The sequence below is a fragment of the Triturus cristatus genome, chromosome 1_2 (assembly GCF_964204655.1).
Source record: "Triturus cristatus chromosome 1_2, aTriCri1.1, whole genome shotgun sequence".
Classification (NCBI taxonomy): domain Eukaryota; kingdom Metazoa; phylum Chordata; class Amphibia; order Caudata; family Salamandridae; genus Triturus; species Triturus cristatus.
In genome coordinates, this window is record NC_140580.1 from 617,447,988 (window position 1) to 617,520,076 (window position 72,089).

Consider the following 72,089-nt stretch of genomic DNA (forward strand, 5'->3'; position numbering starts at 1 on the left):
CTTAAGAAGCCTTCTTTAGACCCTGGTCTCCTTAAAAATTTTAGACCTATCTCTCTGCTTCCTGCTCCTGCAAAGATATTAGAGGCACACCTCAACTTTCATCTCTCCACCTTCCTTGAGACCAGTGAGTATCTCGATAATACACAGCACGGATTCAGAAAGCATCATAGCACTGAATCCGCACTCACGGTTGTAGTCGATAACATCCGACGTAAGGTGGATAGTGGCCAAACTACAATACTGGTCCTATTAGACCTCACAGCCGCGTTCGATACCCTATCTCCCGCCATTTTAACCTCTCGGCTTAGTGAGGCAGGGGTTACCGGACCGGCCTTGAATCTTCTCAATTCTTTTCTCTTAGATAGAGAACAACGAGTAAAGCTCGGAAGTTTCCTCTCCCCTGCCAAGTCATTACAATGTGGGGTGCCACAGGGGTCGGCTCTTAGTCCGACCCTGTTTAACATCTATGTGGCCCCCCTTGCTAGACTATTAAGATCGCAGGGGATGGAGGTGGTGTCCTACGCAGATGACACTCAGATAATGGTGTCACTGGCCCATTCCTCTGTCCAGACATCCGCCATTGGCTTTAGGTCATGCATGCAGTATGTTGCAGATTGGATGGTTATCAACTCCCTAAAGTTAAATGGCGACAAGACAGAGGTCTTGGTCTTTGGGAAAGATCGAGATGCTAACTTTACATGGAGATCCTCTCTTTTACACTAAAGTTACATCAGATCATACCAACAGAATCTGCCAAACCATTGATCGGGTAGCCAGTGCTGCTCTCCTGAAAGGAGAAATAAACGATAAAGAATTTGCATTTCTCACCAACTCTAAGAAAACTATGCCGTGTATCTATGGAGTACCAAAAGTCCATAAGAATATCACACAACCTCCTTTACGTCCCATTGTATCCACAATTGGATCGGTCACTGAACCATTATCCAAATACGTGGATCACTGGCTTCGTCCTTTCATATCCAAAACTACATCATATGTGAAAGATACTGGTGACATGATCTCGAATGTTGAATACCTTCCCTTCAACCCTGACCAAGAGACCCTAGTGACTCTAGATGTAGAATCACTATACAGTAACATCCCTCAAAAGGAAGCCATTGCAGCTGTCTCTTGGTTTATTGATAAACACGAAATACCTTGCCCCAAAGTTTTTGTCCTGGAATGTCTCAGTATTGTACTAACGGAAAATACGTTTGAATTCAACAACATCTGGTTCAAACAAATTTGCGGCGTAAGTATGGGAGCTACTGTGGCTCCTTCAGTATCAAATATTTACATGTCCAAATTCGAATCCAATTTCATTTATAATGAAATTGCTCCCTTCTTTGAATCAGTGTGTCGTTGGGTACGATACATTGATGACATCTTCTTCATATGGGGAGATACTGAAGAACAACTCAAGGAATTCCTCCTATGGATTAATGTCACTGACACCAACCTTAAATTCACAGCACATACCAACAAACAGAAAATCGAATTTTTGGACATTTTGATTACACACAACTCTGGGCATCTGGAAGTGGACCTTTTCACTAAGCCCACAGCCAGAAATACTTTGCTACATTTCAATAGCTACCATCCTAGGGCACAGAAACAAAGCATCCCTTTCAATCAATTCTTGCGACTGCGTCGTAATTGTACTAACATCTACGATTTTGACTCGCAAGCTATGATTATGAAAAACAAATTCCTCGCTAGAGGTTATCCACATCGGTTGATTCGAGAATCCCTCAAACGAGCGAGATTTTACGATAGGGACGCTCTCTTGCGAGCTAAAGACCCTAAAACTAATGACCAACTGGTATGTATTACAAAACATTCCACCATGAACGAACAGGTACGCCGCATCATCAATGCCAACTGGCATATTCTCAATTCTGATCAAGATCTCTCAACACACTTAAAGAAACCTTTGTATGCGCATCGACGCAACAAAAATTTGAAAGACTTTATTGTCAGATCACGCTTCAACACCCATGTCCCGTTTATTCAGAAAACCATTGATGGCAATCTTCCCATCAAAGGTACTTTCAAATGCCTACGCTCCAGTTGTAAAGCATGCGATGGAGCCATAGAAGGCAACACTGTCACCCTTAATGGATATACCACTCATTCCACATCCATGACCAATTGCAGAACAAATAACGTCATCTATTTGATCATTTGCCCATGCAACTCTGGCTATGTTGGAGAAACCTCCAGACCCATTGCCACTCGTCTCAATGAGCATCGTTCCGCTATTCGCACTAACAAACTAGCGGCCCCTATGGTCAAACACTACAAAGAGCACCAACACTCAGCCGAAGAAATCAAATGGCATATACTTGAAAAAATCCATCTGGAAAGTGAAACACAGAGCGAAGAAATCCGTAAAAAACAAGAAGTTTTTTTGATCTTCACCCTTAACACGTTCCATAAAGGATTGAACAGTGATTTACCCTGGGAAAATGTAATTCTTTTCAACAGATCCTAATGTCCCATAGCCTTTAGGACTTCCCTGCACTGTATATTCCAATTCGGTATTTATTGTTCATACTCTTTATATGTTTCAATTCTATGTGTGCCCCATTTTCACTTTTCCATTCTGTACATTGTCTTTATTGTCCTATACATTTAAGGTTATGTATTGGTTTCCAGTACATACACTTCACGTTTATTTTATTTTCATTATTTTATTTCTTATATATATTTTTTTCTGTTTAGACTGTTAATCTTTAGCGTTTTTCTAATTGTCCCCTCCCTATCATGTCCACTGTTTCAGCATCCTTCTTCGCCTTAATACGTGAGTCCAGTCACTCTCTCGCTGTCCTCTTTCGATCTTGCTTACGTCTGACGTCCTCGCTCGCTCTATCATGTGATCACACGTAATCCGTTTAAATCGGGCGTCCCAGTCGATCAGTTCACCCTTGCCTGTGGTCCATTGACGTGGATACTTTTGATGCGTGACTCAATCAAGTAAGTCGTCCTACGGTCCCTTTTCAAAGCAATACTCTTTTTTACGAATTCTCAGGCATCTTAAAGTAACAATTAGTCTCTTTTCTTTTCTTCTTTTACTTTTTTCTTCCTCCAGTGGTCACCTGTTAAATATATGCAATCATCCCTGATTCGTTTGGAAGCTGCCAGCTCCACTTAACTATTACCATTGAGAAATAGAACCTCCGCTAATCTTTTGAATGTTTACCTGATTTTATATATCTACTGGATCTGCGCGGCAGGTATATTTTGGCATCCTTTTCAGGGTGATGTGTCACGTTTTCTTTTTCGTTATCGTTTTCAATTATATATTCATCTTTTGTGTTTGGTTTATCTTCCCAATTATCCATAGTACCCTTCGTGTATTGCATAGCCTGTAATGGACGGCTCTGATATCTCTTCCTTCGTGGATTTTGACCATTTTGGCTCAATCTTCGCCATAAGCGATGCCTTTTATCATTAGGTATGTTTTGTAGTTTGTGTATCATTACATATCGCATTCCTCTGCACCTCATGTTTCATTTAATGTTTGAGTACTTTATGTGTGTTTGTGTTCTTGTCTGCTCTTATCTCAAACAGGAAGTATTCTTCATGCTTGTCAATTTCGGTTGGACCTCACGTATTTACTTATCGTCTCGCTCAATTGTCGAAACAGTAAGATCCTTTCCTTTCTTTTCTCTCTTTTTCTTTCTTTTCTTTTACTTTTTGACCATTCTTGACATCTTCTGTCGTATTATTCTTTATATGTCACTTCGATGTCTCTTCATCTACCCCGCACTTTTCAGATTACTGATCCAACTATATTCACCACAGTACTGTCCCCATCTATTACTACTTCTTTCTCTTATTCACATATCGTCAGTTGGACTCATTTCTTTCTCTCATTTGGTATTTTCACTATGGATTGGTTTATGACAGCACTTTTTTGTTGTTGGTATTATACTAATGTGAAGGAGCACTACGTTTTTAAGAAAAAAAGCATTTAGAAGATAAATAAAAAGAAAAAACTATTTGAATAATAATTGTTTAAAAAAAACTTGGTTTGTGCTTTACATTGTATATTTTGTATATTTATAGGATTCAAAGATACTGTGGCTCTCCTGATGAAGACGCTTTACTAGCGTCGAAACGCGCGTTGAGAACATCTCGGTCTACGCCACTTCTATTTATATTTTTCTGTATTTATACCCTGTTATTTGATTGACTATAGATGTGATTTGTTTCATGCTGTATAATGCACTGTCTATTCTATTTAACTTCTGTCTGAATCACATTTTCAAATTAAATAGTCTTTCATTATCAAGTCATCTTTATCATTGTACCATTTAGATATAATAAATTTCATATATATTTTTTTATAATATATTGTATGTTGTGTCTCCTTCAATAACATTTATGTCTTTTTATTGAATATTATAATGTTTTGTACTTAGACTGCCTAGGAGTTTAATTTCACAATATTACAATGTGGGGTGCCACAGGGGTCGGCTCTTAGTCCGACCCTGTTTAACATCTATGTGGCCCCCCTTGCTAGACTATTAAGATCGCAGGGGATGGAGGTGGTGTCCTACGCAGATGACACTCAGATAATGGTGTCACTGGCCCATTCCTCTGTCCAGACATCCGCCATTGGCTTTAGGTCATGCATGCAGTATGTTGCAGATTGGATGGTTATCAACTCCCTAAAGTTAAATGGCGACAAGACAGAGGTCTTGGTCTTTGGGAAAGATCGAGACGTCTGGTCGAGTGAGTGGTGGCCTACTACTCTTGGCATCTGCCCCACTCCCTCTGTATCTGCCAGAAATCTCGGCGTGGTTTTTGACACCTCACTCTCCATGACGCTTCAAACAAATAGGACCGTGGCCACATGTTGTGGTGTTATTAGAATCCTAAAAAGGATTCGTAGCTATCTTTCTTTGCAGGCGCGGAAGCAGATTGCAGTGGCTCTTGTAGGTTCCAGGCTTGACTACTGTAACTCCTTATATGCCGATTCCAACAAAGGCTTGATCCATAGACTGCAAATTGTGCAGAATGCTGCTGCACGTTTTGTTTTGGCCCTCCCTCTAGCATCTTCAGCTACAACCGCTAGGAGAGATCTTCACTGGCTTCCAGTCCAACATAGAGTCTCCTTTAAGATTCTTTGTCTCACTTACAGGGCCCTTGTTGCTGACACTGAAAATGCACTTGGATCCTTGCTTACTCGCTATTGCCCGTCCAGAACTCTTCGGTCTGCCGGTCTGTCTCAATTGGTAGTTCCACGCACGAGATTAGCCAGATGGGGAGCAAGAGCTTTTTCCGTGGTTGCCCCTAAGCTTTGGAATTCTCTTCCAATTGAGATTAAAACTCTTCCCTCTTTGGATTTGTTTAAAAAGGCCCTTAAAACCTGGTACTTTACCAAAGCATATTAATAAAAGATCGCTGTTGCGAGTGACGAGCTGGATTATTCGAATTATTTGATTTAGGCGCCTTGACGCCCATTGGGCAAAGTTTTGCGCACAATAAGACTTAAATCATTCATTCATTCATTCAATCTCAACTTGTTTGTCAGAAACTTTCACAACATTGTTTTTGTTCCACCAGCCTCTATTTCCTAAAAATACAGATGATTTGGTAACTTTGACAACCTTGACTGGTAAGGTAAACTTAGATTGACCTTTATAGACTTTAAAAGGTTTTTTTATGATAACCCAATCATCAACATTGAGAGGTGGAACATGATGAGGGGAATTACCATCATAAAAGTTCCTTTGTAAAGACTGCTTATGGAAGACTCTAGATTAAACCTCTTGATAACCTGTCATGTTGTTCCTCCTATCAAGTAAGGCTGAGCCTACTTTCAAATCATTGAACCAATGCGGCATGAGTTTGGATCTAGCTTCCCTGCCTCTAAGCGCTTTAACCCCTTCAGTGCCCATGACGAGCTGGACTCGTCATGGGCCGCGGTGGCGCTGTACCCATGACGAGTCCAGCTCGTCATAGACCCCGCCCGCTAATGCAACGGCCGGCACTGGGCGGGGAAAGGGGCGGGCACTGAAGGGGTTAAATGGTGTGATTGCGGTTGTGAAATGAGGCGTTGTCAAATAGGCCCATACTTTCGTTTGTAGGAAAATTGCTACATCAACATTTGTTGCAATGGCACTCTGTACTTCTTCTTTAATGAAACAATTGGCCCTCTCAACTAGACCATTTGAGGAAGGGCTGTATAAAGCAACACAACAGTGTTTTATTTCGCCACTTTCTAGAAAACTAGTGAAACACTGAGAAGTGAAATGTTGACCATTGTCAGTGACAACGTAGTTTGGAGTGCCCTCAATTTTGAAAATGTTCTGAAGAAATGAGACGACATTAATGGAATTTGCTGCTTGTACAAATGAATAATACAACCATTTAGAATGGTAATCTATGGCAACTACGCAGTATCTTTTCACTACAGGTAGTAAGTTAAAAGGTCCTGAAAAGTCTAAAGCAATCTTCCCTCAAGGGAAATCTGGGAAAGGAACAGTAATCCAAGGTTTTGAGTGAACCTTCCAATGTTTGTCTGAGACAACACAAGTGGGACAATTATCTATGAACAATGCCACTTGTTTGTCCATGCCTGGCCACCAGTAAATGCTTTTAAGAGCCTTACATATTGCAGAAATGCCTAAATGACCATTGTGTGCAATATTTATTAACTTTTCCCTTAGAGATATTGGAGGAGGAACAAACAAACCATTTCTCACACATACTTTCAAATGACATTTGTTCACTAATTTGAGCAAAAGACTTAATATCATTACTCAAACCTTTAATAGCTGGCCATTTACTTATGTTAAAAATTTCCACTTTTTTAAGAGTTTCATCATGTTCCATTGCTGAAGCCCACTCCTCTTGTGATATGCTGCCATTGCATTTAGAGACAGCATCTATGAGACCAACTACACAATCTTTGTGGAACTCATCTTCACCTTCGCTACAATCAGGCAAAGGTATGCAAGAAAGGCAGTCAGTACGGATATTTTTACCACCTTGAATATACTTGATGTTGAGATTATATTCTTGTAGTTAAGATAGAAATCTAACTAACCTTGCTGAAGATTTTCCCAGACCATTGCCACACAATAAAAAGATTAAAGGTTTATGATCTGTGAAGATCTCACAACGAGTACCCCAAATGTATGTTTTGAATTTTTGTACTGACCAGACGATGGCAAGTGCCTCTCTTTCAATTGTGCTGTAGTTGCACTCCATTGAGGTTAGTGTACGAGAGGCAAATGCTATGGTTTGTTCTTTGCCATCAATCCATTGTCCAAATAAAGCACCCAGTCCCTTCTGACTAGCATCTACTGATAGAAAAGATTTAGCATTTGAAACAAAGGGATGTAATGCTGGGGCATTAATAACTAATAATTTCACTTTTTCAAAAACCTCATGTAGTGTGTCATTCCACTCAAACTTTATGCCTTTCTTAAGGAGATGTCTTAATGGTTGGATGACCTGAGCATAACCTGGTACGAATCTAGCATAGTATTCGCATAAGCAAAGAAATGAGCGCAAAGTTTCTTTGTCTGCAGGAGATGGTGCATCGCGTATTGCTTCTACATTGCAAAATTTTGGTTTAAAGCCTTCACTTGAAATACTGTGACCTAAGTATTCAACATTATTAACCAACAACTTACGTTTGTTGCCTTGACTGTCATACCTCTGTATTGTAAAATGGATAATACTTTTTTTAGAATTGTTATAGTGTGGATTAGTACGTCATCCTGGCATGCTTGTACTTGTGGGATTTCACCAAATAGGTTGTCCATTAGCTTTTGGAATACGCTTGCGGCTGATGCCAGGCCAAATGGCAATCTTAAATATTTGTAAGCTCCAAAAGGAGTCCCGAATGCAGTGAGAGCTTGACAATCTTTGGAAAGTTTAATTTGGTGATAAGCGGAGTGTAAATCGATGGTGGAAAAAAACTTGGACTTCCCTATTTTTGCTAGCATCTCTTGTATGAGAGGCAGAGGATGACAATCTACAAGTATATTCTGGTTTAGAGATCTTAAGTCTACAAATAACCTAAGGTCCCCATTCCTTTTTTTCCGTAAAACAACCGGAGAAATCCATTCTGAGGAGTTGATTGGGGATATTATGCCTTCATTTTGTAAATTGTTGAGTAAAGCTTTCAAATCCTCTCTGACAGTAAGTGGTACAGGTCTGACGTTATGTATTATTGGTATGGCATTCTCTTTCAACATTATGGTGTGTTCGTATCCTTTTACCATCCCCACTGTGTTCTTGAATACATTTGGGAAAGAGCTTATAATGCTTTCTACCTTCATGTCGGGTTGAATACTTGCCACAATATTGGAAGGAAGATCACCAAGTACCACAGGGGGATCTTGTCCAGGGCGCAATATGATGCCCCGGAGGGCAAGATCTTTCCAACCTATGATGTCTCTTCCTCTAGCAGTCACGTAGATTTTTGTCTTAACAGCTCTGCCTAGGCATTCTACTTTATCCCAAAAGTAACCTAGGAGTTCTATATCTTGCTCTCCGAAAGCTTTGGGGTTGATATCAGGAGCTATCAATGGCATTTCATTCTGCCAAAACTTGTAGAATGTGCTATCTGCAAGAATAGTAACAGGAGCTCCTGAATCAGCCATCGCTAGAATTGTCTTCCCATCAATAGACATGTCAACCAAAGGACCCTTAATTGGTTTCCCAAAGGACTCTGGCACTTCAATAGTGACCACGACATTTGCAAATTGTGAAGTGCAGTCTTGTACTTCTTGACCTTCCAATGATATATTAGATACTTTAACTTTGCTCAAATTAATTTTCATGTTACTTCTACAGGCTCCTTGAAAATGGCCAACCTTTTGACATTTAGTGCATTTTTTTCCCAAAGCAGGACAAGCAGGATTGTTCCCTATGTGGCTTCTGGAACCACACCGAAAACAAACCAATTGACCCCTTGGAGATTGATTTTTGTAATTCCTATTTTTGTAATATGTTTGCCTGTTATTAATAGCACATACACCACTGTCATTAGAAACCAAACTCACATTAGAAGAACATGCAGGTTGTATAGTTGTCTGTGTAGGAGAGATTATAGTTTGGTTTGATTGATTAGACAACACTTTGGACGTAACAATCGACCTCTCAATGCTTTTTGCTATGTCAATTGTTTCAGCCAAAGTTGGATTGCGCAAGGTAAGTAACCGTTCTTGAATCTTCTTGGAGAAACAGTGAAATACAAATTGATCTCTAATGTAAGTATCAATATCAGGTCCAAATGCACATTTTTCAGCTAACACTCTTAAAGTTGCTATGTAATCTTCTACCGATTCTTCACAAGGCTGCTTACACATTGCAAAATTAAATCTTTCCAGTAGAACACTTGAGGTATCAGAAAACTGTTTGGCCATACGTAATTTCCCTTCAATGTAAACATTCCAAACTGTGTCTTCTGAAGTAGGAGCAGGATGTCTTGGTAGGTTATAAAACACTCTTCGACCTGCTGTGCCTAAATGATTAACCAATAAAGCCAATTTCCTTTCTGGCAAGCAATTTTCTGCATCGATTGCTGTAAGGTAATTTTCAAAGTCCCTAAGCCATTCTGCCCATTTAAGTTCAGGTTTACCTGCTTTTAATAAGAATGGTACTGGCTGGATGATGCCCTGACTGGAAGCCATTTAAGATGAAGAAGTAAAACCTTGTTTCTCCTGCTCAAAATGATGAAGTTGGCTTAATCTTCTTTGAACGTTTTACAATAAAATTGCTTTACATAAATGAATATAATTTAAATTCAGAATTAGCGAAATAAAATAAAAAATTATGTCTATCAAAACATCGCTATAACTCACTGCAAATCTTGAACAGGAAGATAAGGTGTGTGAATCACCGTGTGTCACACTGGCAGGAACGTTGTACCTTTTAAAAATAACTGAGAACACGTAACTGATTAAAATCTTGATCGCGGCGTCTCGTTGAAGTGCGAAGTTATATTCAAGAAGTCGCTTCGAAAACTCGATGCGCAGCGTAGAAAAATAAACTCTTCCTCCCTTATTTAAGATGGCCGCCGACGTGTGTGTGAGGTCAATACATCACGACGTCTCCCAGGATGCAATGCAGCAAGGAGGGGAGAGAGGAGAGAACATGGAGCGCATGAAGCTGGAACCCTGGAACGTTGGAGTCAGGACTACCGCCTTGTGTTCTCTTCAGAATGAAGCCACAAGATAAGCAGTGCCGCCCGGCGAGCTTTTAAATAATGCTAGGCAGCAACAGTCTTTCGCCTTGGCTGGCAGAACTGAGAGCAATATTAGATTAATCTGTGATGAATCCCGACTTGCCTCGCTTGGTCTCCTCACGTCCGATGATCATAGATAGATCGCAATCTTTGCGCGTCGAGGCAGAATAGATGCAGGGAAAACAAATCCGGTCGACAAACAAATCTGCTCGGCTGGAGTAACAACGTAGATACAGCAGACCAATTCTTAAAATTTCTTAAAAGAAAAAGAAAGTTGCGAACGTACCAGTCTCCGTGAAATAGTCTGGTAAAGTTTTGTCGAGACAAAATCACCATGGAAACCAATGATCGCAGAGGTTGAAGTCGGACCCCACTCCTGGTACCGAATTGTAGTGATATAGTTGTCCACAAGAACTCCAGTAGGCGCTGATTTATTTCAAGGAAGGTTTAATGGTTAAATATCCAATAAATTGTATGGTGAGAATTAGAGTTGGAATAAGAGCGACTGAACAAGGTAGAAGCCAACAGATAACTGCTTCAAACAGAATCTAACATGTATGACATAACATAGTTCTAACCTAGAATCATGGCATTTAAAGTAACAGTAGTGAATTACAAATAATGAAGAATACTACAGTGATCAAAGGGAAATGAGAGCCTCGCACATCTCCAGAATGAGTAGCTCCTCCACGCTGAGATCCCGGAGTAGCACTCATGCCTTCCCTTACGGCAATGCAGGATTTTCCATCAGTGATCTGGTGGCCCAAAGCAGCGGTCGTGCCAGTCTGCAATTCCTGTTTCATTGTCCTTTTCATCTCTATTCATCCGGAGCTGGCCCGTGGGTCAGCGATCTCCAAGCAGCCGGGGCGTGACCAACCGCATTTTATGAGGGCAAACATAGGCAGCCTTGTCTAAATTGCTCCGATTACAAGAATATTGACCCAGACTCAGATGCAGTTTCCCAAGGCCCATTCTACACAGGTGCAATGCGTTTTCAGGGTTCATGGGGCCCTACCATGCCAGAATGATAGAGCATGTCCTGAGCGGCAGCCAAAGCAAAGCTCAAAGCATGTGATCGGCCATATTGCCAGGCTACGCTCCACAATAAGTATGAATCTTAGGTCAAAAAATGCATTTTTATGTTTGCAAATTAGAACACAATCACCAGAATAGCATCTATTGACGAAGGAGCTAGAAGTCATGCAGTGGAGTAGCACCAGTTATATCAAAGGAGCTTCCAGGTATGCAAATGAGAAGCGTCAGTGTCTCCACCACAAGCTGACATACCTGTGAGTTTTTGGGTGTACAGCAGGGTGTCCTTGTGCTTCTGGTGGAAGATTTTTTATCAAGAGAGCAGTGTAGAGCAGACAGTAGTGGAACTACTTGGTCAGTTTTTAAATCTCAGAGGCTCTCTGAGGCTTTTTGTGCTATGTAAGCTCAGGCCTGCCATGGATGTGGAAGTAGAAGTGTGTTTGTTTCAGGCACCAGCGGAACAACTCTTACCTGTGGGTGATGGTGGCAGCAGCTTCCAATGAGCAGGGTTGGAGGTAAGTGGACTCAAATGTTCAATTTTCCACTTCTCCCTGCCCTGCAATTTTTATTGATTATAGACTCCTTGAAGCCAGCAGAGGGCTGATACAATAAAATTGCCAGGTTTGTGAGTTTGGATGGACAGGGATTACATCACCCGCATTCCTTGGGTCTTGGGAAAAGGGACCTCCCTTCATTACCTGACACCATATAAATGCATTGGGACCCTTGCAGTGTGGGCAGTGCAGGCCATGTGCTTGAGTGTAATGTATGCCACCGGCCAGAACTTTAATCAGGTGTGCCAGCTTTGGGAAGGAATAGCTTTACCCTGATGCCTCCCTCATTGAGAACTTTTTTGGATCTGTTATTATGGGGAAACATAGGTTGGGCCCCACCAAATATAATGCACCAAATAATCCCAATCAAGTTCCCAGTAGCACAACCGTGGAGAGTTTCTTTGTGCAAGTTGTGGAGGTAGTCAATAAGTAAATACAGCTAGTTGAGAGGCGTCTTTCCCTTTTAGCCAATTCTTTAGACTTGCCTCTTTCATCTGTTTCCTGGCCCAATCCCCTAATGACAGTTCAGGCTCCTGGTCCAGGGTGTGACAGGGGTGCTGGTATTTCCTCCTGCTTCTCCTCCCCATCATGCCCAGACCCTGTGTAACCTGTTTGACAAATCTGATCCCTTCTGGCCTGTTAAAAGACTCCCTAGAAGATTTGAAAAATGAAACTGTTGTGCAGATAACTGACTCACTAAAATGCATACTAGATACTTGTTTATGCCCTCTATCTGCTTGCCTCAAATTTATGGAACCTAAATTGCATTCTCAGAGTGTGGATTGGATAGTGGCTAATCCCCTGACTATGCATAAAATGGCATCTTTGCCTCATCAACACAGAGGAATGGGTTCTGGGGATTGAGATGGGTAGCAGGAATTTGGAAAGGGACAATACTAACTACTAATGCAATTTGGGTGTGACAGGCACAGCCCAGGTGGAGCATGCGCCTCATCTGCTTCATCTGATGCTAATCTCAAGTCGCGCACACCTAAAAATACTTCTGTATGCCACCTGCCTCTGGCCGCCTGTCTATATGCTCTTGTGTTAGCTGTTGTGTTTTGCCTAGTTTAGCTGAACAGGCATTAGAAACCACATCTCAGCTCATCTATAAAGTTACTCATTGGCTGCACAGACGATTGTGGCTGTTTAACAGCGTCATGTTCCCTCGTAGGGTGAGGTGGGTGGGTCCCATGGCCAAGGGTCCCAAGGCTAAAGAGTTGAAAAGGTTATTGGATCATCATGGACTTTTGGAAGCTGAATCTTGCTGGTGATTTGGTATATTTATCAACCTTGGCTTGGCAGGTGCAGAAACCATAAGGGTTTTACCCTCAGGTTTTTTCTATGGGAACCTGAGGAGGGCTCTGGGGGGCTTAGCACATAACTTGAGTCCCTGCTTGAACATTTCAGTGCCAAAACCTTACTGGCACCTAGAACTATAGGGTTTGGCAGAGAATGACTGACTGGGGTATATATCAGAGACAGAGGAGAGTCCCAGGGTTGGGGCTTCCCAGGATTCTACTGTTAAATGCCCCATATTGGATAACAATAGCCCTAAAGTGAGCCTTGTTTGTCTGATGGTGTTTTTACACTACAAGGGCAGAGGCAGGCGTAGGGCCACCGTTCATGCTAGCTGAAGTGCCCATTTTGAGTTGGAACATCGCCACTGTATTCTGCAAGCAGAGCAATTAATCTGTTAAGCAAAATGACGTGTTTTGTGATAGGTTTTCCTGTGTTCTATCTCCTGCAAATCATTTGCATGCAGGGTGCATGCAGGCGGGTTTATGCTCATGGTTTAAGTAAACTACAGGTTGTTCTATGAGCCCAATTTCTACCAATAGTGACAAGATTCAGGCATTTCATCTATACTTGATAGAAATTGTTTTTTGATTGTCATTAGTTTTTACATTGACAATTTTGTGTCTAGTTTTAATCCAAAATGTTTCCTGTTCTTTGACTTTATAGGCCAGCTTGCCAGTAGATGTGCTACTGGGGATTAAGGGTTTCATTTGGGACTTGCTGGGGTTTTTAATGAAAAATATAGAGAAATAACTTTAGATGGTGACTTGAGGGTTTTCGAGTCTGGGGACTGGGGAGGGGTGGGATACAGGAAAGGGATCGAAGGGGCAGCTTGCTGTACCCCTACCTTTTAAGTTTTGATCTCTGTAATGCCATCAAGTTTGCTGATTTGACACTGTTGAATACCTACTTAGGTCTCGAAAGGCTCCCCGTCCATATTTGCTATGTCTTTGTTTCATGGCACCTTCTGACCGCCTAGTATTTATAGTGACCATAATATGCTCATCATCAACATGGCCATTCCAAGGTGGAAGTCATCAAGCACTGCGGTATACTATAAAGTCTAGTGGAAATTCATTGGCTTGGAGAGCTGTAGACCTGGTGGCTATTCAGTGCAAGCTTTGGTTGATAACATGACTTTGATAGAAAGGTATCTTACCCCTGATTTAAGTTTCTGGAGCTCAACTGAGGATTTTGTAAACCTAGAATGTGTTAATAGGGCTTTCTTGGTAAAGTCTGATAGTCAACAGGCTGCTTGACACTATCCTTGGTTTAATAATGGGTGCAGGAAAGCCTGTACACTCCTATACTGTGCTCTTCAAGCACTTCCGAGGGACAGAGGAGCTATTGTCATTTGTAGGAGGGAGTATAAGCAAGCCCTTCTTAAAAGAACATTTGAGCTTCAGTATGATACATAAGACACATTTGTTTTTTCCTGCAAGGCAAAATATACCAAGTTGTTTTGGAGCACTGTTAACAGAATGGGGTAATTTAATTGTAGCCACAAATATAAGCCCCTCCCAATGGGTAGCCCACTTTAGTCAGATCGGTTCCTCAGATGTTTCCAGTGAGGAGGGGATTGACCAGCTTCTGTCAAATCTCCCACTCAACATTGAATTTTCCTTTGATAAGCTCATTGAGACAATCAAAACTCACCCTATGAATAAATAATCTGGGCTGGATAGGCTCCCATTGGACCTATATAAACTCAACTCAGATCTATGGGCTCCTCTCATTACCAATTATATCAATTTGGCTTGTACAACCAGTCTTCCACAGTCTTGAAGATCTGCCATCATTGTTCACATTGAAGATCGTTGGAAGGATTGTCCTGGACAAATGATCATGGGTTTCCTAATCTGGGCTTCTTTCCAAGATACAATTTGGGTTTGGATCAGGGGTGATGGAACAGTGCCCCAGTTTTTACCTCCTGAATAGCAAATATACCATATTCAAACATAGCCCCATTTTTCTAGCCTTCGTGGATCTCTCATGCGCTTTCAACCATGTGGTCAGGTCATTCAGGTTTGCGTTCTAGCCCCAATCCTATTCCTATCATATGTAAATGGCCTAGACAAGGTATTGGTTCCAAAGCATTGTGATGAGCCCATCATTTTGAATAGGCATATCCCCATGTTAACATATGCAGTTGATGTAGTCCTATAGGCTAGAACACCCAATGGGCTTAGAACCTATTTTGAATGCTTAAATCAATTATAAGGCCATATTAAATTTGGAGGTCAACCCCACCAAAGCCACGTTATGGTATGTGGAGCAATGAACTCTAAAATGAAAACCTGGCCATCAAGGGCAAATCAATTGTGAGAATGAATGAGTTCTCCTACCTTGAACTTACCTTTGATTCAGGTATTAATTGGTTCCCATGTATAGCAAAGGCCAAGACACGATTTTCAAACTCCATGGGATTTGTGTCCAACTTGACTTTGAAAATAGGTAAGAAGACTCCCACGCCTCTTCTAGACGTGCTTAGGGCGAAGTCTTTACCTGTACTTGGTTATTGGGCAGGTCATTACAAAGTAGTCAATGGCCTGCAGTCCGAGGAGAATAGAGCCTTTAGACTGTGCCAAGGTCCCCTCCCCCAGTTCACCCACTTTTTCTATCCATCAGTAGCTTGATTAAAAATTATGTGAATGATCAGGTTATTATGGCCCCATTACTACTGGTATGTTCAATTTGGTTTGTTTAATAGGGAGGGGATTGAGGACTATTTGCCCTGTGAGATGGGTCACCGTATCCCATGGGTGGAGAATACTAAGCGAATATGTTTAAATCTGGGTAGACCAACCATGTTGTCTAAGGCTTGCGATCAATCTAAAACAAATAATGTTTGGATCATAAAGTGTTATTTGGACTAGAGGCAGAATTGGGAATATGTTTTAATCCAAACCACTTTAGGTCTACCGACGAAACTTGGGACAAATAGAAGGGATAGGCCTCTTTTCACTAGATTCATTATGGGGCTTATTAGATGTGTTCTTGTTTTTCCTTTGTGCAGTATGACAGCTCGTCCATTCTCATTTGTACATGTGATGAAAAATCCCTCCAGAGTCTCCTTCATTTTACATTTTTTGTAAGATTTACTGTCATTTTTACTATGATTTTCGTAATCCCTGCCTTGAGGGGTCCAGGTGCTGGCCAACACTATTGTATTTGCAGTTGTTGATCACACCTGAGATATTCCAAGGCGTATGTTCTTCTCTTAAAAATGTCCTTTGTTTGAGGAAACCCATGCTTTTCTTATGAGGGTCTTCTTTATATGTAAAATTTCATATTTTATTGTGACACTTTTAAACTAACATACTGAATCAGAATTTAAAACTACCGGTAACCATGATTTGTATGTGCATGCTGTGGCCAAATACTTGTGTAATATGATAACTGGGGACTCATTTTTCCCATGAGATGAGCAGCTAGAATTCTTGTAAACTAAATAAGCTTAGACCATTTGGACACTAGGCAATCATGAGGATGTTGTTCTGCAGTCACAGGAATGATCTTAGTTATAGTGATGATTTGTTTATTGACTGCATCACCCAATTGTTAGCTGTATTTGGCCCAGTTTTAATGAAGCCAACTTTTAATTACAGGTCTCTCATTTGAATTGCGATTTTTTTGCACTTTAATGAATGTTTGATGGATTTTTATTGTGTTTTTAATGATGAATTTTAATGGCCGTGAGTGGCCGGAATAAAGAGAAATATTTTACTGAATCATTTGCCTTTTAATGCAGGCATGGTTAGGCTTTATTATTGAGGGCTATATGTATGACCTGGTTTGCATCACTCTTGCACAACGTAATGCAAGAGCGACACAAAACTTAAATCAGATTTTTGAAGCCACGCAAAGCATGGCGGGACTGGCAAATGAAACCAGCCCTGCCAATTCTGCTCGACTCGGCCCTTAAGACCCATCTCTTCCCCAAAGTCTAATCTGTGTTGGAAGGTGTCTTGAGGGCTTAATCCTTGTCAGGAGCGCCGGGACGCCCCTTTGTTGGGGCAGCTGTTGTGCTATATAAATTGTTATAACATAACATAACATAACTTGCCCCGAGGGGCTGATAGGTGCTAGTGTCAAGCACCGCTGCGGCTTTTGTTATAGGGTGCCGATATTGCAGTGCTGCTACATAACCGGCCCCCAGTAACAAAACTGTCCCTCACGGGTACAAAACCGGCCCCCACCCTCTGGCCCACAGGGGAAAATCCCGGTGCCCACTATGGCCAGTCTGACTCTGACGCACAGCCACTTTGCGTGGCTTTGAATGGGTTAAGAATTTGGAGTAATGCGACGTAGTTCAATTTGCTGCATTTCATTACTCTGCGAAAAGGTGGCAGTCCATGGGGGTTGAGTGGGTATCCCCACGCAACTCCCATGGTTTTAAACGCATTCCCAGATTTATCAAACCTGGTAAACCCCGGAATGTGCCAAAAAGATACACCTCCATAGGAGAGACATTACAAGGAGAAATATCATAATTTGTCCTCGTTGCTTCCTCTTTCTATGTGTGCTGTATGCTGTAGCACACATAGAAGGTGCCCCTTCCTTCACAAAAATAATACTGAAGGCAACGCAGGCACCCTTGAACGATGGTACAAGGGTGCCTGCGTTGGTGCTACGCAGCACATTGTGCGCTAGCACACGGCAAAGGACAGAAATACTTTGTATGCCTAAAATACTGCACATTCCTGACCTTTCCCTGTGATGCAGGGCAGCATAGCAAGGTAACTTGCTGCATTGCCCTGTGCAACTAAAGTCATAATTATGCCCCCAAATGCCCAAAGAAATGTTTTAATACCTAAGCATACAGCTGAGTTTTGTTTCATTTAGCAAAAGACATTAATGCACAGAGAAAACAGTAATCACTTAGATGTTCTCCTTTCCCTTTGTTTTTAGAAAGAACACCATCAGTATGGCACAAATACAATAGTAGATGAAGAGATTCAGACAGGCATTTATTATCTTTCGAGAACACTAATTCAGCTTCCAAGCATCAACAATAACTGTAGAGGGAATGTCAGCCGTGGTCCATGCAGGTTAGAGCGGTGGGGCAGTGGGGCCAGGTGGGGGGGATTTCGAAATACGACCACAAGGGAAAATTAATTATTTATTTAATTTTCCTTTCTGGTCATATGTCAAATCCCCCCCACCCCGAGCTCCACCGCTCTTACCTGCACGGACCGCAGCTGGTGAATGTACATTCACATATTCCTAGCTAGGTAATTGGGCATTGCATGGAATCCGCACATTCCTACTTTCTGTCACATCAGAAAAAGTCGTTTGTTCTTGACACAGTGGATGCTCTGAAAACATCTTGTGCTGCTTTTTTTGGTCCCATACAAAATGTCCTTCAAAAACCAACAACCAGTGGAACAAAGAAAGACAGTATTCTCTCTTTCACAGAATGAATCCAGGCGCTGACTCCCAAATAACGAAATGGTTGAGAGACTGTGCAGATGATTTCACATAGCTATCCCTTAACTATCGCTTTCATAGTACCTGTAAAAAAGGAAGTTCGGAGTTTATACACACGTGTCAGGTTTATTCACTCTTAGCAAAGGATGTCAAATTTGCCAGCTCATTGGCCCTATTTGGTTGTTTCCAGAGATCAGCATTAGACTCAGGATGCCAGCTGTCTCCTTATCTTCTTCTGTACAAAAAAGAAATCGTTAAACCATTTTTCTTTCCCGTACTTGTTGTCAGGGAAATGTCTTATGTTGATCTGTGTCTAAACCTCAGTTGAAGATCCAGCATGAAAAGTATCCCCTATCTAGCATCTCCCTTTTCGTTTTTCACATTTAGTTGAAGATCTTTGAGGAGATCAGAAGTCTCTTTTTAATGCAGAAATGTAGACATGCGCCCATGCTGTTGTTCAATAACAGACTTTTTAGCTCTGTCATATCGACAACCTTGGGAGCATTGCCATAGTGAATACATTTTAAACAAAAACAATAAATAAAACACATACATACATTGAAAGCCTTGTGTCAGCCCTTCTCATTTTTGTGGTCTGTTCAACTGACATTTTGTTTGAACTCCCCATAGCATTAACCATTGTTAGTCTACTTCAGCCACTGGTCCTCTTGGACTGTGAGTTATGGCCCTTTGCCTGGTCATGCGCACATCAAGATAAAAGAGTGGATATCGGTGCCTGGAGTTGTGCTGGCTACTATTCTTCGTTCCATTCTATCTCCTTTTAGGTTGAGCGTGAGTCAGCGCGAAGGCGCTGCTCTGTGAAGATCTGTGGTAGTTCAGTACGGGAAAGAAGCTCCACCCACTCCCCCGCCCTTATTGTTCATTGACTTGTGTCTTTGTCCTTTGTAAGTGCTGCAGTCTGATTCTTCAATAGGCTTCTTAGTCCCACCTTAGTCGGCCATGTCCTCATTTGTAACCTCCCTTGGCTACTGGCCCCTTTACTTGCTTGTCCACCGTATTTGTACTTTTTTTTTTAGGTCGAGTCAGACCCAGGGCGCAAGTGCTGCTCTGTTTAGTTTCCTGTTCCCACCCCCCTCCTGTTGTTCGCATTCCTTTTGTTCCCGCCCTCCCTCCTGCTGTCTGTTGTCTCGCACCTCGTGGCAGCCTTGGACGTGCACTTGCTGACTGCCAGTCACAGCCCTCTTTGCTCTGCAACAGTCTGCAGTGCCTCCTGCAGCACCCCTATGGCATGCTCCCGCGTCTCCAGGTGCACTCACAACGACCTTCCAGTGCTGCAGTACACGCCCCGCCGGCTCACCTGACCCTGACGAGTCGCCATGTCCTGCCCCAGTGGTCTCCTGTCCACTTCTGCCCCGTCACCTGTCCTGCTCAGTTATCCCAACCCCCGGAGCTCACATCCGTGCAGATCTCAGAGCAGGCAGCTGCATGGCTCTGCTGGAGCGCTTCCCTCTGCTGCCTCTGGTGGCTCTGGTGGGAGGGAGGAGGGCGGCCTATGCCGGGCTGGTGTCCTCTTCTTGTGTTTGTCACTGGTGCAACAAATTACATGCTTCAGCTCAAAAGCTCCCCACGTCGCACAAGAAAAGGGAAAATACTTCAACTGCACATTTTATTCTTTTATATTGCACCTCCATTTAATAAAAACTTTACACTATTCAGCACGACACCAATTTCACGAGCGCCGTGCTTTCAACTTTAAAGGTCCATCTCTGTAATGTGCCCTCCCTCCTTATAAATGCTTGTCTAGATTTGCAATCTTTATTTGGGGAATTTTTACTGCATGCTATAATCCTATACAAAGTTATCGTATTTATGATTACGAGGTACCCGTGATCTATATTTGGACCTATCTTCCTTTTATAAATTAGGAGCCCTTCGCACCCTTTCCAGTGTACAGTGAGAGCGCATATGTTAATTATCAGGTTTGTGGTGTATTTTGTGTTCTCGAATGCTTGTCTGTCTTTTGTTTTGAGGAGTCACTGGGTTGTGTAACTGTTTCTACTTTGATAGCTGGATGCGGAAATTAAATTCCTTGGGATATTACATCATGTTCTGTCTGATCTAAAATGGATTATGGAGGTGGGGGGGCCTCAAGTGTCCAAGCCGCCCCCACATCACCAGGTGTCTCTAGTCCTCATGACAGCTTGTTACCTACACGTTGTCCTCCTTAACTTGGCTGTATATGATAAACGCCATTTTGAATACTGTGGCGGCCATCTTAGATCATGAGCGGCATCGTGGCCGACGTGCCCTTTAGTCCTTTGTCCATTCCACTGACCACTCACATCTGCCCAGCAACAGGATATTTTTAGTACTGGTCAAGCCACACATGCGCAGTTCTCACTGACCCGTATACCTTCAGGAATGTGCCGCTAACTGACCAGCGGGTTTGAAACCCTCCAATGAGCTGGCAGTATTCCAAAACATGACCATGTATGTCTCTAAAACTGCGTCCTAAACTTGTGCCGCCTATCTTTTATTGCCCCAAAATTGTATATAAACGGGGTCACACCGGTGTTCGGTGTGATACCTCTTGCAATACCGAAGGGTGCTGTTTGAGTGTACCACCACCCCATGGGGTCTTAATAAACTTGTTCTTTGCCTTTTACAGCTTCCGTGCCAACAGTTCTTTTGTGTATGGGGGTAATCTCTGGAGCGTGTAGGCCTTGGGAACCCCGAAATACTTCAATTGGCGACCACGAAGGGACTCATCGGCGACTCGGATGCCCGAAGGAGAGGTCGTGACGAAGGCTTGGAAACTCGCCATGGACGCGCACTGCCACGAGTGACCCGAGTCTTGGCTGCCAAGGTGTTTTTTCCTTTCCTTCCGATCTGACCTTCCAGGTGGCGCCGGTCTCCGACTGAGTTTTCGAGTGTCCGCTTCACTGAGAAAGTGCCGTTTGGCTGATTTGGCTTACAAGACCTTGGCAGTTGGAATCTGGACTTTTGAGAATTGGTAAGCTTTGTGTTCGGTAAGGTAGTCTTCGGACGCTTACTGATGTCCTGAGATTTGTGTTCGGTAAGGTAGTCTTCGGACGCTTACTGAAGTCTTGAGATTTGTGATCGGTGAGGCAGTCTTCGGACGCTCGCCGAATTTTGTGAACTTTGATCTGAGTTAGCTAACATTTTGAATTTGTGATCTTTGAACTTATATGTGTAGTGCACTTCACATAGGCAGGTATGTAGAGATGTTTCTCTAACCTTGTTTTTTCATTTGAGCGGCACAATCGTGTGAAGAACTGTAAGTGCCATTTGGTCTGGTGTCACGCTTTTGTGATACTTTTCGAACATGCCTGTTTTCAGCAAGCTCCGGGGAATGTGTTGCTTAGGAGATGATGCATCAATTAGGTTAGCGGAATCACAGCCGGCTCCCCCAGAGGGAACACCAAATAGGGACATGTATATCAAGCACGGCCTTCCACCTATTATGTATAGTAAATTATGGCATAAGTACACTAAGGCCGATTCCGAATTGCAATGGCCCCTACACGGGTCATACGATTTGAGTAAAATCCAATTTGTCGAGCAATGTATGTTTCAACGTAGGTCTAGACAAAATATGTTTGATTGTGTACGAATGTGGGAGAAAGCGGCGCGTGAACGAATGAAGCGTGAGGTTGCCTTGGCGGATAAAGAGCAGCGTAAGGCTGCTCGGGATAAGGCTTTACAGCTTGAGGAGAAGGAGGTGCAGGAGAAGAAAGAGAGGGAGGAACGGGAACGTAAATTGCAAACGATTGGGCAGTTTCCTATTCGCCGACCGCTTTATCCTGTCCTTAATAATGAAATTGATGATTTTTCTTTGTTAGATCGGTCACCGCCTCCGTACGTTTCACCGACGGCTCCGGCTGCGGACTCCGAGGATGAGGGGCAGATTCAAGTGAGCCAGAAAGGGGTATCGGCTCTCAGGTTTACTGCGGAGAGGTCCGCTCATTTGCGCGGTTGGGCTCGTAAAGTGAATAAGCATTGTGTTACTCAGGAACAGGTGGTAGCGGAGAAACAGGGGTGGTCGGATCTTGAATTAATGTATTTCTTGTCCATTTTAGCGGATGAAGTTGTAAATGCATATCGTGAAGTTTCTGAAACGTTAGAACCTAAAGCTTTGTCGGTATATCGTGAGAATTTAGCTAAAGGTGATTTTGATCTTACAGATGTGGATGACCTGTTCAAACATTTGATCGCGCTGCGGGATGAGACGACGTGTTTGCGCCAGGAACTGAAACGGAGGAAAAAGGAATCCGAGCCGGGAAACGACGGGGCGGTTAAGGAGTGTTCTCTTCGTGGTTCAGATAAGAGCTCTGCGTTGCATGTTATGCCTATGCGTGAAGCCGCGCCTTTGTATGTTCCACCAAAAGGGGAAGGTACGGATGATGATAAATTGTCAAAGGATGCGAAGGGATATTTTGTGTATAATTGGGTATATACACCATGGAATAGAGCAGATGTCATGGCACTTAAAAACTCTTTACCTGATCTCCGAAAGAACCCAGCGGCATTCTATGAGGGGGTAGAGGGGGCTATATCGTCTTGTGTGATGACTCTTGTAGATATAGATTTGTTTTTCGGGTTAATTTTACCACCTGATATGTGGAGGCAAATTCGTAAAACTAATGATGAAACGATTTTGGGGGGAACCTGGAAAGAGATAAATGCTGCAGATTTAGATAGAGAACCAGCATGTAAGCCTTGTCAGCTAATTCTAGATCTTCCGGCAGCTATTTTGCATAAATTGAAAACGCTTGTTCCTGCCAAAAAGATAGATTGGACCATGTTAACGTCGTGCAAGCAGAAACCAGATGAAACAGTCTCAGATTTCTTTACTCGCTTTGAGGAGGCATTTCATGATTACAGTGGTCAATCTTTAACTGACGATACGGGTCGGCATTTGTTTGTAGATAAGTATGTGGCTAATCTCCTACCAGAGATTGCAAAGCGATTGAAGTCGAGTGAGAGCTCCTGGGCCACGGCGACCCCTGCGTCCTTATTAACTATGGCTCAGTACTATGAGCGGCAGGAAGTGGAGGCTAAAGAAAATGTAGAGAAAAAGACGAAGGAATTGAAAACGAAGGTGATGTTGGCACAGGTTCGGGGAACACAGAGTAGAGGGAATGATAGAGGTAGACGAGGTGGAGGAAATGCGTCGTATGGTCGTACGGACATTGCGGAGGATCAGTGTGCTTATTGTAAGGAGTTTGGGCATTGGGCCGATGATTGTCCGGTACTTCGTGAACAGCGTAGTCAGCGTGGTCGAGGCAGTGGAAGGTCAAGAGGAGGTTATACTGGAGCGAGAGGTGGCGGAGGTGATCGTAGACAGGTTGAGGAGAGGGGCCGTGGTCAGGACGAACGAAATACGTTTGATAGACGGAATCAATATCAGATTTTGGAAGGAGAGAATGTGGAACATCAGGATTATGTGCATGCATAGGATCGCGTAGGATGGGGTAAGGAATCAGTTGAAGTGCCAGTAGATCAGCAAGGTCCATATGTAACAGCGGGTATTTTGGGTTCTACTGATCAGTTTCTAGTCGACACAGGAGCTACTCGTAGCGCTCTGTCGAAAAACTTGGTTCCGAGGGCTCCCCTGTCTGGCGAAATGGTTACGTGTGTAGGGTTTGATGGCACACCCTCCCCCAGCCCATTGTCCAAGCCCCTTGCACTATGCATTGACAAGTACTTTAGTTTTGGCCAATTTTTGTTATCGCCCCATACCCCAGATAATATCTTGGGTATTGATTTACTCAAATATTTTCGAGCAACAATACGCTGCGCTCCAGAAGGAGTGCGGGTTATTCTGAATGACAACTACCCTGATCCTGATGACTGCCCTACACGTGACAGATTTTGTGTCATTTTAGATATTCCCGCTTTGGCCTCTCTGCCGCACACGTTGTGGGCGACATCAGATACGGATGTGGGAGAGATGCGTATCCCACCAATACATATCACTGTTAAGGAGGGGGCCCCTCTACCACGAGTGCCACAGTATAAGATCTCGAAGGAAGGTGAAATTGCACTAACACATATTGTTCAGGATTTGATTTCCGCGGGGGTAGTGGAGGAGGTCCCTTATAATGTCTGTAACAGCCCTATTCTACCAATTCTTAAGAGAGATTCAGATGGCAAGATCTATCGATTTATTATTGATTTGCGTGAAATAAATAAAATTGTCATTCCCCAATACCCAGTGGTGTCTGATATCACGACGTTGCTTACTTTGGTTCCACCGACAGCCACCACTTTTAGCGTTATCGATCTAAAGAATGCGTTCTTTTCTATCCCTGTTCACCCAGATAGCAGATATCTGTTTGGTTTTACGCTCAATAATAAATCGTATAGATTTTGTCGTGTTCCCCAAGGTTATACTGAGAGCCCTAGCATCTACAGCCAGGCTTTGAAACGACAACTAGATTCCTTCGAATTGCAGTCTGGCGTTGCGCTCATCCAGTATGTGGATGACCTTTTGCTTGCTGCTGACTCCTATACACAATGTGAACAGAGCACGCTTGCGTTGCTGTCCTTTTTGGCACAAAACAATCACAAGGTCTCCAAGAAAAAGCTTCAATACTGTAGACCCCAGGTGACCTACCTCGGTCATCTGTTGTCTAAGGAGGGGAGGGCATTAACATCTGATCGAATTCAGGCGATTTTAGATACACCAGTCCCCCGCACGCAGAGAGATGTGCGTGCCTTTATAGGGTTGACATCTTTTTGTAGACAATGGATCATGGGTTTCTCACATATCATAAAACCTCTGCTAGCATTATTGTCCAAAACTACACCAATGCCTCTTGAATGGACAGACGAATGTCAGAAAGCCTTTGAACAGTTGAGACAGGCCCTTTGTTCTGCACCCGTGTTAGGAACACCAGACTACACGAAACTTTTCACATTGTACGTGCACGAGAATGATGGGTGCGCGTTGTCAGTGTTAGTGCAGTTACACGGGGATAAGCAGAGACCATGTGCATACTTCTCTGCCATTTTGGATCCTGTAGCACGAGGGCTGCCTGGGTGTTTTCGAGCAGTAGCGGCAACAGCAGTAGCCATACGACAGAGTGAGGGCATAGTGTTATCACACAAATTGCTGGTGTTGGTTCCTCACGCAGTAGACGCCCTGTTAAATCAAACAAAGACCCAATACCTCACGAGTGCACGACTTACAGGATATGAGCTGACACTTTTAGCGCCGCACATAACATTGAAGAGATGCGCTACTTTGAACCCTGCGACTTTATTGCCCTATCCGGGCGAAGAGGGTCAGGAAGAAAAACATCATGATTGTGTTTTCCTGACTGAGGAACAGACAAAGGGTCGGGTTGACTTACAGGATGTGCCACTTCCAGATGTGGATGGGGAACTGTGGGTTGATGGATCGTGTTTGAGGCTGCCAGATGGCACGACTTCCGCAGCATATGCGATCACGACTCTTAAGACGGTGGTAGAAACAGCTAGAATACCACAAAAATCGGCTCAGGCAGCAGAGCTGATAGCTTTAACAAGAGCCTGCGAATTGAGTGCTGGCCTATGTGTGAACATATACACAGACAGCCGGTACGCCTTTGGAGTGGCCCATGACTTCGGGCTTCTTTGGAGGGAACGCGGGTTTCTGACGTCACATGGGGAGCACATTATGCACGGAGAGTTAGTGCGTGATCTCCTAAATGCGCTGCTTGGCCCTAAAAAAGTAGCGATAGTGAAGTGCAGTGCCCATAAGAAAATTACGGATAAGGTGGGCCAAGGAAATGCCTTTGCAGACAGCATAGCAAGGCAAACGGCTATGTCCCAAACTAGCTCCCCCATGTACGTGGTACAATCGCAGGCTGAACGATGGAGTGATGCTAGAGTAGAGATACGGGATATACAAAATTCAGCTACAGAATCTGAGCTTGCGGCTTGGGCAGTAGATGGGGTGCTAGATGATGAGGGATGTTGGAGAAGCAAAGACATGGAGAAGTGGAAATTGCCTGCGGCTTACTTACAGGCGATGGTCCAGATGACGCATGGACTGGCGCATGTCGGAGCTCTTGCAATAACTCAGCTTTTAACACGAGTTTGGGAACATCCCGAGATTGCGAACACTGCAAAGAGAGTAGTGCAGACCTGCCTGGTATGTTTGCAACACAATCCTGGAAAGGGGGCCTATACTCCGAAAGGAGGGTTCGTTCCACCTTCTGCACCGTTTGAAGTCCTTCAAATGGATTATATCCAACTCGAGCGCTGCAATAACCTGAAGTACGTTTTAGTGGTGGTGTGTGCCTTTAGCAAATGGGTTGAGGCCTACCCCACGAAAGACAATACGGCTTTGACAACAGCTAAGGTGTTGCTTAAGGAATTCTTTCCTCGCTTTGGAGTTTGCAAATTTTTGTGGAGCGATAATGGGCCCCATTTTGTCGGAAAGATTGTGGAGTATGTACTGAAGGGGTTGGGGATTCAGCAAAAGTTCCACGCTGTATTCCACCCTCAGTCAGCAGGTTTGGTCGAGCGGTATAATGCAACGTTGAAGCTTAAGCTGGCCAAAATTGTGGCGTCTACATCATTGAAATGGCCAGATGCGTTGCCGCTAGCACTACTGTCTCTTAGATCAGTGCCCCATTCACGAACTGGCCTTACACCTTATGAGGTGGTGTTTGGCCGCCCCATGAATATTTGGGGAGTGCCCAAGCCGCGATTAATACATGATGTGCCTTGTGTTATGATGAATGATTATTTGGCACGATTAACAAATGATTTGCTCTCCATTCACCAACAGGTTCGAGAAGCGCTCCCTGATAACTCTACTGGAGAGGGACACGATCTTCGTCCTGGGGATCGTGTGATGATCCGTTCGTTTGAAAGAGCAAGCAGTCTGGAGCCCAGGTGGAAGGGCCCCGAGCAGGTCCTTCTGGCAACCCGCACCGCAGTACGAGTGACCAACAGGAAGCGGTGGGTGCATTCGACTCACTGTCGCCGAGTCTCTCCGGATCTGGTGACTCCTGCTGTGCTTACTGATTATAAAGAGATCTTGGAGAAAGAAAAGAGCCCAGCTGTGACGTCGGCCGAAGTAGAGGGAGCCTTCCCGGACCAAGCTGCTGCTGGGAGAGAGCGCTACAATCTACGACCGCGATAAAGAAGATTTTTCCCTTTTTGAACTGGTTGGTAACCGCTCCAGGTTTGTGAAACGGAAACCGGGAATTCCAAGGGGGGGGGATCAGTTCTGCCAGAGTAGCGACACCCGTCTTGGCCCGGAGAAGAAAACAACGGCTACCTCGGAGTTCAGCACCGCATTTTTCTCTTTTTTTTCAGGTATACACGTACGTGTATCAGAGACTATTTGTGAGAAACTGTGAACGATTTGTTTTCTTTGAGACTTTGTACAAAACTTTTTTGAACTATGGCATCGATGGCATCGCGAGATAAGAAAATACTGGGTACCTTTCTTTTTGTTTTTACGATTGTGGTGATAGCTGTTATTGCCTGGGTAGTCGAACTTGTGGTGCCTGTACGTGAACATTTGCTGCCGACTACCCCGGCACCGCCCGAACATTTTCACTTTACCTTGCCTTTTCATGAAGAACGCCACCGTCAAACGTATTTAAATAACAGCTTCATTCAGATTCTTCACCACACACATAATATGACCAATACCTCTAATTGCTGGGTGTGTGGAATGTTGCCTGGGCACCAGAAGAGAGGGGGCACCCCACTTATTCCACTCCCGTTTTCGCATAATGGGTCTTGCAATGCCTGGTACACCCTCCTCTTTACCTTGAGATGGCCAACCAAAGGGGGGGTGCTTTTCCGCCTAAATAAAGAATGTCCCCATGACAAGGATGGGTTTCCACGGGCTGAGGGTACACGTTTTGAATGGGAAGAGTATAAGCCCGACAATGTGTCTGCTCCACGAATATACAGCAATCAGAGAAATGTGAATGTATCAAGTGCTCATGTTATAAATGTCATTGCTACAAAAGCTGATTTATGTATCCGAAATAAGGGCACGATTGCAGTGGGGAGAAGTGAATGTAATGTTACTCTCACGTTCGATAGCCCGAATGGCATTTCATTTGTTGCATCCAGAAACACCTACTTCATCTGTGGAACGAAGGGGTACCATCAGCTTCCAGTGGGGTGGTTGGGCACATGTTATGTATCGTTTGTGCTACCTCCTGTATTCATTGCCCCACCGATGTATCACAATGACTATACTCTGTACCATGACTTTGTTTTGAACAGGGTTAAGCGAACTGTTGCACTAGAGGACATTGATCAAACGGACACTGCGTTGCAACAATATGTGGATTTCAATCTGGGACTATTCTCCTTTGTGGGGGCCGCACTGAACAGTCGGAAGATCAGACGCCTGACACGTGTTGTTGAGGCTGTTGCAAATGACACTGCTATTGCCCTGGGGAATATTACCGAAGAACTGCAGATTTCCAGAATTGTCACCCTCCAAAACCGGATGGTGCTGGATGTTGTTTTGGCTGACCGTGGGGGGGCATGTAGGATCATTGGAAGCAGCTGTTGCGTTTACGTGCCTGATAATTCTCCATCTGTGTATGATGCGATTTCAAAGCTGCATAAAATAGCTGCCGAAATACAACCGGACAATGGAACTTGGACACTTTCTGGATGGTTCTGGTCCATGATTGCAACTTGGGGCTGGAAACTGTTGACAATTTTCTGTATACTTGTGGGAGCAATGTTTTTTATCTGCTTGTGTATCCAATGTGGTCCTGCATTATGTTCAATGTGCCTATCGGCCTGTTTGCCATCGAGACGAGCTCTTGTTCACGATAAAATGATGCTGCATAAGGAGGTGACACAAATTATGTTAATTGACATCGAGGACGAACATCCAGACTATGTTCATTATGAGGTAGATTCAGCTAAACGCTAAAAGGGTCGTCTGTCGTAATTGGCCCGTCCGTGTTGGCGATTAGCTGAACCTACACGTTGTCCTCCTTAACTTGGCTGTATATGATAAACGCCATTTTGAATACTGTGGCGGCCATCTTAGATCATGAGCGGCATCGTGGCCGACGTGCCCTTTAGTCCTTTGTCCATTCCACTGACCACTCACATCTGCCCAGCAACAGGATATTTTTAGTACTGGTCAAGCCACACATGCGCAGTTCTCACTGACCCGTATACCTTCAGGAATGTGCCGCTAACTGACCAGCGGGTTTGAAACCCTCCAATGAGCTGGCAGTATTCCAAAACATGACCATGTATGTCTCTAAAACTGCGTCCTAAACTTGTGCCGCCTATCTTTTATTGCCCCAAAATTGTATATAAACGGGGTCACACCGGTGTTCGGTGTGATACCTCTTGCAATACCGAAGGGTGCTGTTTGAGTGTACCACCACCCCATGGGGTCTTAATAAACTTGTTCTTTGCCTTTTACAGCTTCCGTGCCAACAGTTCTTTTGTGTATGGGGGTAATCTCTGGAGCGTGTAGGCCTTGGGAACCCCGAAATACTTCACAGGTGGACGGCGACGGAGTAGTTTGTGACCTGAGCCAGGCAGTCTTTATAGTGGGTCCAGCACAGTTAGAGACAACACCCCAAGCCAAGCATCTGAAGGATCAAGATGATGACAGAGCAACGTGGTGGCGGGCCCCGGGGGTGTAGCTTGAAGTACCGGTGACTCCCGTCGACACTATGCGGAGCAAGGTGCACGTCAGGCTGTGTTTACAGAGGAACAGAAAGCAGAACCCCAACTCGCCCTGGACCTTTCTCTTGGAGATCCCAATCTCTCCGCATTTTAACTCATTTACAAAAAACACATATGAGGTACATTGTTTGAGTAGCACCTAAAACACTTAAACACACTCAAAGCACTAAGTGGCATCAGCACTCCTTTCCTACCTCGTGGAGAAGTGTGGCTCACTGGTTAGAGTAGGCAGACCTTGAAGCAGAGGTCAGCCTGGGACCAGGGTTCAATTCCCAGCTCGGCTGGGTCTTGAGTCCATAAATTGTCCATGGACTCGATAATTCTCGCTCCAGTGCATACTTGATTCATGGGTTCACACTCTGCGACTCTGGGCAATAGCTTGCTTAATCTCCACAATGGCCCCTCGCGGCGAGATGCCTGGCTTTCACCTTGTGGATGCCCTGCTGGGTTATCTCACAGGGGAATACCAGGACGGGTTCCCTAAGCAAGCGCTTAGAGACCGGTTGGTGATTTGCGCTATATAAATATATTTACATTTACCTCATTGGACAGAAGGGAGAGTGCTCTAGCAGGACACAGAGCCATTTGCATTAATACATTTGGCGACACCTCACCATTTCTTTTTAAGATCAATTTTTCGTTAACTTTCTAATAAAATGAGGAGCATTTTCTAATGTGTCACACAATATGACTCGCCTCCAGCATTGAAACAACAGCTTTCAGTGACTTTAAACTCTGCATGGCTAGGAGGTGATAATTAGGGGTGGGCTGAATTTGCGTAGTCGCGCTACCAAAGCTCCACGAACAGTAAAAAATCTCCACGAGCACGCGGAATTGCTTATTCTGCCCATTCGCGATTCTTTTTTCCTGTTCGCGTGCGCTGTTTACGTGCTCGGGGGAAATATCTTGCGAACACGCATTTTGAAAGCGCGAACAAGCAAACAATTCCACGAAGTCGCAGATCGCCCAATGCTTGGCAATTCCGCATTCTCCGCGGAACGTAAAATTACCCAAATTCCGCAAATTCCTTGAGTGGAATGGAATTTACCGCCCAGGCCTAGTGATAATTACTGCTATGCCATACAATGATGACATATAGCGCACTTTTAATGCCACTTTTAAAGTCCTGCTATTTTCTCTGCTCCACTTTGCAGTTTATGTGTTTGGTCTTTGAAAGAGGGAGAGGAAGTTGGGTCAGCAGCTGAGCGGACTAATGTCACTTATGTAAGATTCTGTGTTTACCCTCATAGTCACAGGTCTGAATCCTGGCGGGTCTGCTCACCCTTTCATCCTTGTGAGGTTGATAAAATGAGTATCACTGAGTTGGGTAACGTTATTTGTCTTGTGCCCACAACATATATATTTGTGGTGGTCGCGAAAGTGCAGTTTGTTTTTAGGTTGAGCTTACTGGCCCCTATGTAAGGCACAGTGTAGCTAAATGTATGCAGTCACTTTCTGTTAGAAGACGTGCTGAATGTCTTTTTCTGAAGCATGACATTCACTGTAGCTGAAACACAGGTACTCCATGACATGGCGAGTGTAGGGACACAGAGAAACAGGAGTACTGGATGTCTGGACTTCCTGTTTGACTTGCACCCGCCCCTCATCTCTTCTCTACTCTATTTATACGCCCTTTCATTCTGCCAGGTTGTATAGGTCCTGAAATACGACTAATGCTGCTGTATGTAATGTAAACACTGTTCGTGGACGTGCGCAGGGGGGTCCTTGTTGAGTCTCCAGGGTCTAGGATCTGTTTAGCACTGTTGCTGTGTTTGTTTCTGTCGTGGGGACTTGCTGTGTGCCATGTGGATCCTGCTCAGGTGCGATGGTTTTCATCTGGTGTCTACTGGCTGTTATTCTGTCTATGTGCCAAAACACAAACAACACAGGGAGCCCAGAGGTCACATCTACCCTGGGCCCTCACCCGAGGTGCAGAACATGCTACTATGGCCTTAGTTCGAGTTACTGGACAGGCAGTGAGATGTAACAGTGAAGAGATGACTTCCTCTCAGCTGGAATGCGCGTGGCAGCCTGGTGCCAGCGGGCCAAGACTGGCAGCGCACGTGCGTGCCCGCTGCACAGCATGGCCCAGCGTGGACTGGACCACAGACCTCAGTGCTGGAGGAATCAGTAGCGGCCTCAGAACTGGCACCCCCTCACAGCTATGCCCCTTGGTCCTACTCTGCTAGTTCATCCCAATTCTGATAATGCACCTAAGCACTAAAGCGCACTCCCTCCCTGAAACACAACACATCTCTCCCAATACTCACCACAAAACACCCTTCTCAACTAACACGGACACCTTCAGCCAGGTTGGTAGGCTGCATTAGTTTATCTCAACCCTGCATCAGGCTTCAGTACTCAAATTTCGGGGACGGGCGCCATAGGCAAAACAGTGACAAATAGGGTCGAAAGGGAACAGAAAATAGGCCCGGGCGGGCACCAAAATAAAAGAGGCTCCTATCAGTGTATTAGACACCTGCAAAAGTGGCCCTGTTTGGAAATTAGGGCAGTTTTGACATTGCAGAATATACACTGTATTGGTGTTTCGCAAGGTATGGAAGACTGCAAGAAATTGAGCTGGCTACGGGCTAAGGGGCATATTATCAAGGACGGCGTTAAAATTATCGCCGGTTTAGCGGCAGAAAACTGCCACTAAAGCGGCGATAATGGGCTTGTTAATATGCCCTGGAGAATTCCAATAGAAGCCCATGTTCACACAATTCAATAGGTCTCCCATTTGCGAGTTTGAGCTATTGGCATTGTAAATGAAAATGCCTTTTATTTATGTGTTGGTTTTTAAAACATAATTAAAAGGCATAGTCATTTACAATGCCAATAGCTTAAACTCTCGGAAATGCGAGACCTATTGCATTGCAAATGCTTGTTTAGATTCTTGCCGTTCTTGTATGTTTAAACCATGTCTCTGGATTATAATAATCGAAAGCCTTTTGTAGCTTTCTTTGATCCAACACGAATTGTGTTTTAAAGTGATGTGCATCTTAACTAAAAAAGATTTCTTTACTTGTTTAGGATCCACTGTACTATTCTTTAAAAATCATATGTAATGGTATTTTATTGCAAGCATATAGCTGCAGCGTAAATACAGTGCCAGGTTTATTTTACTTTTCCCTCTATTTTATTGCTATGGCCTATATGAGCCCAAAACAATGCACCAACATTTAAAGCGCAGACCTATTGCCTTTGCCAGTGTTCCCTTGGAATTGACATTGGATTCATAAAAAAGTCAGAAGTGAATTCAGTCGAAGAATCCAAGGGTACAGCCTCAATTAAACGTTCCCGAATAGCTCCTTGTGGGTCAATACTGCTTGCACTGGAGCCTGTCCATGACGTTGTTCAGCTGTAGATTGGTTTCGCTTATAGAACATGTAACCCTATTTATCAAAGAGGTTTATTTGTGAGTGTCTATTATAGAACATGTCAGTTTAATGGGATCATAAAAACGTGAGCAATAATTGATATTCTGATGTCTTTCAAGAAGCGTGACGATTTAGTGTTCCTTTGAGAAGAAATTAACCTCGATTTTGACTCAGATAATAGGATTTTCGTTAGGGAACAACGTGTCTGCTTTCACATTTATTTGATTTGGATGCACTTACAAACAGGATTTATATAGCACGTACCCTGCCAGAAGTTACAGTAAAACCTTGAAAAATACATAACTAATAAGAGCAGATGTTTTAGTGAGATCTGGTGTATCACAAGCAAGCAGCACTGCCAGTGTTTTTAAATCACATATCGTGTCCTTTGCCATTAAATAGGTTCTTTCTCCCCTAAATCAAGTCGATTCTTACTTTCTCTCCCCGTTCTTGTTTCCATCTAATATCTTTCTTTATTACTCCTTGTATTTTAATTTTCTCTTGTGTTAACTGCAAAGATATTTTAGGCCCAAGTGTTTATATGATGGAAAGAGTGGGAGGAAGAGAAACAGAGAGAACGAGGGAAAGAGACTGAAGGAAGGTGAAAGGACACAGGGAGATCAAACAGGACAAAGAAAGATAAAACCAGGGATGGAGAGAGGCTACAGGAGGCGTGACAAGGACATGGATAGAGAGGGATAGCGGAAGAGAAAAGTAACCAGTGGGAGAAGGTGCAGAGTGCATGAGGTGGAGGATAGGTGGCAGGCATGTTTGCAGAATGGCTGGGAAGGAAGCGGTATGGGAGAGAATAGCTTCAGGTGGTGGAGGAGAAACTGGTCCAGTGAGAAGTCCAAGAGGGAGAATAATGGGGTGAAGATGGGGGACATTTGGAGGGAAGGATGGTACAAAGAGGAGGAAATGAGCAGAAAAGTCAAATAAAGAATTGCCAGTTTTCTGGACAAATTAGAAGCTCTGAAAACCCATTCTCCCCTCTGTATTTTTTCCTGTACAAAATGTATTTTAAAGGACACCCTCCAAGTGGAACAAATAAAGCATTATCTTCTTTTTCACAAAATTAATCCAAGTGCTGACTCTCAAATAATGAAAAGGCGAGAGAGTGCGTAGATGATTTCACATAGGTATCCCTGAATTATTTCTTCCTGAGTCCCTCTAGAGAGAGACGTTTGACGACTGAACACACATGGCAGAAACGTTTGTTTTTTCTTAGGTACGGCTGTCAAATAGGATACCTCCTTGGCCCTATTTAGTTGTTATCAGAGATCAATATTGGACACAGGATGCCTGCTTTCTCTCCTTTTTCTTTTTCCCAAAAAATAAATGGTTAATCCATTTATCTCCCCGTACTTGTTGGTGGGTAAATGCCTTATATGATCATCATACAATTCAAGAAATGTTCGATATTCCCCTTTACTAGCATCTTCCTTTTTGGTCATCATATTGAGCCGAATAACTTTGAGGAGATCCGAAGTCACTTTTTAAAGCATACATTTAGGTGTGCAAGTACGCTGTTGGTGCTGGAGCGGGTAGTACAAAATTTTGTATACCCCCCCCCATTTTTTGCATGTTTATATTAATCCGAATAATCTATTAATTGTAATATTATTAATCTGTTTGAAGTGATAACTCACCAATTATATTAATGAAAGAATTACACGTGGGATTTGCATGGCTAAACTAACTGTATACTAATATACGTACGCATACTAATGGTAGAAAATTAGAATATTGAATGATATATGTTGCTTTTGTGACGTAATTGTAAATTGCACCAGATGACATCGTTGGATGAATATAAACGCTTTGAATGTTGCTATCATGGTAGATAATTACTTACACATAGGGGAATTAGTGAGGGGTTAACATTTTATTAGCCATTTCAATGTTTTAATTACGTTTTGTGTTTGATTTGCTTAAGTTGACCATTTGGGCCTAAGAAAAGATGGCTGATCGAGACACACGACGCGACTACTACTGTTTCACGAGGTTTTGGGTGAAGTGCGCCTGCGCCACCGCCAGCAACAAGTGGCCTCGTACTGACCCCAGGCAAGATGTACCTATCAAAGTCACACTGGGAGAATCGCCAAGTTCACGAAACAAAGGACTGTCTTTAAAACCGGAACCAGCAAGTGTGATGACTTAACCTAACAGACTATGTGAGAACTTTACCGAATGACCCCAAACCAGCCAATCAGGACTGCCTAAAACTGATTTTTGTTACATTTTGACATTAGTTTCATTATAAAAGTTGGTAGACAAAGCGAATTAGGGTCTCTTCATGATCTTCTTACTCTTTGAGCCAACTTTTCCTTTTTCCTGACGTTATGCTGAAGGAGAGGACGGTGACACTGCTGGACAGCTGTTATCCTGAATCTTTGAAAGACTGAATTGCTGCCTGACTTTGATGAATTAAAGACTTTTTCATGACTTGATTGACTTAGAGGACGTCTAATAGCCAGATTAGGTAAATATGATGTTCGGTGAATTGGTTTATGTCTTATTGAAATTGAAATTGATTAGAAAAAACGAAATTATTATTCTAACGAACAAATGTGTCGGGTGATTTATTTAGAGAAATTAGAATAAGATTTAAATATAGATTAAAGAATTGAGTCACCAAATATCCAATATCAACTAACTGATCCATCGACTAAATGGATTGAATATCTTGAGGTTCTGAGTTTAATAAAGGTACTTAATGTATGTTCAGGTAAATTAGGTTCTTCAGTTGAAAAGATATTCCTTTCATGTCAGCGTTTGGACAATTTATCTCTCCAGTGAGAACGAATCAATGAAGTGTGAGTGTTGGTGTTATGGGCCCCCCTAATGAATGTAGTGAGTGAATGAGCTAGTGTAATATTTGATCTATGACGAAGCGAGGATTTAAAATTCCACGCTGCATCAGTTTTTCTGGTAGCAGAATGATGGTTGTTTTTGTTTTGGTTTGGTGATTATAGCTTGTAAATTGCTTATTGATTATTGGTTATTGATTGATATTGGTTTATGTATTAACACTCTATGTTGAGTCGCGTCGAGTTCTATGTTGTTTGCACGGCTTCTGGGATGTAGGAAGTCGGAAGTTTGTAACGGTTCCGTAGTAGAGCAGAGGTAACGCTGCTCTCAGGAAAGACGGAATTGTTGTTGCTCTGTATGGACACAGGGAAAAACGTGTTACAATTGAAGTTGCACGACGCATTGTCTGGGTTCGATCCGGTGACATCGTCACGTGTTGCCATTAGAAATAACTCCTGTATGAAAGAAGTGGATGGTAGCAAAGGCCACCTGGGAAGTTTTGGTCTTAGGTACCAGGAGTCCAAATGGCACTCCGATAACGCTTATCACTCAAAAGGTAATAGGTGCTCCCTAAGCTTGTTAGAAGGATAAAGTAGAGGGAAGTGCTACTTTATCAACGTATGTCATAATTCTGTAGTCAATCATTCAATCAATCAATCATAACATTTGTATAGCGCGCTACTCACCCGGAGGGTCTCAAGGCGCTTGGGGTAGGGGGGGGGTCCGCTACTGCTCGAACAGCCAGGTCTTGAGTTGCTTCTTGAAGGAGAGGTGGTCTGAGGTCAGGCGGAGGTGGATGGGGAGGGAGTTCCAAGTCTTGGCTGCCAGGTAGAAGAAGGATCTTCCTCCCGTGGTGGCTCTTCGGATGCGTGGGACGGAGGCGAGGGCGAGGCTGGTCGATCGTAGCTGGCGAGTGGGAGTATAGAAGGTCAGGCGGTTGTTGAGGTACCTGGGTCCCAGGTTGTGGTGGGCTTTGTGTGCGTGGGTGAGGAGTCGGAACGTGATTCTTTTGCTGACGGGGAGCCAGTGCAGGTCTCTCAGGTGTCCGGAGATGTGGCTGTGTCGGGGGATGTCCAGGATGAGTCGTGCTGAGGCGTTCTGGATGCGTTGGAGTCTTTTCTGCAGTTTGGCTGTGGTTCCGGCGTAGAGGGTGTTTCCGTAGTCCAGTCGGCTGGTTACGAGTGCCTGGGTGACCGTCTTCCTGGTGTTGGTGGGGATCCATCGGAAGATCTTTCAGAGCATGCGTAGGATGTTGAAGCATGACGAAGAGACGGCGCTGACTTGTCTGGTCATCGAGAGGGAGGAGTCCAGGATGAAGCCCAGGTTGCGCGCGTGGTCCTTTGGTTTGGGTGCGCTGCCCAGGGCCGGGGGCCACCAGGAGTTGTCCCAGGCGGAGGGTGATGATCCCAGGATGAGGACTTCCGTCTTGTCTGAATTCAGTTTCAGGCGGCTGTTCTTCATCCACTCAGCTACGTCTTTCATCCCTTCGTGTAGGTTGGTTCTGGCGGTGGCGGGGTCGTTGGTGAGGGAGAGGATCAGCTGGGTGTCGTCAGCATAGGAGATGATGTTGAGGTTGTGCTGGCGTGCGATGGCTGCGAGGGGGCTCATGTAGATGTAGTAGGACAGACTGTTCACTGTTCTCGGGAAAGACAGGATTCTGTGTGAATGTACTACATTTTCTCGTGTGAAAGTGCGTGAATGTGAAGGCATTAGGGTTAATTGTGAAACTTTAGTTTTATTTCTCAGGAGCATTGGGTCTCCAACCAAGTGTCTTAAATCTGGAAAATGGTTAGCTAATGCTTGTTAGAAGGGTAAGGTAGAGAGATGTGCTACTTTATCAACGGAAGTAATGATTCCGTAGTAGGGCAGAGGTAAGCGCTGCTCTTGGGAAAGACGGAATTCTCGTGAGAAAGGTCTATTGCTATTCCTTGGTTAGCGAAGCAGACAATGGTGGTGTTTTTGTGTTGTTACTAACAGAATTATAAATTTGAAACAAAACTTACCGAGTGAATTTTGTAAAGGAGGGGTAGACAGGAGTAGGAGCTGCGGCTGCCGATGTCAGAACGACCGCGCTGGGATTGGCCAGTCAGTCGGAAACGTAGAACGCTCCGGATTGGTGCATTAGTGTATGCTGCGCTAGGAGTGGAGAATCACAGGGTGGCGTAGACGCTCCGGATTGGTGCATTAGTGTGAGTCGGCTGGGATTGGAAAATTACAGAGTGACGTAGACGTTCCGGATTGGTGCATTAGTGTGAGTTGCGCTACAATTGGACAGAAAAGCGGTACGGTGAAGAGGAGAAACTAGAGATACACGAAAAGGCAGAAAAGATGTATTATGACCCCCCCGAAAAGGAGAAGAAGTCCTGGTTCGGTAGATTTAAAAAGTGGTTTAAAAAGGACAAACCGATTGTAACTAGGGAAGGACAATTACTTCCTCCACTGAAAACCCCTGCATCCTTTATGGTTGCGAAAAATATGGATATCACACCTGTATTTGGTTAGACAATTGGGTCAAGTATACTGAGAATGACGGAGTGTTGGCTTTTCCAGAACATGGTTCATTTAATTTGGCAGTTTTGAGAAATTTAAGAGAGAAAATGATGAATTTAGAGCCAAGACCTTGACCGACACAATTTGAAGCATTGACAGAATGGGAAAATGAGATGCATGACCGAGAAAGACAGTGAAGTGGCGGAAGGTGTAGGTACAGGTTTGGTAGGTTATACGGACATGAGAATCATGATGATCGAATGAGAAGGTGGCGGAATGCGAGTATGACTGAGGGTTTGTTTCCCGTAAGAGCTGCAGGAGAAAATGAAGGAAGAAAATGCGCAGAAAAGAGACATAATGTGGAATCGAGAGGGTATGGAGTGAATGAATCAGAGGATGATGTTCTTGATGACATGTTCTATAAAAATCCACCCCCATATCGGCCAGAACCAGAAATATTAACACCTAGTGCCCCAATGAAAGAAACTTTACGAATCATAAAAACAGAACCAGAGTTTCAAGATTTGAGAAAAAACAATTCCATTAGAGAGGTAGAAAGAAGTCCGGAAGTAGAATAAATGGTGACAATTCAGCGGAACTAGCAAAGACAACTTTAGAATTAACAGAGAAAATAAGAGAATTAACCAAAAATCTGGAAGCTGTAACAGTTCCAGTAACGATAGGTCCAGTAATGCCTATTTTCGATAAACAAAAAGATGGCGAACATTGTTTAACGGTCCCTTATAAAAGCAATAAACAGGTTGAACAGCCAAAACTGAGTCAAAATGACAATCCATGGAGACAGACAATAAGTATGATTGAACCAAATGTTTCAAATAATCCGTTTGTAGGCCAGAATTGTGCAGAAAGACGTATAACAACAGTGGAGTCAATATCAGAAACACAAAAGGATTCTGGACAAGGTAATGTAGAGAAGTCAGTAGGACCATCTACAGAGGAATTAAGTGATTGGTTGATAAGCTTGCAGAAGAAAGACAAAGAATCTCAGTCAATAGATGTGGCCAAACTGCGAATGGTACTGGAAGAGTTAATAGTAGGAACTATCCCTACGGAGAAGTTAAAAACCTACCAGGATGAGGAGTTGTTATTTCTGTGTAAAAGCATAACTTGGAGAGCTAAAAGTCTCCATGAAAGATTAGAAGAAGTGGCAAATGAAATGGGTACAGATATTGAAAAGGTAAAAGCCCTACAAAAACCATATCGAATAGATTTCACTGAAAAGGACATTGAAAATATGAATACCAAAGGACAAATGAGTCAGATTAAGGAAATAATTTTGAGAGAAATAATAAGTAGTCCATGTAATTCACCAATAATGGGACTGAAAAAGCCTAGTGGGAAGTTCAGGATAGTACAAGATCTGAGAAAGATAAACAAAATTGTTGTGTCATGTTGTCCCATTGTACCAAATCCATCTGTGATTTTATATCACATTCCCCATGACGCAGAATGGTATACAGTAATTGATCTATGCCATGCTTTCTTTTCCATCCCATTGCACCATGACAGTCAGCAAATTTTTGCATTTCGTTTCGGCAAGCGTATTTTGGCTTGGTGCCGAATTCCACACGGGTTTACAGAAAGCCCCTCGATATTTAATCAGCTGTTGAAGATGTCTTTGGAAAGTCTAGAAATGCCTGAAAATTCAGTATTAGTCCAGAACATCGATGACCTTCTTGTGGTGTCAAAAACCGGTGAGGCTTGTGAACTTGACACAATAGCCTTGCTGAATCATTTGGCGGATGGAGGACTTAAAGTGTCACCATCAAAATTACAATTTTGCAAGAAAGAAGTACAATATTTAGGACATCACATTGAAAAAGGACTGAGAAAAATAACGATAGATAGAATCAGGATCATAAAAAGAATGAGTGCACCCATGACCCAAAGAGAGGTGAGAATGTTTCTGGGAATGGTTGGATATTGTCGTCAATGGATTAGCAATTTTTTGTTGATAGCAAAACCTTTGGTACGACTGACAAGAAGTGATGTGAAAGATCCCATTGATTTGACCAAAGAAGAATTGGCAGCATTCAACAGATTGAGAGATGGGTTGTGTGAAGCACCTGCATTAGATATGCCTGACTATGAAAAGGAGTTTGAGTTGTATTGCAGTGAGAGAAATGGATGTGCGCTCTCTGTGCTAATACAGAAGCATGGAAAACTGAGGAGACCAATTGCATATTTTTCATCAATGTTGGACCCAGTAGCTGTAGCCTTACCTGTGTGTTTGAAAGCAGTAGCTGCTACATGCCGAAGTTTGGAACACAGGGCCATATGTAGATAGAACTGAATTTGCGATTCTGAAATAGCGATTTTTGGCGAATCGCAATTTCGGAATCTCAAATTCCAATGTAGGTATTTTTTCGCTATTATTTTGCGATTCCCAAAAATTTGCAGAATTATTTAGCGATTACCCAAATAGTGATTCCTTAATTGCGAACTCGCAAATAAGGAATCGCTAATCCGGGAATCTGCAATTCAGGTGCAGAATGATGACATCACAACCAGGAAGTGTGACAGCCCATGCTGCACCTGATTGCCAGCAGCTGTGTTTGAGCCAGTAGCTGTGTGAGAGCCTGTGTGGTGAGGAGAACAGTTGTGCTCAGCTACTGAAAGCAAGCCAAATGGATTCCCAGGGGCCAGAGAAGCAGCATGAAGAACCAGCAAGGAAAAGAAAGCATACATTCAGCGACAGGGAGCTGGAGGTACTCACCCAGGAGGTTGTCACCAGCCCAATCTCCTATTTGGGAAAAGTTCCCTACATGTGCCAGAGGCCAGAAAGCGCAAAATTTGGAGTGACATCCAAGAAAAAGTGAATGCCATTGGTGTCACACACCGCACAGTCGAAGACCTCCGAAAACGGTGGTATGACATGCGGCAAAGGTCAAAGGAGAGGGTGGCCACAAGACTTGCAGAGGCCCAAAAAAACACGGTGGGGGGCCTTCCACTGCAACAGAACCGACGCCCCTGGAGGAGCTGGTGGAGGGCACACTGCAGCCTGAGAGTGTGAGTGGAGTGGCTGACCTGGACAGCTCCGAACACACAGACACCAGACAAGGTAAGATGCATGCTAAAACCCCCTGATACATCCTCAACCCACTCACACTCCCCAATAGGCCACCTGACCGCAACTCCAGTACATGTCAAACAGCACACCCAGAAATGCATTATGGGAGATTTAGTCACATGCACTGATAACTGTGCCAGTGAGACACAGCCAGGTGGAATAGGGAGGACTCCATCATGCAGATAGTGAAAAAGACAGATAGTACCCATGTGAATTTATTGTGTAAAATATAATGCATTACAAATGCCAGACAGGACACAGAACTAATGTGTGCCATTCAATCCACAGCACCACCACCAACACAGGAAATTGAGGTTGAATGTGAGGAAACAGCTGAGATGGAGGACGAGGCAGGGCAGGAGGAGCAGGGCGAATCCAGAACTGCAGACGCTGCACCATGCAGGCGGCGCAACATTGTTACACCACTTCCACTGTTGGAGGTGCAGGCACCAGGCAAAGCAGAAGAGCAACAGCCAGTGCACAGGCAGCGTGCAGGACAGCAGCAAACACAGTCACCTGAACACTCCAGAGTAGGGAGAGGGATGAGACGCAGGGCACGGGCGTCCACCAGCACTGCTCCTGGCGAAGGGGACACTGTGTTCTCCGGGCTTGAGGGCAGCATGCTCAAACAACAGCGCCTGCAAGTAAAGGGGATACGGTCAATCCAGCGGCAACTGGCTGCACACAACCACAATATGACTGAGTTGCGCGCAGGTGTAATGGCCATGACTGGTGCATTGGAGGGACTATGCAGGGAGATCGTGAGGGACAGGGCAGCCCGGCGCAGGGAGAGACATCGCCTATACACACGGCTGGACTTATACACCAGAGCAGTCTACCGCCAGTCAACCGCCACATCCCTGCTGGCCAGAAGATGTGTGAGCATGCAGCGCGAGATGGCCCACTGCTGCCAGGGCGTTGGCAGTGTCCTGGTGCAGGTTACACATGCGGTGGACCAGATGCGCGCAACTGCCACAGGTGGCATAGGCACACTTAGTGCAATGGACACCGATGAACAGTCAAGCAGGAGCAGCATCACTCCCCCAATTCCGCAGGACAGACGCCGGAGTGCACGCCAGGGCAGAGTGGATGATGACTCCAGGGAGGGCACAGCGCAGACAAAGCGAGGCTCAACAGGCCGTGCACGTAGGAGGTGAAGGGACACCAGGGACTAATGGCCATGTGTGACGCAACACAGTCCATAATGACTCAGTGGCTGATGGCAGTTATTGCACTGTGACAGAAACATGTGCAAGCACGAATTGTGAAGTCACAATGTAAGATACATTCATTCCTGAATATAAGGAAATAAACATCCCTGTAAAACACCATTCAGTGGCGTCGTGTCCTCATTACTCACTTAGAAGTAGTTTTGTGTGATCTCATCTCGTCTCATGCGTCCAGCAGCCGCACCAGCCCCACCTGCCGGGCCGCGATGTGGAGCTGGTCCATCCTCATCTGATGATTCAGAGTCTGTCAGGCCACTGGTGTTCCTTTTTTGGTAGCGATGTTGTGTAGCATTGCACAGGCAACAACTATCTTGCAACATGTCTCAGGGCTGTACTGTAGCGCACCTCCACTCTTATGGAGGCATCGGAAACGGCTCTTTAGGATTCCAAAGGTCCTCTCAATGGCACAGCGTGTAGCTCTGTGTGCGCTGTTATACCTCCTCTCACCTGCAGTTGCTGGATTCAGGTACGGTGTGAGTATGTAGTCTCGTACAGCATACACACTGTCACCTGCAGGGTATAAGCAGAATCATGTTCAATACTGTCCTGCCACTGCATCACTCTACTGGTTCTGTGTCTGAATGGCATGCATTTACCTAGCAGGTAGCCCTCTCCAAATTCGCCATTTGAGAGTCTGCGATGTAATGCACAGTGGCGAAACATGAATGAGTCGTGTGTGCCTCCTGGGTATTTGGCCACAATATCTGTGATAATATGTTGGGCATTGCACACTACCTGGATGTTCAGGGAATTATATGACTTCCTGTTGCGGAACACATACTTATTCTGTGATGGGGGTGAGATTGCGACATGGGTCCCAACTACGCAGCCAATGACATGGGGGCATTGGGCTATTTGGTAGAATTCCTGCTTGGTCTGATCCAGTGCCTGTGGTGTGTTTGGAAATTGTATGTGGTGATGCAGCCTCTGTACCATTGCATCCAGGAAAGCGTGGAGGAAGCGCGAAAGTGCACTTTGCGAGACACCTCCTGCTGTGGCAATGACCCCCTGAAAACTCCCTGATGCCAGGAAGTGCAGTGAGCACAGAACCTGCACATGGGTGGGAATGGTGTGTGCCCTGCTTGTGGGGTGTTCAAGTATGGGTGTCAGCTCCCCTATTAAATCCAGGATGCTGTGTGGGTGCAGCCTGTAGTTCACATGGATCTCCTCCTCGGTCAGTTGGAAGAGGGTGATGCGTGCTCTGTAGATCCTTTCCTGGCATCTCCTTCTCTGCGTGGCATCCCTGATTCGCAGCCTCCTGTCTATCACGTAGAGGCCAGCCATGGTGGGAAGTCCCAGTGGCATTGTGGGCCTGTTTAAATAGGTTGCACTTGGTTACCACCTGCTCAGAGTTGGTGGTAATTGAGAAGTGCAAAAAGCGAATTTCGAGGATTAGCTATTTGCGAATTTTTTCTACATCTAATTTTGCGAATTCGCAATTTGCGAGGTCGGTAATAGCGATTTTCGCAAATAATGGCACGCAGACTGCGATTACGCAAAATAATTCGCAGATTCTGTGATACGCAAAAATGCTAATCGCTAAATTAGCGATTCGCTTTTTAGAGCAGCAGACACCTTTCCTACATTGGTACAGTCAGTTTTGCGATCGCAAACACCCAGATTTTTGCGATTCGCGGTGTTTGCGATCGCAAAAGGGATTCCTACATATGGCCCAGAGTGAGGGAATTGTGATGGGATATCCTGTGAAAGTGTTCGTACCTCATGATGTGGCAATCCTTTTAACAAGGAGTCGCACTCAGTATATGACACATAGTCGACTGACTAAGTATGAGAAAGTTATACTAGGTGCCACAAATGTAAGTCTTTTGTAAGTCTTGTGAGATGTTTGAATGTGAATCCTTCAACATTACTGCCTGATGCTCAGAATGTGGAAGTCAGAGATGTCTGGATGTTCTTGATTTCTGTACAAAACCTCAACCTGACATAAAAGATGTACCCTTACCAGAAAGTGATTTTGTTCTGTTTGTGGATGTGTCTTGTTTGAGAACAGATGATGGAGTGTTAAGTGCAGCCTATGCGGTATGTATGGTTGCAGCCGTGATGGAAGCATCATATCTGAAAGGAGTAAAATCGTAGCTGAACTTGTCGTTTTGACTAGAGCATGTAAGACTGGAAAGAGTGTGAGAGTGACTGTGATGACTGACAGCCAGTATGGATTCGGAGTCGTACATTACTTCGGTCAAATATGGCTGCAGAGAGGCTTTTTGACATCAAGTGGAACTCACATTAAGAATGTTGAATTGTTTGGAAAATTGCTTGAGGCGATATAATTGCCTAGGCAATTGGCTGTTGTGAAGTGTGCCGCCCATAGTCAAAGTAGTGATTATATCGCCACTGGCAACAAATATGCAAATGACATGGCACAATACTGTTCCCGAAATCAGAATTCCATTAATCGGGCTAAGGAAAGAGAGGTGATTTCTTGCTCTTTGATGTTTACTAACATTGTGGGAACATGGGAAAAAGTGAGACAATTACAGGAAGAAGCAGGAAATGAGGAAATGAAGCAGTGGGTAAAAGCAGGATGTGCTCCAAAAGAGAAGGATCATGTGTGGGTCTATCGAGATGGAAGACCAGTCATGCCTGATAGCATGTTGTCTGCCATGGCACGGATGTATCATGGTCAGGGACACATAGGGAGAGATGCTATGGTCAGGTCATTTAAACAAACCTGGTATAATGCAAAATTCAGACTTGTAGCAGAAAGTCTTTGTCAGAGATGCCTAATATGTCAACAACACAATCCAGGAAGAAAGACAGTAGTGAGTCTAGGAGTCAAGAAGGAGGGCCTTTTACCAGAATGCAAGTGGATTTCATTGAGATGCCTCCCTGTAACAGACTGAGGTATGTTTTGGTTATGGTCTGTCTGTTTTCCAGATGGGTAGAGGCATTCCCAACAAGAAGAAATGATGGGATGACAGTGGCAAAATTGACAAGTGAATCAGACCAAGCAGGACATTTTCATAATAAGATCATAAAACTGATTTGTGAAGCATTGAATGTACAACAAAAACTACTTTGTGCCTACCGGCCAGAGGCTTCTTGTGTGGTGGAACAGATGAATGGTACTATCAAAAACAGGATAGGGAAAATGTGTTTAGCCACAGGTATAAAATGGCCTGATGTCTTGCCTCTGGTACTCATCACTATTAGATCACTTCCAGATAGAGCTACAGGGTTAAGCCCCCATGAAATCATCATGGGACGAGCCATGCGGCACGTGTTTATACCAGTCAACAAGCTGATGACTATAACTGATGACATGGTGTTGGAATACTGTAAAAGCCTGGCTGACACAGTTCATTCTGTGTTTCATCAGGTTGGAGCGGATGCCACCACCCTTGAAAAGAAGCCAGCCCATGATCTAAGCCCAGGGGACTGGGTGAGAATAAAAGTGCACAGAAGAAGAAACTGTTTGGTCCCAATGTGGGGAAAGCCAAGACAAGTCATCTTGACCACAACAAAAGCTGTAAAGTGTGCTGGATTGAAAAACGGGATCCATGCAAGCCATACATTGAGAATTCCAAATCCAGTAGACGGCAAGGAGAAGGAGTATTTTTATGAATCAGAATCCAGTACTGAGTCAGATGACGAAGAGCCAAAAACAAAAGAAAACCCTGAAAGGGGGGCAGCAGAACAAAGTCTAACATATTTTCCAAGAAGTATTTCCCTGAGAAGAAGGTTACAGATTTCTGATACCAGTTCAGACTCAGAGACTGAACAAGGAGCGAAGTGTTCAAAGGAAAAACAAGCGAAAACCAAAGTAAAAGACAGTGAAGAGACAATAAAAGAGATTCATGAGAAGGAAGTGCCAGATGAAAGATTGAGAGAAATTCCACCTGAAACAACACGTTTAGATGGACAGGTGCCAGATACAGAGAGAGAGGGAAAGATTATTGCAGAAGACCCCCGAGGAGGTGTAGGGAACTCCAACATCCAGTTAGAAACAGGGACAAGTAGTCAGCAGGAAGATTGCGTGACGGAGATTCGAGGAGAAACAGAAGCAGGGAAAACTAAAGAAGTGGTGGAAAAAGAAACTGTTGAGAGTAAAAAGCAAGTTGAAACAGAGTCAGAAGAAAGCGAAGATGAAATACCTGAAGGTCGAGTTCTAAGAAAGAGAGCTTGGAGAACTGAAAAGAATGATAAAGGAAGTAGATTGAAAAGAGCAGCAAAAGATGATGTTTGGCCGAATAAAATAAAAAAGTTGAGATACCGACTGACACGAGTAACTTCACCAAGAGCTGAACAGGTGAATGAAGTGACAAGTCAGGTGAAATTAAAAGACGAAGAAACCACTGAAATTAAAAAGAGCAAAAGAACCAGAAAACCTAATTATAAGTATAAATCACCAGAATGGACGTATGTGGCCCTGCCTGAAGTAAAAGAAGAGGCAGATAGCCAAGGAAATCCAGAGGTGGTTGTACCAGAAGTGGTTGAGGAAGATGAAGAATCGGAAATCCTGAGAGTTATCTTGTCCGATATTGGAGAAGAAGCGGATGTTCAGGACATTCTGTATACTGATCACGAAGGAAAAGTGAAGAATGATGAAATGCCAAACTGAATGAGACAAGAAAACAACTGATAGAAAGACAATAAAATACCGAAAAAGACAAAAACTGGTAGACCCAAGTAGGTGCTTAGAGCCTTGGGTTAGAAAACTAGTTGTGAAGTAGAAGAGGCTAAGTCAAAAGATACAGTACATTTTAGCAAAGATGGCAAACATAGATGGTAGAAAAGGTAGATGTAAATTTTTGAAGAGATGGCGTAAAATGTGTTGTTGTACAGGATTATTAATGCTTCTATGGAGTGTACTTGCTCTCCTGATCTCATTTAAAGTTACTATAGATACATTAGAAGGACATAGTGAAAACATAACTAATATAGGGAAGATTCAAAAGGTCGTTCCGATTAGAATAGATAAAAACTATTTACATAAAGACAGGTCTATAACTAATTTTTCTAATAATGTGTTTTCGAAATTGTTGTATGAATATGTAAAAACAATGGATGTAAGGGACTGCTATGTCTGTATGCAGTTATCTGCTTCTGTATCGGATGGAGTGACTTATCACCACCTTCCAGTGACTTATGGAATAACATGTAGTGTAATAGCTAGTTTATTTTATCAGACAGGAAAATTAGAATATTATTTTTCAGATGTAGATACTATATTTTCACAAGTACCGTCAATTAACAAGTTAAATAAGGTAAAACCTGCAAAGGTGTTAGGTGAATTTTTCCTAGAGACAATAGAACTAACATTATAATACATATTTAAAAACAATTTGACTTGCAGTTTAAAGAAAGAGGAAAATACATTTTTAGTTATGGTTGAAGAAAGGAGACTGAAAATGCAACGAAAGGCTTTAGAAGGAAAGGTGGGGAAAACAGTATGGGATGCAGAGATGGAAAAACACTTGAAAGGGGAAACGAGTCCAACTATGGCTTTAGATTGGCATCAGATAATTATTTTGTAGGGAATAGCGAGTGCCATGATACATACCGAATCATGGGTGGATGGGGATTTAAAGGTGGAAAAGATCCAGTTTTTCCTGGACTATATTTCATTTGTGGGAACAGGGCCTATTATCGTTTGCCAGACCATTGGTATGGCACATGTTATGTAGGCCTGGTTTTTCCAAAGATTTTTCACATGGATAGAGAAGAAGATGGTGTACATAACTTAAGTAGTAATTTAGTACGTAGTAAGAGAGAATCTTGGGCAGAATTGTAGGTGATATTTTTGGAGCATTGATACCAGCAGTGGGAATATCTCTAAATGCAAACAAAATTAGAAGACTTTCAACAGTAGTGGATCGCTTGTCAGCAAGCACTGCTGGAAGATTTTTATTGGTAAACACTGAAATGGTTGCCATGCGTGCTATGGTAATGCAAAATCGATTTGCCCTTGATATATTATTGGCAAAAGAGGGTGGAGTCTGTGGAATGCTGAAAGTGCAACATTGTTGTACTTACATTCCTGACGAAAGTAAAAATTTGAAAATGTATATTAAAAATATTACAGAATTGCATGACGAAATTGTACCACTGGAGGTTGAAGGTGTATGGGAAAAGATTGGAAGGAAGATATCGGCTATTAAAAATTTCTTAGTAAATTTAGGTAGTACCTTTTTAGGTAAGATATTATTTCCATTAACATGTGTGATTTTTATAGTATTAATGATAAGATTAGGGTGTATTTGTTTTAAAAAGAATAAAAACCAGAAAAAGTCAAAAAGAGTAAATTTAAGGAGAAAAGACGTAAAACAAGAGAGAGAATTTGATGAGATAGAATTGGAGGAAATTAAGGAGAGTATGTACAAATCAGCAAAAAGAGAATAGACATGGGAAACTGAATTATGAATAAAAACAAGAAATCACTTTGAAATTCCGTAAAGGGGATACAAAATTTTGATGGTGTGGTGATATAATCACCAAAGGGGGGATTGCTGGAGCGGGTAGTACAAAATTAGAATATTGCATGATATATGTTGCTTTTGTGACGTAATTGTAAGTTGCACCAGATGACATCGTTGGGTGAATATAAATGCTTTGAATGTTGCTATCATGCTAGATAATTACTTACACATAGGGGAATTAGTGAGGGGTTCACATTTTATTAGCCATTTCAATGTTTTAATTACGTTTTGTGTTTGATTTGCTTAAGTTGACCATTTGGGCCTAAGAAAAGATGGCTGACCGAGACACACGACGCAACTACTACAGTTTCACGAGGTTTTGGGTGAAGTGCGCCTGCGCCACCACCAGCAACTACGTGTCCTCGTACTGACCCCAGGCAAGATGTACCCATCAAGGTCACACTGGGAGAATCGTCAAGTTCACGAAACAAAGGACTGTCTTTAAAACTGGAACCAGCAAGTGTGATGACTTAACCTAACAGACTATGTGAGAACTTTACCGAATGACCCCAAACCAGCCAATCAGGACTGCCTAAAACTGATTTTTTGTTACATTTTGAGGTTAGTTTCATTTTAAAAGTTGGTAGACAAAGCAAATTAGGGTCTCTTCATGATATTCTTACTCTTTGAGCGAACTTTTCCTTTTTCCTGACGTTATGCTGACGGAGAGGACGGTGACACTGCTGGACAGCTGTTATCCTAAATCTTTGAAAGACTGAATTGCTGCCTGACTTTGATGAATCAAAGACTTTTCCACGACTTGATTGACTTAGAGGACGTCTAATAGCCAGATTAGGTAAATATGATGTTCGGTGAATTGGTTTATGACTTATTGAAATTGAAATTGATTAGATAAACAAAATTATTATTCTAATGAACAAATGTGTTGGGTGATTTATTTAGAGAAATTAGAATAAGATTTAAATATAGATTAAAGAATTGAGTCACCAACTATCCAATATCAACTAACTGATCCAGCGACTAAATGGAGGGAATATCTCGAGGTTCTGAGTTTAATAAAGGTACTTAATGTATGTTCAGGTAAATTAGGTTCTTCAGTTGAAAAGATATTCCTTTCATGTCAGCGTTTGGACAATTTATCTCTCCCGTGAGAACTGATCAATGAAGTGTGAGTGTTGGTGTTATGGGCCCCACCAATGAATGTATTGAGTGAATGAGCAAGCGTGATATTTGATCTGTGACGAAGGGAGGATTTAAAATTCCATGCTGCATCATTGGTAAAGACCAATGTTTTTAAGTCTGTCAAATAGACAGCTTTAAGTACCTTGCAACCTCATTTAATATAAAAAAATCATACATTAAAAAAACATAATCTCATACATACATAGAAAGATTGTGTCAATTCTCTTTATCCTTTGGTCTGATCCACTGCCATTCACACTTTGTTTTCGCTCGCCACATAATTCAGATGAGCAATAGGTCAGTTCAATTCAGTCACCGGTCCCCCCGGACAGTGAGTTATGGCATTTTGCCTGATAACACGTGCACACCCAGATAGAAAAAGTGCATTTTAGTGCCTGGGCTGGTGGTCACTTTGCCAAAGCTTTTCTTCTTTCAATTCTTTCTCTTTTTTTTATAGCTTTTTATCATTCTTGTATGGTGAAAAGATGTATTCAGATTATAGTAATTTTAAGCCTATTGCACCTTTTCTTTGCTCTAGTAAGAATCATATTTTCCAGTGATGTACATCTAAACTGAAAAAAGGGTTTCCTTACTTGCTAGGAAGCCACTGTGCTGTTTAGTAAAATTATATGTAGTGGTATGTTTAAAACTGTTTTTCAAACATATTGCTGTCACTCAAACACAGTAGCACGTGTATTTTATTTTTTCAAGCATTTTTTTTGTGTGGCCTATGTATAAAAAGAAAAAAAACCTAACACCAACTTGCCAAGATCTGAACTATTGTCTTTGCCAATGAGTGATGTTGCTGTGGAATTGCCACTGCATTCAGAAAGTGTCAGAACGAGTTGAGTTGATGAATGTAAGGGAACAACCTCAATTATTCATTCCCGAACAGCTCTTTGTGGGTCAATATTCCTGGCCCTGAAACCTGTCCATACAGTTGTTTGGCTGTAGATTGGTTCTGCTTGCAGAATATGTAACCCTATTGTAAGAAATTGGAGCATTATTTCACAAATGTTGTCAGTCTTACTATATGCAATTTGGCATCGAGTCTAGTGAAGCTATCAATCAGGTGCTACTCGGTGTCCAATCCAATGAGTCCATTGCAGAAGGTTGTGGTCTTCTAGCCCGGCAAAGTTTTCAGGTAGGCAGGGAGGAGTGCACTCTGACAACAACCATGGGTTCAGGACCGTAGGGACAGTTCTTTGGGGACAAGACTCCCTCCTGCATAGGCCAGCAGAGAGGATCAGGTACGCCTAGTTGTACTGATCAATTGTAAACCAAGAAAATTAGAATCTGGTTGTAGTACTGTAGCTCAAACCGGAAGTATGCCAGCTGACTCTTGATGTCACTTCTTGGGTCCTGGATTCAAGACAACTGTATCCGACTCACTTTCCATCACTGTCAGCCTAAAACTTTAACTTTGTCTCCCAGTCAAGCACAACCAGATGTCCCAAAGTGGCGCTTTTGGCTTTTAGGCAATAGAAAGTGTTTATTCTTTAGAAATACATATCTCTGGTTCCCTACTTTGGATTTTTGTCGTTTTGGTGTCTTTTAAATCATTAAAATATTTACTCTTTTTATAAATGGGTTCTAGATTTTTATTGCATGTTGTGTCTTACTTATTTAATGTATTGTTGTTTTTGAATTCTTTACACGTCTCTCTTCTATGTTCGAAAATTCTTTATACACCTGTCTTGTAAGTTAAGTTTGCCTGCCTGCTCGCAGCCAGCTACCAAGGGTTGAGCAAAGGAATAATTTATTGAGACCTTGAGTGGACCTTATATTGTGATTGTGGCCTTATTACTAGTGGTAGGTACCTATTTACCCCTACTAATAAATCACATTCCAACAGAGACAGTCCATGGAAGTTAAAGTAAGACATGTAGAAATTATTGCTATACATAGCCTGACAGTGAAAAGGCTCCCAAAACTCATTTTACTGTAACAAGGTTAGCTGACCCATAGGAAATCACTGGATTACCACAGAACACATTATTATGATAATGTTGGGTTAGAAGCAACTAAAATATTCTTCAAGGACTCAATTTAACAGTTATTTTAAATACAATTTAATGGTGAAATTGAAATGTTACTATTTTTTAAAGGATACCTGTAGAAAAGATACCTTTGCCTGCTTAAACATCTTAAGGACTTTCTGCCATTTTCTAACTGTCACCTGAAGGCTGATGGATCACCTGTGGTGAGATGTGGATTGCTTCAAGACAGAGGAGAATGGGCTCTGATGTGGCTGGTGTTGGCCTTTCCTTAATAGGATGCCCTGGGGACCTTGCGGAAGGACTAGTTAAATTTCAAATAGTCCTATCCTGTCATAAGCTGATTTTCCTGATGCCAGGCCTGCCCCTTTCCTTTCTCCCCCCCAGTCAGCTTGGCTCTATACCCAGTGGCAGGGGGTCCTGTCTTAAAACTATATTTTGTGTGACCACAAGAGAGAATTTGCCTATTATCATAGCTACACCTCTGCGAGTCACAGTTTGAAGTCACCGGCTTGACTCCCGCCGACGGGTCGGTCACCTTATGGAGTTTTTTGACAAAAATTCTCCAATCATTTTTATCTTCTTCCAGAATGTCCTATAGTGATTCCAAAGCATCCACAACATCAATCCAAGATTCCAGAAGCTCTGAGTTGCTCCTCAGGATGTTGGCACTACGTCTCCCACAGTGCACCTGGCCAAATCCTTGAGAGCTCAGCTGAAGGTGGACAGCTAGTCTCTTCTTGCTGGAGATGATGCAGGTAGATCTCTTTTAACCTGCTGCTTCCAGTGAGTCCATTCCTTCATGTTTCAAAGCAAGGCAAAGTCCTTAGGCCTGCAGTTCCAAGATGTGCAGCAGGTGCAGTCATTCAGAGTGCAATCCTCTTGCTGCAGGCTGGGGTTTCAGCCAGATAGTCCTTCTACTTCTTGTAGTTTCCAGCAGGGGTATGAGTTGCAGGTCAGCTCTCCCATATGTATCCATTGTTCTTGGGTGCAAAGCAGGGTGCATCCCGATCAATGGTGTGCAAGGTGCTACCCTCAGGTATGACAGCTTCCTCCAAACTGTGGCATATTCTTGTCCAAGAAAGCACTATTCCTTTAAAATCTAAAATGGAGACACTCTCTCCTGAAGGGTAAGCTCTGGTAAAGCCAACCCACTTGGGTGGCTAAGTTTCCCTAACACTTCCCTTCCAGCTCAACTGCTAATTTAATTTCTCGGGTTCCTGTCTGCCCGTCATTTCCTCTTTGAAGTCCAGTTTTGCCACTCCAACCCCATCCTGCCTTTTCCTCTGCAGCTGCAGTTCTCCTCCCACAGATGTCCTTTGTCCAGGCCACTTCACACCTCATCAGATCAGTTTGGCTGGATTTTGGTTCTTCAAAAATAAAGTTATACAACTTGTTTTTTGTGGTAGTTAGAATAAATCTAACCTTGGAAAGTTGTTGGATTTATTCTAACTTTCATTTTAATACTTTGAAGTATATTCTTAGCTCCCTCCTATCAATAGTTACACTTTATTAAAGTATTCCCACGTTAGCCTATGGAGCCAATGTGCTACAATGGGGAAAACTGAAATGTGAAGCTTTGCAATCACCTGGGCATATAAAACATCTTCTAAACTGTCCCTGCTTATAGCTACAAGGACGCTACCTCTGGCATACTTAGGGATGACTTATAAGTAAAAATATTGCTGTTTAAAACTTTGGAAGTACCTTTAATTCCAAAGTTGAATTTGCATTTAATTTAATTTTAAAAGCAGCCTGCAGGGCAGCATGCAACACAGCAGTGCTCCTTTGGGTGCATTAAATCGGCTGGGCCTCTAAACTTACATGCCCTACAATATACTAGGGGCTTGCAGGTAGACTGTCATGCCAATTGTAATTACACCTAATTATCATATACCTTTTATACAGAGCACTGGCCGCAGGTCTGGGTAGCAGAGCCCAGAACACAAGCAGAGTCAGTTACCATCAGTATCAGACAAAAATGGGGGTGATCAGGGCAAAAAAGGATGACTTTCTCACGCTATCTTATTGGGAAATAAGGCCTGGATACATGTTTTACAATGCTACTGTAGTGAATGTCACAATGTGCGCTGCTTCCCAGTGCTGCAGCCCACTTGTATAATTTAATTTACAGGCCCTGCGGATATGTAGTAGCATAAACTAAGGAATTAAAAGTAAATTAATTGCTCTAATAAGGTTTATCCCAATTTCAGTGTATTTTAACAGAGAAGCGAGAACTTTACTTCTGGTTAGCAGGAGTAAAGTGTGCAACATCTGAAAGTCACCAAAAAGAGTTCAAACAAAAATCTGGGGGAATACCCTGCAAGAGATGGTTATTTCCAACACCTATTTATCAAAGAGGTTTGTTTGTGTGTGTGCATTGTAAAATATGTCAGTTTAATGGGGACAAAAATGCAGTCAATAATAGATATTCTGATGACTTTCAAGAGGCATGATTATTTAGTGTTACTTGAAGAAGATATTAACTTAGATGTTGACTTGATAGGATTTTCTTCAAAGAACAATGTGTCTGCTTTCAAATTTATTTGGTCTGAATGAATTTACAAACAGCATTTTATCAATATATTGGTGCGCTGCCAATGATTACAATAAAAACTTGAACAATATATAACTAAAGAGAGGAGTTGTTTCAGTGAGATATAGTGGATGACAAACGGGACAATATCAGTGTTTTTAAATCACATTTCGCATTCTTGTTAATATATAGTTTCCTTCTCTCCTAATTTAAGAGGACTCCTGATTTGGCTCCCCTCTCTCGTTTCAATGTTTGTTTCGTCATTTTCATTTCTATTAACCACAGACATTCACAAGATATTTTAGACTCACCTGTTTAAATAAGGGAAAGAGAGAGACAGGAAGAGAGAGTGAGAACAAGAGAAAGAAAGATAGTGAGGTCAAGCAGGACAAAGAAAAACAAAACAGGCCAAGGAGGGAGGGAAGGACATAGGAGGTGTGATAAGAACAAGGAAAAAAGGGGTAGAGGAAGAGAAAAGTGGCAGTGGGCATTAGAGGGTGGGAGAGAAGGAGGATGGGTGGCAGGCAAGTCTGTAGAATGGTATGGGAGGAAGCGGTCAGACAGGCTTTTTATTCCACCAGGCATTACCCCAGTGTGCTAGAGCCCTTAGAGTCCAGTTTTCAAAGATCAGGATAGCCACTGCCACTTTCCCCAATTCCCCAAGGTTAATCGTAGCAGGCACGGGGAGTGATAAAGAGAGGGGAAGGTAGAGAGAGAGTGATCCGATTGGGAGAAGAGATAGATGAGAGAAGGAGAGAGATAATGGAAGGATGGAAAGAGAGAAATTGCACAAGGAGACAAAAGAAATGGGCCTGGCAGTGTGGGAGCGAATGACTTGTGGTGGTGAAGGAGAACATGGGCTAAGGAGAAAGAAAATGGGATTATAATGTTTGGTGAACATGGAGGACATTTGGAGTGAAGGAGGCGGCAAAGAGGATGGTGGCAGAAAGGAAGGATGTGTGAAGGGGGGGGGTGTTGCAGAGAAGAAGGCAGGAACAGGGAAGAAGGCGACAACAAGCAGTTCAGGGAGCTAAGGGAGGAAGAAACAGACACTGCATAAAAGAGAAGGTGAAAGGAGAATGACATGGGAAGGTAGCCAGATTCAATGTAGACGATGCCAATACAAGGAGGAATGAGTGATGTGTGGTTGCCATTGCAATGAGAGAACAGATGAAACAACGGTAGATATGTAAAATGTGAAAACTGATACATATAGGGGAGCAACTGACTTTGAGGTACAGCGTAAGACAATGAGAGAAAAGAAATGGACACAAAAAGGTCAAGGGGATGCAGAAAACAAAACAGGCATTGGTATAAATGGAGAGTATGATAGATGAAGTGACGTAAAAAAGAGTGACTGAAAGAAAGGCTGGACAATGCAAGCGAGAGAGAGGGACCTGGAAAAACGATTAGGAAGATGGGGAAAAAGACAAAGAGGCAGAGAAATGCACATAATGAAAAAATGAGAGGCCATTACAAAGAGTAAGAGGGCCAGAGTCAATGATAGAGGAAGAAAAGAAACAAGCTGATAGAACGGGTGAAGAACCAGACATGCATGCGGAGAGGCAGAAGCGAGAGAGAGAGACAAAGGGAAGAAAGAATCAAAGAGAGAAAGACTGAAGCAAACATGTCCTTATGGGAAGAAGGGACGATGTGGGTAAGTTAACACAACAAGACACACTGCATAGTGAGACGAAGGATGGTATACTCTGTCAAAACATGTTGGTCCTCCCATCTGCCGCCGTTGACTAAATACATCTGTTCTAAAGCGGATGCGATCTCTGCCATGTTTGTGACGTGTATTCCATCTGCTATACTCTAATTAAGGTCCAAACTCAGCAGAGTTATATTATAAAGATGATTCACACGAAGTCTCCTTAATGCGTTTATTCTGAACACCCACCAGATATACAGCGATGACAGCAGACTTCAACTCCAACTGTCCCTTCAGTCCCTCGTACATTCTCCCCCCATGTCATTACATTCCAACACAGAACCAAAGCTTAAAGGAGAAGCTACAACACATCTTCCTTTATAAAAATGTAAAAGAACACAAAAGAATGAATAGAAAAGAAGAAGAATAAAATAAAACAGCTTAAGCAGATACATAAGTAAATCACAAATTTAGGAAAAGAAAATATCAATTCTCAATTAACTTGAGGATGCAAAGATAATACCATCCTAATACTATTTGTACTTTACACAGTAATCTTGAAGATACAATGGTGGTCTCCTGATTCTGGAACCATGAGTAGATAGATCAGAACGAGCACAATTTTCATTAAATTTGGGAAACTTGGGCTGAGACAGGGAATCTCTGTATTCATTCTCAGAACGAGCACATTTTGACAACCGGGACATACTCCACACATCACCCCCATCAAGCATTACTACATTCCTCATGACTTTAATGATACGCTTCGGACCAAAATATTTTGTTTCACCTTTGGGAGACCAAACTGCTTTCTTAACAAACACAAAATCACCAATTTTCCAAGTAGGTTGACATACTCCATTTTTCATATCAAACATACGCTTGTAATTCTCTTGATACTTATTAAGTCTCCAATTCCTCACAATACAACCCCTATCTTTTACACTCAACCAAAGAGGATTTAACTTTGAACCAGCTGTTCTCTCCTTAAGTTTTTTAAACGGGGAACAACCAGTCCCACTATTAGGTGTATTTCTATGTGCCCACAATTTTTCTCTAAGAATGGGCTTGAGTGGAGCTCTTCTCTCCTAGGCACTCTGAGCAGAAGCTCTAATTAATCTATTCATGCTCTCAACTAAACCATTTGCTTGTGGAGCATAGAGAGCAGTTCTGTGATGTGTGATGGAAAGCTCTTTTAAAAAATCTGTCATTTCTTGAGAGGTAAACTGCACCCCATTATCCGAAACAAGAACATCAGGTATACCTTCACAAGTGAAGGCATCTTTAAGAAATTCAATAATGTTCTTAGTCACAACTGAACCCATACAAGAAGCAGAAACCCACTTGGAAGTATAATCAACTAGTACAACAACAAACCTTTCTCAGGGAGACAAGGGCCTACAATGTCAACAGCAAGCTTTGACCAAGGACGTTCAGGTATCGTAACAGGAGAAAGAGGAGTAGTCCTAACTTTCCTCGACTTGTCATTTCCTGCACACATTACACAATCCTTGACCACCTCTTCCACTTGGCGATCTACCTCAGGCCACCAATAAGACTCTCTAACTCTTGCTTTAGTCAAACTGCGCCCAAGATGACCCTCATGCGCAAGATTGACAATTTTCTCTCTCATATCAACAAGAGGTATCAGTCTATTCCCCCGCAAAAGTTCTCCTTGTAGAATATTTAATTCTTCACATACATTCCAGAAACCTCTCACACAATTTGGAACAACATTCAAAGAAGGCCAACCATTGACAATGAAATTCATGATTATACTTCTAGCCTCATCACCCTCATAACCAGCTTCCCATTCTTTCTTGTCAATAGCTGACTCTTTCACCCAGCAAACAGTGCTGTCAAGGCTATTAATTGAACCTTTCTCCAAAGGCATTGTAGATAGGAAATCTGCTGGTATATTTCTTAAACCAGGCAAATATTCCACAGTAAAATTGAATTCCCATAGTCCCTCAACCCACCCTTTAATTCTAGGTGTAGTGCTTTCAACATTCCTACAACAACAAGTTAGTTACCGAACGCTAAGACTACTGCTTATATCAGAAGAACTTCCTTAAATGGAAGTTGTTTTGGTTCCCAGTTTGAAAAAGGAACTCCGCAGCGACTGAAGAGTCGTGCGAGGAAAGGGTCATTAAGCATTAGTGCAAAGCTAAGAATCGTGAACTTCCATTCAACAAGCATATGGCAGCCCTAGCTCTGGAATCCACCGAGTCACTGATTGTAATTTTATCTGCAATGTTATTATAAATCATTTTTCAATTTTTATAATTGCTTCTTCCTTTCTCATTTTATGCTCTCATTTGTAATACATTACAGCATCTTATTTGACAAAAGAAATTACAAAAATAATGAAATGTGCTTTATGGGCCTATCTAGCAGGATTACAGTTTACTTGCAGGATGAAGTATAATTGCCCACGCACTTTTAGATGGTTACTGAAATTTTAATTCAAGTTCCATTATATGTTAACGTTTGTTCCGTTGGAGATAACAGCTACTATTTATCACGCAGATTGTGCTTTGCTATCCTGTGATTCCTGGTTTGTTTTTATTGCTACATATTAGGAGAATGGTCCTTGGCGATGTCAGCTGTAATTCTTCTCAAATATGCGTTCGTATATATTGGACCTGTCAACATATGTATGTAGAAGTATGCACTACGGGCGAAACTGAATGCTGCGCAATAAAAATGGCATTCGGGGCAAGAGTACAACCAAGAAACATACATTGACACATGTAATGCCATAGCGCTAAGGTCACTTTACATGTTATCACCACAATACCAATTAACCTTTTTTTGAAAACGCTGTTTACTCTTCCAGAGAAGCCAAAATAGTTGGGGGCAGATTTACGTTTCCTGGCGCATCCCTGCAAATCAGCAGGGATGCGCCAAGAAACGTGCGACACGCAATGCCATCGTTTCGCCACCACGGATGCACTGCATTTACAATGTGGCACGCCATGGCGCAAGGATAGGCAGATGCGTGTCACATCAGATGGCGTAAGGTTGGTGCAGTGCTGGAGTCGTGTCGCGGGCCCGACGCAACTCCAGCACTGTGCCAACCCGGCCTATCTTGCACATGGTGCATCACACCTTACGCCTGCTTCAAGTAGGCGCAAGGTTTTGACGCAGCGGGGTCGGAAAAGTGACTGAGTGAAATCTTGTAGATTTCACTCAGGCACTTTTCGAGGCGTTCCTGCACCGGAACGCCGACCCTGCGCTGGTACGCCCACATGAAACCTGATGCAGATTTCATGTGGCGCAGGGCTTTACAACGTGACACATCTCCCTAGATGCGTCACGTTGTAAATCCCCCGCAGCACAGCGCTAGCTTTACGCCGCTGTGTCACAGAAGTGATGCAACGGCAGCGCAAAAGTGGCTCACGGGGCTTTTAAATCTGCCCCTTATTTTTTGCATGTGTTTATTCCATTTACTCACTTATGTTACAGTCACTTTGCAGAGGAAAAACGGAGCTGCTCACACCCACACTCAGCGCCTTGAGACCCTCACGTGTGTGTAGTGCGCTCTACAAAGCCCTGATTGGTTGGTTCCATACTTAGGAAGCCTAAGTAAGGATCTGGCTAGCTGGTGCCCTGTTCACGCTCATGAGGATCTTATGGGATCCTAACAGCAGTTCTTTTTACCACAAAACACGCTCTGACTCACTGCAAAGCTTGTCATTCCATCTATAATTTCACAAACTTTGCAAAGATCACGTAGTAGAGTTGGGGCCCTGTGTTTTTATTCTGCTTCTTAGCTCTTTCTTTTCCTGAGCCTGGATCTTCCTCGTCAGCTTCTTCTTCTCTTAAGTGATGCTATAACGCTCTAACTACAGATGTCTGTGAAGATTTCTATTTCATGAACTTTTGCTTGTTTGCTTGTTTTTATGGAGATTTGTTATCCGGTAATCCAGAGTCATTTGTGTTCTGTTCTTCAGACTTCTAACGCTGACTGCAGTAACTTGTCCATCTTTAATTATTACAATCCAGCCCTGTCTTTCCTCAGCACTATATCTGAATTGTTGTTCTGTTCCTTTTTTTCTGAAAATCTACTTCTGCTTTCCATAGCCCTGTTCTGATATTTTGTTCCCCTTCCTCTGTTCTCTTTTATGTTAATCTTTTTGTGTTTAAGGTTTATGAAGATTTCTAATATAGTTTTTAATATTAGAGAGTGGCAGACAGATCAGAAGTATGGTACTTCTTCCACAGAGACTCAGTTTCGAGCAATATTCTTTTATAACGGCTGATGTTGGTCTCTTAATACCTAATAGCATTGCTCTCATCTCTCTTAGTTCATGGATCATATAAATATTCATTTATTGTAATGAATCCTGTTTTCTTCTGCTTTCTGTATTCCTAAAAATTATATTATAGCTTTTTCTCTTGCATCGGTTCTTACAATATATATATGCCTTCCAACATTTTTTTTCGACAGGCATTACCTATTGGTGGCGACTATTTACCTGGCGGCCAAGTAAAAAGTTAATTATTTCTGTTATGTACTTGGCTGCTGGCTTAAAAGTAGAATTTATTTACTATTTAGCAGGCGGCCTTGAAAATAGCAAAGAAACTTTACTGTTTTCCCAGTCGCTGGCAAAATAATAGATACCGTGCACTCTTTGGCTGACGGCCTGCAGATAGCAGAAAAACTTGACTTTTAACGCGCCTGCTGGCTAAGTAGTAGAGACTCTGCACTGATGGGCTGTTGGCCATTTAAATAGCAGAAGAACTTCATAATTTACCCATCCGCTGACTACATAGTAGGGATTCTGTACTGTTTGACTGGCAACCGTGTAAATAGCTGAAAAACTCATTATTTACCCGGCCACTGGCTAAATAGTAGAGATGCTACACTTTTTTGCCGGCAGCCATACAAATAGAAGGAAAGCTTTAATATTTACCCATCTGCTGACTAAATAGCACAGATCGCTTTGCATTGCATGTTAGCACAACAGCAACGTTTTTGGGGCGGATGTGGGCAAAAAGAAAAGAAGTCATTAATTTATTATGTTTTATGCTAGTTTATATTATAATTGCTGATCATTGATTTTATGTGTAAATTATGTAATTTTAATCGATTTTGATCATATTTATTAATATATACCAATATGTGATGTGGATTTAAGTTGTGATATATGGCATGTCTTATTAGTATTGATTGGATTAGGAATGTTGTTTTTTTCTATTTAAAAAAAAATGTAATGTTGGAAATCTTTTATGGAGAGGCAAGATGGCGGCCGGTCAACCGGTCGAGTGAGCTGACCACCCACTCTCTCCTGCTAAGACCCGTTTAGATAGCAATTCTGGATACCATATTTTGTGGAAGCTTGCGGATTGATGGATTGACGGATTAATGGAATAGACAGCTTTTCTACTTATGTTTGGCATCTTGTGTCTGGCCCCATATACGGAACGTGTGGATGCTCTGGAGGTCGTGGCTTTTTCTTTGAGGAGTTCTGCTCCCCTGGCAATTGGCACCTCAAGCTCCTTCTTATCCAGCAGCTGCTCTGCCTTCTTTGTTTGAACTCACAGAGGCAGCCTCAGTAATGCCGCCGAAGGCAGGTAGCAAGAGAGTCAGGGGGCGTGGCATGCAGGCTGGATCAGACAATGCTGGGAAGCCGGCTCCTGTCTGTCCCGCGGATAGAGGAGGCTCTGTGGCTGTGAGGCGCTGGTCTGGAACGGATGTTTTGGGCATGGGTGAACAGCAGAAACTTGCCAAGAATGGGTTGAAGAACGGAGTTGCCATACGCGGTAAGCAGTCTGTACCCGCAATTTTTAAGGCTCAAGCAGGGAGAGGTAAAGTGTCTGGCAGTCCCTCTGGCGGCATCGAGTCATCTCCCATGGGGAAAGCAAAAACCCTCAATCTTCCTGTGCAGGGGGACACGGGTGCTCAGGCGATCTTAATTCAGGATGCCAGGGTGAACGGAGCGGGGGCAGCTGGAGGGGCTCCGATTCAGGAGAGAGCAGAGTCGGAGACAGCAGGGCAACCTGAAGCTATCTCTGGGATTACTGCTAATTTAGATACTGTTACAGAGAATCTTTTGGAGACTGGTGTTGTTGTTACAGAGATGCCTCTCCCATTGCCAATAACAGACTGCTCAATTCAAATACAGCAATCCCAATGCATTGTGGGAAATGAAGTCCACCCATTTGATAACTTGGAAACTATGACTGTGGGCACAGCTCAACATACTAAAACGGCTGCTCAGAGAGAAGGCAACACATTTAACTGCAGGGAGGAGGATGTCAATGAGAACTTTTTCTCTCTATCAGATTACTCTTACTCTTAGGAAGATGATTGCCAGGATAAAGACTGGGCAGGCGACGGGAGTGATACGAGCAGACTACATTGGGGGGAAGACAGTGATAGATCCTTGGTTAATCCCGGTACAGTAAAGAAACTTCCTGTCCTCCCTACTCCAGCTAATAAGGCCGAGGGAGCCACCGGCAGCATGATTTGGGATTACTCTTACTCGCCAATTCTGGGTGAGATAGCTAATAAGGGAAAGGGAGAGTCATCGGCAGAGCCAGGTACCATGCCTATTTGTCCCAAAGAGATTACACTGTCTATGATTTACCAAGTGATTATGGCTCATCGAGAGGAAACAAGAGAGAGCTCCCGGACGCAAGGCGCCTGCAGAAAGTTACAAAACTCTATTCGTAGAATTGCTAAGACTTGTGCTGACTTTGCCATGAGAATCGGGGAGGCAGAAACCAGGATTTCCCAACTGGAAGATGAGCTAAGCTCACAGAAGAAAAAGGTGAAATCTATGCAATCTTTAAGAGATGATACTCTGCTGAAACTGACCGATCTTAAAAATAGCGCCAGACGCAACAATTTGCGAATTTTGGGCATTCCAGAGGGAAAGGAAGTGTCTGATGTTCGCCAGTTTGTGATCAAACTTTTTGGAGAAGCTTTTCCAGACTTGCCTCAATGGGACTGGGAAACTCAGATTCAACTGGCCCACCGCTTCCCTTTCAATCAGCGGAGAGCAGGAGGACAACCTGATAACCGCCCACCTGCTATTCTAATTTCCCTGAACAATTTTTTGGAATCTCTATATGACTTTGCCAGACCAGACCGGAAAAGGGCAGGGAAGGGTTGCGATTTTTTTGTCCGGCCTGATTTCTGTCAGAAGACAGTGGATAAAACGTTGGCTCCTTCGTCAGCTAATTCCGGAATTCCAAGCAAAAGGGGGTCAAGTCTTTCTTTTAAATCTTGCGAAATTGAAGGTGGTCGCTCAAGGGCGTACCCAATACTTTCAATCAGAAATCCAGGCCAAAGAATTTATATTGTCACTAAACTCAACTTGAAACCTCTTGGCTAGAGCATTGTGTTTTGTGCCTAGACGGCATCTGTCTTTCCTGAGCCTCGACTCTTAAGGACTCTATTCTTTTCCATTTTTTCTTCTTTTTTCAGCTGTTCACAATCGCTTTCTTTTTTTTAAAAAAATGTATGTAGAGTATACAGATTATGATTATGGGTCTAGCATACGGAGGGGTGGGGGTGTTAGCTTAGCATCACTAAGGACAGTTGGTCCCCAAGCCTTATGCGGTGGGGGGTGGGGGGGTGGGGCTGGAGGGAAGGGTTCCCTCAGAGGGGGATCCAGGGTGGGGGATGGGGGAGGGGGTGGGGGTGTAATGTTGTTGTTATTTATATTCTCTTATGATTCTTGCTGTTTAAGGAAACCGGTAAATATTGGTACAATTGGAAACTGTTCTCTGCTTTATTTGTTTAGGCTTGGTGAAAAATGTGGTTCTCTTAAAGATGACAGGTAGAAGGGGTAGAATATTTCTATGTTCATGGAATATCTGTGGCTTAAGTGATAGAAAAAAAAGGGGGTTATTAGCCAAGTGCGTACAACTTATGAAGATTGATGTCCTTTGCCTACAAGAAACCCACATCCCTAGTAGTAAAAGTGGCTGGCTGAAGGAACTTGGTCTGGATCTTGTGGCATATACACGGCAAAGTACCACTATTAGGGGGGTGGCTATTCTTGCACGACGTGGTTTAGGAACATGTCAAAGAGTTAAGGAGGATCATTTTGGGGGTTGGGTGATTGTTGAATTTATAATTAATGGTGCTCCCTTTACAATTTGTTCTATTTATGGATCCAATCTGGATGATTCTGAAGTTTTGAACTATTTAAGCATTGAATTTGCTACGTGGCCACACCCGTTAATTCTCTGTGGAGATTTTAATATTCACTTGGAGAGCAATTTAGATCTATCTAGCGACTCTTTATATCAAGGGCGGAAAATTAGGACCTTTAAGGCTTTACGGAGGTTAGTCAGGGAGCACGGGTTGGTCGATCTATGGTATAGACACAAACGGATGGATCTGGTATACACTTTCTATTCCACCCCTCATAATAAGCTGGTCTGCCTTGATTATTTTCTTGTATCACGTCAAATGGCAGATGGAACCAGCATTAGCATACCCCCCAGGGTTATTTCAGATCATAACCCTATAGCGGTGGAACTTCCATCTAGCGGGTTTGTTGAGGCACCGAGACCATGGACATTTGAACGTAAATTATTGTTGTATTTGTTGTACTGTGAGCATATGGTTAAGTGGGTGGCAGAGTTTTTTGATTTTAATAGAAATTCGGCTTCAGGAACTATAGTTTGGGAAGCTTTTAAGGCGGCCGTACGTGGAGAGACTCTGAATTACTCCTGTTATCGCCAAAAGGCCCTTAAGGAGAAGCTGAGGGGTTGGGTGGAACAACTCAGGCTGGCAGAGGTGCAGTTGAAGCACAAAATTTGTGGTGGCCAAAATATTGAAGAATGTCAGCAGTCAATTGCCATTTTCAAGGCTAAAATACACCAGCATTTTAGTGAAGAACTTGCTCTTAAATATGTGCAATACAGAACTGAAGCATATGAACTTGGGGAAAATACGGGTAGGGTTCAGGCTAAGCGACTACAGCAGAGGGAGGACTCAAATAGAATTAGCAGAATTCAAGATCAGTCCGGCCGAATTCAGGACTCCTCGACAGGGGTCCTGAAGGTATTCCAGAATTTTTACCAACAGCTTTATACTGAGGGAGAAAGTGAAGGAGTAGACAGAAATGAGGGGGAACCCTTAGAGGGATTTTTTGAAGATCTTCAAACCACAAAGGTTACATCAGACCAAAATTCGATTCTTGTGGCCCCAATTGCCTGGGAAGAGATAGAAACAGCTATAACTTCTCTTGCCCTGGCCACGGTCCCACGCATCCGGAGAACTACTTCCGGAGGCAGATCCTTCTCCCATCGTGCCACCAGGACCTGGAACACCCTCCCCCTCTACCTACGACAAACCAAAGACCTGCTGACCTTCAGGAGACAACTCAAGACCTGACTCTTTGACCAATAGCAGCAGCACCCCCCTCCCCAGTGCCTTGAAACCCTCACGGGTATGTTGTGTGCTTTACAAATGTTGTGATTGATTGATTGATTGCCACCGGTAAGGCTGTTGGACCGGACGGGATCCCTCTCGAATTCTTCAGAACATATCAGAATTTATTAAGATCAGACCTAAGATCTTTATTTAAGTCACCACAGAGGGGGTGTATTCCTGATTCTTGGAGGAGAACAACTATAGTTGTATTTAAAAAGAAAGGGAAACCAGAATTAAATCCATCATCATATAGACCCATTTCACTCATCAACGCCGACAGTAAGATTTATTAAAAAATCTTAGCATCTAGACTAGGAGGTATTATTAATCCTTTGGTCTCCATACGACAGCATGGGTTCATTCCGGGGAGGGACACGACTGATCATGTCAGGAGGGCTATCTCCCTTCTTGACTGGGCACGGGCCATGGGGTCTCCGATCGGTATGATCCTGTTGGACGCTGAGAAACCGTTCAACAGGGTCTCCTGGCGGTTCCTGTGGTCTGTCCTTCGATGGAAGGGGATGGCTAATGAATTTATTCAGGCAATCCAGGCTCTGTATCTGCTACCGGTGGACGGGATTCGTATTTCGGGACAATAGTCCCACACGTTCAATATAAGCAGGGGCACTAGGCAGGGGTGTCCCTGTTCTCCCCTCCTGTTTTCGTTATATATCGATCCCTTTTTGCAGAAATTAGAACAATGCAGTAACATCCAGCCAGTGAAGGTTAATGATACTGAATATAAGATACTGGACTATGCCGACAATGTCGCGATATGAACATCTGACATTATCCCGGCATATCCGGCAGTTAAAGATCAGGTTGAGCGTTATGGTATTCATTCAGGGTATAAATTAAATACCGATAAGACTCAGATTCTCTATTCAGGCAGGGAGTGTCTTCCGGATTTGCCAATTGTGTCAGTAGCAACATATTTGGGGGTTAAGCTTACTGCAGAGGTTGATCAAATCCCAGATATAAATATTGGCCCCATGAATTATACAATGAATCAGACATTAGAAAGGCTAGATCATCTGCATCTGTCTATGTATGGGTGAAGTAATTTCATCAAAATGATGATATTTCCCAAAATTTTGTATCTGTTCAGGACTATTCCTTTGGAATTTCCTGCTCCATGGTTTAAAAAGATCGAAAGGATGTGCTCCAGGTTCTTGTGGAGCTATCATAGATCCAGGAGGGCGGCCAAATGGCTGACCCTCCCTAGACTGCGGGGGGAGCTGGGCCATTCCAATTTATTTTATTATTGGGCATGCGTGTTGCAACATATGGGATACTCCTAGTCGGAGATAAGATCCAATGCTCAGAGGCGGTCAGTGCAACTATTTATGAAATCGGTATGGGGGATGATGCTAAACATTGTTTGGTCAAGATTTTAGAACCTAGTTATTTCAAAAAGACCCAATTCAAGATAATTATGGCAGCTTATCTGATTTGAAGAAAGATACGTAGCAGATTTCAAATCTTCAATATTAACAGCTACACGCCATTTTCGGCTTCTAGGATCTTACCTCCAATTTTTGAAGATCCAACCACACACACATGGGGTAACCTCGGGATTAGTATGGTGGGGGATCTTGGACATGAAGACGAATTAGCCTCCTTTTTACAAGAAAAGTATGGTTTGGATAAATTAGATTTCTTTAAATATCCACAGATTTGGATCTGTTGAAAAATATGGGAAGGTATCATTAGTTGAATTAATTCAAAAGAAATCTCGGATGGGGGAATTTATCAGATGTTGTTGGAAACCCTCCCTGGTGATTTATTAAGTCATAATGATAAATGGGGAGGAGGGTATTAATATTGAAGATTAACTCGAATTAGCCAACCAGACTCTATTATCAGGTAGTCTTCGGAGCCAACATTTTATGTCTATTTTTTATCTTTATTATACACCGGCAAAAATTGCCAAATGGGGAGGAAATATGTGGGTGGTTCATGTAGTAGATGTGGGATGCTATCAGCAGATACAGTACATATGTTTTGTTCTTGCCCTAGGTCAGTGACATTTTTGCAGAATGTTGAACATTTTTTGACAAAGGTTTTAGGGCTTCCAATTTCTATCTTTCCAGATATGGTCACTTTGGGAGTTGCGAGAAATGTGAGCTGGTCGCCTGCTGTCATTGGGCTTGTCTTTATGTCAATGGCCATAGTCCGATTGTGTATTACTTTCAAGTGGATTAGTCCTGACCCCCCTACTTTTTGTAATTGGCGCTTCAGGCATCTAGCTGTATACAATATAGAAGTCTCAGTTTATCGTCTAAAAGGGCAAAGGAGACGAGAAAAGGGACAAAAACTGTGGACCCCTATAACAGATTGGCTTCAGTAACACGAGTAGCGACGGATATCATCAGCTGGTATCCCCCTTAGGAGTAAACATGTAAATATGTAAATAGGCTATAATAGGATTATGATTATGATTTTGATCTTCAGTTATTTAAATTGTTGTAAACTATAAGGAGAGACTGGTTTTTATTTTTGGTGGTTAAATAATGGTGTATTTAAAAATGATTTAAGTGTAGCATCTGTTTTTCTGTTTTTTCTTGTACATATTAAGGAACCAGGCATAATGTGTCAATATGAAATTTGAATTTGTTTTTTGCTCTGTTTCCTATGCTTTTTCTTGGTATCCTCCTTATGTTTGTAAACAACAACAATAAAAAATGTATTAAAAAACAAAAGGAAATCTTTTATGGCTATGCAGAAATAAAGTATCTTTTGACTTTGATTTTCAAATGTTTCCTAGTTAGTTTGACAGACATTGCACAGAATATCACTCCATTACACTGTGGGCCAAGACATAGTGCCTTGGATAACAACACACACGACAGCAAAGAACTCTTCAGCATCGTAAAAGAACTCTCCAACCCCAGCGCCAATGCCAATGACATCCCGCCCTCACAAGAACTGTGTGACTCACTAGCCACCTTCTTCCACCGCAAGATCGCCAACATCCACGACAGTTTCAACCCCACGACCTCCCCGACTACACCAAACTCCACCCCCCCCCCGCGAACACCACCAGCACCAACCACCTGACCTCCTGGTCCAACATCAACGATGACGAGACACGCAAGGTCATGAACTCCATCCTTTCAGGATCCCTGTCTGACCCGTTCCCACACCACGTATTCAACAAAGTAGACGCAGTCATCGCACCACAACTACGGAAGGTCATCAACATCTCCTTCGAAACAGCGACATTCCCAGAAAGCTGGAAGCACGCCGAAATCAACGCCCAAGGCGGACCCCAAGGACCTCAAGAACTTCCGGCCCATCTCTCTGCTCCCGTTCCCGGTGAAGGTCATCAGGAAAATCGTCAACATACAATTGGCCCGCCACTTCAAAGACAACAACATCCTGGACCTGTCCCAGTCCGGATTCAGACAAAACCACACCACCGAGACAGCCCTCATCGCTGCCACAGACGACATCAGGCACCAACTAGACAAACGGCGAAACAACATCCCTCATCCTCCTGGACCTATCAGCAGCCTTCGACACGGTCTGCCATCACACCCTAAAGACACGCCTCCAAGAAGCCGGAATCCAAGAGAAGGCCCTCGACTGGACCACGTCCTTCCTCTCCGACAGAACCCAGAGCATCCGCCTCCCACCCTTCCGATCCGAAGCCACCGACATCATCTGCGGCGTCCTCAAGGGCTCATCCCTCAGCCCAATGCTGTTTAACGTCTACATGGCCCCTCTCGCACAAGTGGTCCGCCATCACGACCTCAACATCATCTCCTACACCGACGACACCCAGCTCATCCTCTCCCTCACAAAGGACCCACACACCACCAAAACCAACCTCCACAAGGGAACGAAGGCTGTTGACGACTGGATGAGGAGCAGCCATCTGAAGCTGAACTCGGACAAGACAGAGATCCTCATCCTCGGACCCACCCCCTCAGCCTGGGACGACTCCTGTTGGCCGACCACACTGGGAACAGCACCGACACCCACCGACCATGCACGCAACCTAGGATTCATCCTCGACTCCTCCCTCTCCATGTCCAAACAGGTCAACGCCGTCTCCTCCTCCTGCTACAACACCCTCCGCATGCTACGCAGGATCTACAAGTGGATCCCGACCGAAATAAGAAGAATGGTGACGCAGGCTCTCGTAAGCAGCAGACTGGACTACGGCAATGCACTCTACGCAGGAATCCCAGCCAGACACCTACGACGACTACAACGCATCCAAAACGCTCGACTGATCCTCAACGTCCCCCGCCGCAGCCACATCACCCCCCACCTGAGAGACCTACACTGGCTCCCCGTCAATAAGAGGATCACCTTCAGGCTCCTCACACACGCACACAAAGCACTCCACAATGCCGGACCAGCCTACCTTAACAGCAGACTCAGCTTCTACACCCCCACCCACCAGCTCCGCTCTGCCAGCTTCGCCCTCGCCGCTGTCCCCTGCATCCAACGAACAACCTCCGGTGGCAGATCCTTCTCCTACCTCGCCGCCAAGACCTGGAAAACCCTCCCTGCCCACCTACGGCAGACCCAGGACCTTCAGAAGACTCCTCAAGACGTGGCTCTTCGAGCAGTAGCGGCACCCCCCTCCCCTCAGCACCTTGAGACCCTCACGGGTAAGTAGCGTGCTTTAAAAATACATTGATTGATTGATTGATTGGAATGCTCTTCATAGAACTTTCTCATGCTTCACATATATTCCTGTTCCTTTACATTTACCGTTACAACAAACAAATGATGGACGGAATGCTGACAATGCAGACATTCTCCCCCAGTCAAGAGATCTGGGTTAAATCCATCGTTCTTTTGCCCACTACGCCACCCCAGTTCAGACATGGCCATATGCAAATCATCCTGGCTGATGACGGCTGATAGCCAGAAACCGGTCCTAGGATGCTTGATTCCGGTCCAGGGAAGATATGGCTTGGCAGTTCGGGCTGGACTGTTCCCATGAGGCACAGGGTCAAGACTGATTTGCATATGGCCATGTCTAAACTGGGGTGGTGTAGTGGGCAAAAGAACGATGGATTTAACCCAGATCTCTTGACTGGGGGAGAATGTCTGCATTGTCAGCATTCCGTCCATCATTTGTTTGTTGTAACGCCTTTACATTTACCTGCAGTTGTGATATATGATAAAGATGATTTGAACCTTTGCAAGACTACCCAAAAGCTGGTTACTCTTCAAAGCTGTATACTTGCCATGGGAATGTACCAGCTCCAGATATAGGATTATGGAAAGGCTCCATGTTATGAGAACACCACTTTTTCTGCTGCAATCATTACATTCTGGAAATATTAATTCTTGTTCAGTCCAATTAAACAAATCAGACTAAAATACCAGAAAACAATGATTTGTAAAAGCAAAAAGTGTAAATGGAAATGTTGCATCCCAGTAACTTAGAGCCAGACAATATTTAGGGTGATTTTTATTTAAAACAGAAACAATTGCATAGGGCCCCCTATAAAGTGCCCAACACATTCCAATTGAGAGGCTTCATTCCAATCCCATGAGAGAAGTAAGGAAAGATATGGGCCTGCTTTAGAGTTTCAAGGACAAAGTTAACTCTGTCAGGATGGCGAAGGAGAATGCCGCCAACATCCTTAGGAACCGCAGCCCACCAGTTTTAAAGTTGTCCGCTGGCACTGTGGACAATTCTCTACATTGACAGGAACTGCTGTCATGGCAGTGCCTGTCTATGCACAAAACAT